At 32.8% G+C, this 72,089-nt stretch overlaps 3 protein-coding genes across 3 annotated transcripts in view; all 3 read right to left on the bottom strand.

The window, feature by feature from the left end:
* Positions 1-12,029: 12,029 nt before the first annotated feature.
* On the bottom strand, positions 12,030-25,023 carry LOC115714530 (lupeol synthase-like). The gene is made up of 14 exons (XM_061113378.1): positions 24,614-25,023; positions 17,444-17,629; positions 17,058-17,345; positions 16,858-16,942; positions 16,096-16,262; positions 15,052-15,240; positions 14,829-14,942; positions 14,489-14,728; positions 14,108-14,206; positions 13,708-13,764; positions 13,556-13,602; positions 12,992-13,394; positions 12,466-12,549; positions 12,030-12,365 (listed from the first exon to the last, which is right to left on the bottom strand). Exons 1-14 carry the CDS (start codon positions 24,815-24,817, stop codon positions 12,246-12,248), a joined length of 2,283 nt encoding a protein of 760 aa, XP_060969361.1. The 5' UTR covers positions 24,818-25,023; the 3' UTR covers positions 12,030-12,245.
* A 1,538-nt stretch (positions 25,024-26,561) lies between these two features.
* LOC133036823 (uncharacterized) lies at positions 26,562-28,140 on the bottom strand. The gene is made up of 4 exons (XM_061113583.1): positions 28,026-28,140; positions 27,555-27,872; positions 27,261-27,485; positions 26,562-26,851 (listed from the first exon to the last, which is right to left on the bottom strand). The coding sequence occupies exons 1-4, from the start codon at positions 28,138-28,140 to the stop codon at positions 26,562-26,564; spliced, it is 948 nt and encodes a 315-aa protein (XP_060969566.1).
* Positions 28,141-70,817: 42,677 nt separating this feature from the next.
* The window catches only part of LOC115713554 (uncharacterized), a 1,314-nt gene continuing 42 nt past the window's right edge, over positions 70,818-72,089 (bottom strand). The window contains exon 1 of the mRNA XM_030642038.2: positions 70,818-72,089. This exon is cut by the window's right edge and continues 42 nt beyond it. Within this exon, the coding sequence (XP_030497898.2) occupies positions 70,818-72,089 (1,272 nt within the window).

The raw sequence follows: 72,089 nt of genomic DNA, 5'->3' as shown, positions 1-72,089 counted from the left end.
GATGAAAATTTTATTTGATAGGTAATTATAATTATTAAATAAATAGATTTAACATTTATAGGATTGAAATTAAAATATGACATTTGTAAAAGAAAAGATAAGTTCTTAAATTAATGGCAAAATTAAAATTGTGGGGGCACACATACATGGCCGACCACTTAAAGGAATTTTAAGCCATTATTTTATCTTTTTTTAATTCTATATAATTTAAATGTTAATCCTAGAAGGGATCCTATAAATAGATAATGATAGGCTCTTAACCTAAAAACATAAACTACATCAGACTACTTTGTCACAAAAAGAACTTCTCTATAGAATTTGAATTCTCCTCTCTTCTCTATTCATAATTTCATACCTTATAGTGAGTGAGTATCTTTTCCACATAATTCTAGTCAATACTCAATCATAATGTGGAAGATTGTGAAGAATTCCATCACCTAAGAAGATCTAGGTTCAGATCTTAGTAATACTCTACGACAGAAAAAAAAAATAAGGGTTAGAGATCTGAATGGAATGAATCATTATATTCTGCTGCTACATAAAGTTCTGTAGAAAAAATAATACATAAAGTTAAGATAAATCAGGCGCAAGAATTTTGACATTACCCAAAAAAATCCCTTTTGTTGATGGCATAAGTATTAGGAGTTGCCCCCAAAATGTTAGGATTGATACTACTCAATACCCTTCTCTGATTGTTTCCCATCTCATTCCTAGTAACAAGAGAGCCATCACCATAATAGCTCCAATGAGCTAAAACCAGGAGAAACAAAATAGAGAAAATAGAGCTGTGTATTGAATGAATGATCAATCCTTACAAGACACCAATGATAGCTACTTATACCAGTAGCTAAGAAGAAAAAAATACAGCAAACAACTAAAAGTGACAGCTAAGCTTAACTAACATCCTAACCGAATACCAACTAACTCATAACAACCTTTAACTAATCTTGATACTCCCCCTCAAGATGGAGAAAATATGTTCTTCAATCCCATCTTGTCTTTAAAGTTGTTGAAGTGTTTGCTCGATGGGCTGATCCAGAAGCTCCGGAAGACTCTAGCGCTTCAGAGGATGACCCCGAGGGATAGACAGAGGGAGTACTTTTTCTTTCAACTTCAGTATTTATTTATTTATATTTATTTATTTTTCACTTGTCTTTTCTATTTGTGTTCTTGTTTTTTCTGTTTTAGTTGTTGTTGTTTGTCTTGTTGTCTTATGTTCGGGTGGTATCTTGTCTTTGTTAGTGTTGCCTAGGGGGGCTCGATGACGATGTCGTGTTTCCACTTAGTTCTTGAAACTGAATGTTTTTCTTTTTGAGTTTTAAGCTGCCTGTTTTAAGTTAACATGTTGGTTGCCCTTCGTTGTTGAAAGTTTGCCTCTCTTGATTGTGCTCATAGCTTGACTAAATGGTTTGTGTCACTAATTAGTTTGAACTAAACCTTTGTGAGAGTTTAAGTCTCTAGAATTACTTAGCAATTTTTCCTTGAGGCGAAATCCTAGACATCCCTACCCCGAGGAAGTGATATAGGCCATGTTTGGAACGTTTGAACCTTGAAGCCTACCCTTGAATATTTTATCCCTAGTTTTTCCCCTTTGAGCTTGATATTCACATTTTCTTTTCTTCGCCACTACATAGCCTAGCTAGACATAACTTCTCTTTTTCACCTCACCCCAAGACGCATTGGTCTTTATAAGATACTAATTTTTATTGCATATTTGGGAGTTGTGGGGAGCGTAGTGAGTGAGTGTCAATTGGGTGAGTATTTGCCAATTTTCTTTTTCTCTTTTTCTAAACATTGAGGACAATGTTGTTCTTTAAGTTTGGGGGGGGAGTGGTTCTCACCTTTATTGTTATCTTGCCATCTAGCTAGTTTATGTCATCTCTATTTAGTTTATATAAGTCTATTATTCAAAAAAAAAAATGAAAAAAAAAAAAGTTTGTACTTAGAATTGTCCCCCCTTTCTTGAAAAAAAAAAAAAAAAAAAAAAAGAGAGAGATCAAAGTCAAAAATAAGTTTGGGGGTGCCAAAAAAAAAAATGCATGTAGATATATATATATATTAGTAAAGAATTAAAGCTAGTGGCAAGAGTTATATGTGGTTTGTGGGGTTTCTTAAGGGAAAAATTTATTGTGCATTGCTTAGGTCCTATAAAGATCAATGTGTTTAGGGTGGTTCGAACCGAAACTAATTTTCCTTATCTTACCTTCACCCTAGCCTATCATTACAAGCTTGGCAAAGTCCTATTGATCCTTGGAGTGGTGTGTGTCTACATTAGTGGAGAGGAAGTTGTTAGGTAACCTATGGAGGCATCATTTGAACTTGAGGACCAATGTTTAGCTTACATTTTAGTTGATCGAAATTGTTTAGGAAAAGCTATGTTTAAAAAAAAAAAAAAACAAGAGAGAGGGGCACTTGACACCTATTTTGGGCAGCGACATTTAAACTTAAAGAATTTGGTTTAACGGTTGAGCAAGATCTTCATTCAGTTGCCTTTTGCAAAACATTATTCCTGAGAGCTATTTCCCCTAGGTGTGTGCATTGACAAGACAAGTTGCATCCTGTTTTTGTTTTTGGTTGAATATCTTTGTTCAGTTCAGTGACGTTTGTTTTGAAATTCTGTGAGCTGTTTGTTGTTCTAGTTTGTGTGGTTTTGTTCTCATCACTCGAGGACGAGCAATGTCATAAGTTTGGGGGTATTTGATAACTCTTGAGTAAAGAGTTATTTGATATCACTTTACGCATTGTTTTTTATGTAATTGTGTGTCATTTAAATTATGTTTGTCTCTTAATTTGTGAAAGTTTCAGTGTTTTATGTCTTTGTGTGTATTTTGAAGTTGTTAGTTAAAATCAATAACTCTTGTGCATAAATTGGCAAAGAAAATAGCAAGTTAGTCATGTTCTTAATTTTGCTGAAATTCTGTGAAGTTTTTGCTGCAGCAAACAGATTTGTGGCTGATGTGTTTTATTTTCTTAGAAAAAGGGTGAGTTGGCATTTCATTAAAAGAGGTGGCATTTGTGGAGATGATGTGGCAATATAAGAGTGGTGGCTGGAGCTATTACATGGAGAGGCTATCTACATGACATGTGTAGGGTTTATTTGGGGCAAAAAGGTACAAAACCTAAGGAGAGAGAAGAAAGAAGGGGGCCTCCATTTAGGGAAAAGAAAGGGGCTGAACGAAAAAGAGGCTTGGGGCTGCCATTTTTACACAGAAAAAAGAAGAGGAAAGAAGAAGAAGAAGGAGGAGGAAAGAGGAGAAGCACAACAAGATTCAACATCCATCCTTTTGGAAAAATCCTCCATTATTGTTTGCTATTACTTTCTTCTCTCTTTTAATTTCTTCTCTCTTTTAATTTCTTTAACTTAACATTCAAACTCCATGTCTAAGTTTTATCTTGTAATGGTGGTTCTTGAGTTAGCTATGAGCTAAACTTTTTAATGGTTTGAACTGTTGAAGAACCCTATGTTTAGTTGAGTAATTTTCTTATGCAAATATTTAGTAAAAATTCTCATGTTCATTCAAGTGTGTGTATTGCTAATTTCTTGATATTGTTTGGCCACCAATAACTTGATTATTGAGTTATATTTAATTCTGGAAAGGTTAAATGTAATGGACTTAGCTTGAATGACACAAGTTCTTAATCTTTTTTTAGGTTAGATTTGAAATAACATAGGAATATGTTATATCCTTGTGTAACAAATGAGAACTATGCTTGAAATGGTATTCTTGAACTTGTTTGGCATAGGAATATGTTTGAACAGGTCCAAGGATTGATTGCATAAAATTTGGAAGAGTTTTGTGCACTTTAATGGAGCTCTTGTTAACCTGGGATTTTTGCTAAAGATTTGCTAACTTTTTGCTGCAGCAAAAACGCACAGTTTTTGCTAAACATAGGGGGATTCAATAGTTCAAGCCTTTCACATTTCAAAAGCTTGCAACTAAATTTTATTTTCATCTTGCATCTACTTTTGAGTTAATTTACTTATTTTCTTACTCCTTTAGTTTATTCATTCATCATTTAATTTTAGTTTTTAGGCTTGTTGCTTGGTAATTAATTTTTGCAATAGAAATTTTATTTTCACAGTCCCTGTGGAGACGATACTCATTACTTATCACTGTATTACTTGTTTGTGACTACGTGCACTTGCGTATCTAAATTTTAACACAACAAGTTTTTGCACTTTATCACTGTATTAAAGTTGTTGAATTGATTGGGAAAAAGAGGCTTAGTTAGGATGTCTGCCACTTGATCTCTTGTGGAAACATGGACTGTCTTTATCACACCTTGTTGCACTTTTTCTCTAACTAGATGACAGTCAATCTCTATATGTTTTGTTCTCTCATGGAAAACCGGGTTTGCTGCAATGTGTTGGGCTGACTTGTTATCACAGTAGAGTAAAGCAGGTCCTTGATGTTCAATCTGTAGCTCTTTGAGGATAGAAAGAAGCCAAACCACTTCACAAGTGGTGTTAGCCATTGCTCTATATTCAGCCTCTGCAGAGGACCTTGAAACCGTGTGTTGTTTCTTGCTTTTCCAAGAGATGATGGATGTTCCAACAAAAATGCAAAAGCCAGTTGTTGACCTCCTTGTATCTGGACATGCTGTCCAATCTGAATCGGTGAAGGCATGCAACTTCACTTCAGAATCAGCAGCAAAGAAAATTCCTTGTCCATGAGTCCCTTTAACATATTGAAGAACTCTTTGTGCTGCATGTAGATGAGTGACTCTAGGTGTGCATAAGAACAAGCTTAGCTTGTTTATTGAGTAGGAAATATCAGGCCTTGTGATGGTCAAATACTGTAGCTTTCCCACTATTCTTCTATATAATGTTGGATCGGCCAACTTCTCTTTCTCATCAAGCCCAAGTTTGAGATTTGCTTCCATTGGTGTACTCACTGGTTTGGAACCTAGATAGCCTAGATCTTCCAACAATTGAAGTGCATAAGGTCTTTTTGAAACAAAGATCCCTTTCTCAGATCTAGCAACTTCTAGTCCTAGGAAATACCTCAAATTTCCTAAGTCTTTTAGCTGAAATCTTGTGTGTAACCTTGCTTTGAGAGCTTCAAGTTCCACTAGATTGTTGCTAGCAAGAATCACATCATCAAGATAAACCAATAGAAATATGAAATTTCCATTGAAATGTTTGATGAACAATGAGAGATCAGTTGCTGAATGATGAAATCCTTCATCAGTTAAGGCACTTGAGAACTTGGCAAACCATTGTCTTGAAGCTTGCTTCAGTCCATACAATGATTTTTGCAACTTGCAGATTGCATTTGGTGGTAACTCCCCCTTAGGTGTATACCCTTGAGCTATAGACATATACACATCTTCATGGAGGTCACCATGTAGAAAGGCATTGTTTACATCTAATTGATGTAAATGCCATCCATGAATGGTAGCAAGAGAAAGAACTAACTTCACAGTAACAAGCTTAGTCACCGGGGCAAAGATGTCTGTGTAGTCAATCCCTTCTTGTTGGTTGTAGCCCTTAGCTACCAACCGAGCTTTGAACCTTTCTACACTCCCATCTGCATTGAGTTTAATTTTATAAACCCATTTAGAACCAATGAAATGGTGTCCTTCGGGTAAAGAGACAATAATCCATGTATGGTTTTTCTCAAGAGCCTCTATCTCGGTGTCCATTGCATTATCCCAAACAGGGATTCCATGAGCTTGGTTGAAGAACTCAGGTTCAAAGTGACTCGAAATGGCCAGAACAATAGCTCGAAATGCTGAAGACAGCTTGTTGTAGCCAATAACCTGAGACAAAGGGTGAGTGGTAACAAAGGAGACTTTAGCAATCTTAGATAAGTTGGTAGAAGCAAGGTTACAATGATATTCATTCAAGTAAGATGGTTTGTTAACTGCTCTTCCTGATCTGGTATGAGAAAAATTATTAGAGGACAAATCTGGTGTACCATTCAGATCAGTAGGAACAGTTGGCTCAACAAATTCAGGTTGAGACAACTCACCTGATGCTGGAACAGGAGCAGATGGATGAAAACACTGATGAGAAAATTGATTAAATTAGTTGAGAGGAGAAATTTCACCTAAAACAGTACCTGGTGCAGAAGAATTCAAATGTTCTACAGCAGCTGGTGTAACATCTGGTGCAAGAACAGTTGAATGATCTGCCATTTCTGGTGCAGTGTGTGGTGAATGAGTAAAAAAATTCTCATAGACAGGGGGGATACCTCAAGTGGAAACAAATGGGAAAATATGCTCATAAAAATAAACATCTCAAGAAATAAAAGTGAGATTTTTATTCAAATCAAGCAACTTGTAACCTTTGACACCTGGAGGATATCCTAAACAAATGCAAGGGGCTGACCTAGGTGAGAATTTTGACCTTAATTGACTCAAAGTAGAGGCATAAGCTAGACACCCAAAGGCTTTCAAATGGTCATAAGATGGCTCCTTAGAATGAAGAATAGCATATGGTGTCTTATTTTTGAGATTAGGTGTAGGTGTTCTATTAATTAAATAGGCTGCAGTAGCCACACATTCTCCCCAATACACCAAAGGAATGTAGGATTGAAAGAGTAAAGCCCTAGCAACATTGAGTAAATGCTGGTCCTTTCTCTCAACAATAGAGTTTTGTTGAGGTCTTTGCACACAAGAATGATAATGCATAATCCCAAGTTCATTGAACAAGTCTTTGAACTGTAATTCTTTAGCATTATCAGACCTCATACCCTTAATTGTCTTACCAAACTGATTTTGAACAAGAGTAATGAATTGAGGGATAGCATGCGGAGCATCAGACTTTTGTTTAATGAGCTTGATCCATGTATATCTGGAACAATTATCAACAATGGTAATGAAATACTTATACCCTTCAATGGTACAAGTATTATAAGGGCCCCAAATGTCAACATGAATAAGATCAAAGCACTTTTCAGTAATGTTATGATTTGAAATGAAAGGAAGTTTCCTTTGTTTGGCATAATGGCAAATAGAGCAATGAAATAAAGAATTAGAATCAACATGAAATTTCAAAGCTTTATTCAATGGATGAGTTTTTACACAAGATGGATGGCCCAATCTATAATGCCAAACAGTTTCATTAGACATCTTAGAATCTGAAAAAGATGCAGAAACAGAAACAAGATTTTTATTACAGATTTGATCACAATTCAAGTAGTATAGATTGTCAAGTTTTCTACCCTTCCCAATCACCTTGGTCTTGGTAGTGTCCTGAATGATACAATCATCATCAGAAAACAAGAAAGTGCAATTAGTTGTGGCTGTTAATTAGTTGACAGACAACAAATTACACTTAAAGGTAGGCACATATAGGACATTTTCAAGAATAAGTTCAGGACTCAAGTGAACTGTTCTTATGCAAGAAATCTCAACATGCAATCCATTAGGCATTAAAACAGTTTTTAACTTGGTATTGACAGTGGTATTTTTGAACAAATGAATATCATAGCAAACATGATGTGTTGCTCTTGTGTCAATAATCCAAAAAGAGCTATGGGTAGAGTTTTTCATACCAGAAAAGTGGGAAACAACAGGCTGATCTTCGAAGGCATTTTGAGTGCTGTTCTCAGTGGCCTTTGGAGCAAGAATAGCCATCAACTTTTGGCACTGGACACTCGACAAGCTAGAGATAAGATCTCTTTCCATTGAAGGTTCCTCAGCCTTTCCTTCATCAGCTTCTGAAAATTTGACTCCTGCTGGTTTTCCAGCATTTCCTTTTCCATCACAGTTAGGAAATTTCCCATGGTACTTATGTCCATGAGGATATCCATTCAGCTTGTAACATCTCTCAATCGAGTGACCATTCATTCCACAATGAGTATAGTTGTACTTAGATCTGAAAGGTTGAACAGCTCCAGCAAATTGTCCATTGCCACCTGATGCTCCTTTATCAATATCAGTGGAATTGCTGAATCCACTAGTCAGGTTTCTCTGTCTTTCTTCTTGTACAACAGCAGCATACGCCTTGTTAACACTTGGAAGAGGATCACGCATTAGAATCTGTGATCTAACCAAGCTGTACGAGTCATTTAATCCAACCAGAAATTCAAGCAACCTGTCCTCTTCTTGACGCTCTTGTATCACCTTCATTGCGCCAGAAGAACAAACAGGTTGTGGACGAAACTCTCTTATTTGATCCCAAAGAGACTTCAAGCGAGTATAGTAGGTTGTAACAGAATTAGATCCTTGAGTAAGACTTTGCATCATCTTCTTCACTTCGAAGATGCAAGGAGCGTTCTTCTCATTGAATCGTTCGTGCAGCTCCGCCCAAATTTCAGCTGCGTTATCATGATACACGATGCTGTCAGCGATCTCATCAGAAATCGCGTGCAAGATCCAAGAAATCACGGTGCTATTGCATCGACACCAGCTATCATAGTCATCGTGATCTTCATCAGGCTATGGTAACCTTCCATTAACGAACTAGACTTTATTTCTAGCAACCAAAGCAATCAACATCGATCTTCTCCAGGTGCTATAATTCTCACTGCCTTTGAGAATTTAAGGAACAAGAACAGCACCTGGATTATCTCCATTCGAAAGAAAGTAGGGATTCAACAAATCATTTGCAGTTTTCGATCTCGAATTTTCTCCAAGAACTGAGAACATATTCGAGTTAAGAGAGTTGTCTTCACCATCACGATTTTATCGAGTATGTACTCCATTACCACGACCTTGAGCTCCACCTCCTCGAGCCATTTCCACAAAGCAGAACAATTACAGATCAAAGAAGAACAAGATGAAGAATGAGAAGAGCACAGGAATCATGCTCTGATACCATAACAGCTCCAATGAGCTAAAACCAGGAGAAACAAAACAGAAAAAACAGAGCTGTGTATTGAATGAATGATCAATCCTTACAAGACACCAATGATAGCTACTTATACCAGTAGCTAAGAAGCAAAAAATACAGCAAACAACTAAAAGTGACAGCTAAGCTTAACTAACATCCTAACCGAATACCAACTAACTCATAACAACCTTTAACTAATCTTGATACACCAAGAAGCCAACATGTTAGTCAAATTTTAATCAAGAAGTTATAATGGCATTCACTTGCTCTTTGTAATTTATAAATGTCTTTCTATTGAAGAACAGTGTTGTGATACCCATTTATAATACCAAATCTAGGTTGCCAAGTGATAAATTGATTTGTCATATCTTAATCGGGTCTCAATTGAATATAATGGCTATTCTTGCATAACTTAGTAATCACAAAATATGTCACTAGCCCCGAGAGGGGTAGCTCAAATTTTCAGGCGTGTGGTTCGCTCCCACAAGATTTCACATTCGAGTTCCAGCTGGTACGTACATAGTAATTTTTATAGTTTAACAGTCTTTAAATATTATAAGGCTAGATAGAGATCTGGCCTAGTTTAAAAAAAATCAATAAATTTGGACTAATGGGGAGGGAAATTAAGAATTGAGATGAGATCATTAATGTTTGAACCTTGATGTCTTGGTAATTAAAAAAATAATAAATCACCTATTACCTCAAATCAAAGTTGAGAAGCTTTATGCAATAATTGTATGTTTAGATAGATTTCTAAATAACCCTACCTTGAGAGTGTGAGAACTAAGCAAACAACTATTAGATAGCTACAAAATAATATAAGAGACAAGATTCAATCTCAAAGTGATACAATTCTGGCCACTAATCAATGGATGAGCCATGGATAAATTAATATGAACCTTCTTTAAAACATCAAAGAAAATACAGAGTATAAAATAAGCTTTAGATCTGTGTTTAAAATATCTCAACTAAATATAGCTCCATGACTGGCATACAAAAAATTATGTTTAAGATTATACCTTAAAAAAAATGAGGCACTTGTAGTGTCCTCATATGTATTCTCTTCTAATATCGCAAACAATATTTAAAAATCAAGAATCCAAATTAATCAATTTCAAAATTAAAAAAAAATATAAAAATAAATTTTACATATTAATTATTTATATATACATATAAATAAATATATATATATACACCAAAGGTCAGCAAATGGAGCTCTAGATGCAGATGACTGAAGGTCTTATGGCGGTCAAACCCTCAGCAGAGGAGAGAGTCGGTGGTCCGTTCAAACAGGGAGCATTGTCGTTCAAAAGGTGTGGAGCTCATATGAGGGTCGTGGGTTTGATGTGAAGGTCGGGGTTTGTCGGAGGTTTTAGACGAGGTTTAACTTGCATCGGTGAGGAACGATTTCTTTCAAAAATTGATTTGGGGAAAAACTAAAGAGAGAGAGAGAGAGAGAGAGAGAGAGAGAGAGAGAGAGAGAGAGAGAGAGAGAGAGAGAGAGAGAGAGAGAGAGAGAGAGAGAGAGAGAGAGAGAGAGAGAGAGAGAGAGAGAGACGATGTGTTTTTTCAATGACCTTCGAGATTGAGATCTGGCAGGGAGAGAGGACAATGATGGATGTGCTAGGGCTTCAAAAGTTTGAAGAAGAAAATGAGTTTCATTTGTGAAAATTTGGGGTCATTACAAAAATGAAAGTTTTTTGCTTCGATAAATAACACTAGCAAAACAGTTAACTTCTGTTTCCAACCGAAGCTAAAAAAACCGTAGCGTCTATTTTCCACTAAAGCTAAATGTAAAAGAATATTTTTAAATTTTCTCTTTTTACCTCGGTTGCTCTATTTGCGTTGAAGTATTGCTTGCACTAATTATATTCTTTTAGCTTCGGTTATCCACTGAAACATAAAATCTTCATTTTTTTCTTGCTTCAGTCAACCATTTTAGTATGACGTGTTGACCGGCAAAAATTCGACATTTTGTAGTAGTGCTTAGGCACCCAGGTTGACATATACCATGCGAATTGTGGTTCCATTACTCAGAATACGATTCCGTCTCGAGCATTATTCTTGTTTTTCTCCAAAAACGACATATGAGACTTGGAATCAGAACAAAATATCATCCAAGTTGTTGTTTAGCCCCCGAGAATCACCAATTAACACACTAGGCGCCAAGGTTGACATTTAACCTAGAGCTCAATGTTTTGTCCATCACACAGTAGTTATGTCTCGGGCATCAGTTTACTTTTTCTACCAAAATAAGATTTGGATACTTCAGGAAGTCAATATCTCATGTACATGTGTCATGTGCAAGCCCACCGATAGCCACTAACACTAATGATCACCTAGTCGTCACCTTCTTGTTACCGGTGATCAACTGGACATCTCCTGCGCGCATCGAGAAAAATCACCAAGAGATGGTGAAGAACTTCATCAGAGTCAAAGAATGAACCAGGGAATGCTTTCACAATACTTGGAATCTCATCAAAATATGCTTAAAGTCCAAGAAACAGAGTTTTGAGCGCCCATGTTGACGTTTAATGTCAACTTGGCCGCCCATCAACCCGACAGATCTTTCAACACTACATATTGCTCAGTATTTTGGCTATAACTCACTCAAGTTTATCCAAATGACACGGTTCAAGTGGCATTAGAAAGCTCTTTTCAAGATGGATCTAAGCTTGGCTTTTGTTCTTCCCACAATTTTGAAATTTTTGGCCTCATAATAGGTTCGCGAGCTCCGCAACGATTTCCCAGTGAATTTCAAGAGAATTTTTTTATTATTTTATTATAATTTAATTGGACCTCCTTCACTATAAAAGGAGAGCTCATCTAGCTCATTTTACACATTCTTCATTCTCTCTACAAGATCAGAGTTTATCTCTCCACATGTGTTTCCCTCTCTAAAAATTGTGAGGTGAAGCTCTCGTTAATTATTTTTTCTCGGGGTCTCTTGTAAGCTATTTGTTTTTTATGATAATAAAAGATCAATATAGACGTAGTTCTATTATTATCGCGATATGGAGAGTGACTATGTTGTCTCTTTAGTTTTATATTTTTCATGTGCCATTATCGCTTATCAGACGATACGGAGTTAGCCCCTTTTGAGCGTCAACATGAGTTATTTTAATAACTTAACCAAATTTTAATAACCTAACTCATACTTTTATAGATATAATAAATATACTATATATTTATTTGAAAAAATATACTGTATTGAAAGATATAAAAATATAGCATTGTATATACTAAGTTTCCTCAAACATTTTGCAATAGGTATTAATTATATTTTTGAAATTGTACATTTAATTATGCTGATTTTCATCCAAAATTCTTTTGTTGGGTTGCAGGAAAAATAATATATATCAATAATTTAATTTACATACAAATAAAAATCAATATTTAATTTAATCCAATCTTATCTTCATTTAGCTTGCTCCAAACATGCAATATCTTAGCTAGTCTTCATTTAATTTGAAGATGGTAATGGAACCAAATTACGATACTCAGCCAAAGCCCAAGTAGGAAAGATATTTCTATACGCTCCATAATGCAACATGCAGTTCCTCATAAAAACCCCCATAAGTTCCTGCCATTATTAAAACACAACCAAGAATTATTAAACGTCATAAAAGTTTGTATATTTTATTATATAAGGACAACTCTTCTAATTGTGAATCATATAGTACCTGTTGGGGGAAATCACCATCTTCTAATTGAGAATTCATTAATAATTTTGCAGCACGATGGATAGGAGTAGGATCTCTTTCAGCCTATAAAAATTATATAAATATTGGGAAAAAAAAAAACCATTAGCATATATATACAATTGGCAAACCCACATAGAGGTAAGGGGTGTATATATATTTCTTACTTAATTATATATAATGTATATTTATAGCACAATGCTAATCGTTAAGCTAATTTATATACATCATAATTCATAGAAGCCAATAAGGATATTTTCATTTTTAACATTTTATGTTTACTTTTTGAACAACTTATTTATTCTTTGTTTTTTTTTTTACTTTAATTTATATTTAATGTTATAAAAATATAAATTTGTATCAATATTTAACATGTTATACCTTATACGTAGAAACCAAATACACCCCATCCTTTTTTAAAAAAAAATAAGTCCCCTACACTTTAAATTCTAATTAAGGTTATATATTTTTATATAACAAAAACTATTAAAAGCATATTAGTACGAACCTGTCCCCCATGAATTAATCCCATTAGTCCTAAAGCAGTTTGCACCAAGATAGAGTGGTCTCCTTCAAAAGGTGTGTAGAGTTTGTTAGTGCAAGAAGTGTAGCTCTCTGCCCATCCACCATCTTCTCTTTGTGTTTCTAGTAAAAATTCAACGCCTCTGCGAACAGCTTCACAGTTGTTGTAGTGTCTTCCTGCACCCTCCAATCCTCTAATGGCAAACCATGTGCCATACACAAAACAAATTCCCCAATTTCCATACCAAGACCCATCAGCCATTTGTGTATCTTCAAGGTAATTAGCAGCATTGGTGATGAATTTATCAACCTCTTTCTTTCTGTGCCTAGGATGTAATTTCCTAAACAGATTTAATGCCTGGATTGAAGAAGAGGTGCACTCTATGTACCTGTTTTTATGTGTAAATATAGATAGAGAGAGAGAGAGAAAGCCGGCCATGAGTATAAAGTGATAACATTGAAAAAGATTAGAGCCGATTTTTTATACATAATTTTCTCTATTGATATGTATACATAACTTTGATAATTCATGTATGATAATTTTACTTACTCATATTCAATAACAAGGTCTTCAAGAAACTCCACCGGGTTGAGCCACTGAAAAAAGAAAAGAAATAATATTATTTTTTACTAGTTTTAATAATGAAGATTGATGTAAATTAAAATATGATTATGATTTTTTTTTTTAAGTAATTTAATTACCTCCAACCATTTTGGAGCTCCAGTTGGCTCCCAAGCTGAAACACCGCCGTTTGGACTCTAATTTATTAAAAATGTATTAGTCAATATTAAGTTAGTTTATTAATACAACTCAATATATGTAATACATTAAGGGCTCGTTTGGTATGTTGTATTAGGTCGTAGTATTGTGTAGTATTGTATTATATTCAATTGGATTATATATCATATTTTTATATAAAAGTATATTAAATTTTAATTTATACTAAAATATTATATATGTAAATGTTCATAAAAGTCGTTACCACGTGTAATTTTACATAAAAATATTGCATGAAATATAATTTAATAATAATGTATTAGTCAATATCTAAGTACGTTTATTACGATATACATTAAGATTGCTACTATTTAAATGTCGTACCTGTAATGACATTATCACATTTACAGCATCATACATGTGCTCTGCTTCCATTGGCTCACCCACAAGGTTCGATGGCATCATTTCTAACAAAAGGCAACACTGAAATATTTGCAGCAAGTTTATGTTAATAATAAATTATTTTGTTTATTTATCGGGTATGATATAATCATTACATAAATTTAAATATTTATATATAATGCAGGCGTGGCACAAACAAGGTCTGTTCTGAGGTTCTTTCTCAAAATTTAAATAAATGCCTTATTTTTCTTCCCCGCCCAAATTTTCCCTTAAAATATAACATATTTTTGGTTAGATTCTCTCACAACTCAGGATTAGTCTTGTATAATTGATAAGTAGCATAATAAGTAATAACAATAATACCTTTAAAGCTTCAGCAGTACAATCAGAAACTTGCCAACCATGATCACGGTCAGAGAAAGTCCATGCTCCTTTAGAAATATGTCGAAAATGGTCTAAATGATTAGGAGGATTCTCTCTAACTTGAGACATCTTTAAAAACTCGTGTGCTTTCTTTAGTACAGCTGCAATTTCCTTATTAATATTTCCAGCAACTAGTGCTTGAACTGTGAGACTACAATCCCATGTTTGACTACCAAAACTCTGCATATATTGTTTACTAATAAGAATCATTCATAATGGTTCATTAAGATTAATTAGATTGAATTATTAAAGCTTATATAGTAATATGGCATGTACTAACTTGCATAGTGAGACCATCTTCCGCTACCCATAAATAATCATCAACTCTTGGAATATGTTTTTTGAAATATTCTCCATTAGGGTCTTCGGCCCAACACGCTAGCATCATCAATGGCTAAAATAAAATAAAAAATACATATTTTTTATTAATGAGTTTATGTAGTTATATAATTTTTATTTTGTCTATTATTAGAGTAAGTATAGAATTTATGCAAGTTATTTACCTTCTCAACACATCCAATTGTAATATATCTACTATTTTCATCCTCATAATGTATGTGCTCCATTGCTCTTTGAATTGCTTTTTCTCTTATTTTATTGAATGGCCATGTATTAATAATAGGCTCGGCAAGATAGTACACACCATCCCATAAGAGACGCTGTACTTTTCCGTGAGGATAGTAGTTATCCTCCTGTATTCGACCATAAATGCAAATTAAATCCATGTTTATCTTATTCGTAAACTGCAAAATTTTGATTGGATATTTCTAGAAAAATAACATAACACCAATATTGGATAATTTTCAAAAATACTATTTTTTTAATATTTATTCACAATTTTACAGTTTAAAATTTTTATTAACAAAATATATTTTTAAAGTTTTAAAATTATAAAAATATACTTTACTCAATAAAAAGTAAAAGAACAACTGAAAAATAACCAGAAATTAATCTCACAATAATTATAAATTAACTATAAATAAATTATAAAACAACTAAAAATATCTAGAAAAATAACTTGAGGATAAAACAAGGGAAACTTATAAAAATACTGGAATTTGGGTTAACTTTTACAAAAATACTACCACACGATTTTTTTTTCAAAAATACTGTATTTTTATAAAACACCAGTAAAACACAAAGCAGAACAACTCAAAACAACAGTAGAACACTAGTAAAACACCAGTAGAACACCAGTGAAAACTTAACACAGTATACTGCAGTATGAAACTTATAAAAAAACACAGTAAAAAAGTAAAAAATACCGTCTGGCAGTATTTTTATAAAAAAATGGCAAAAGTTAGTATACCATGTAAATTTTCCTAAAACAATCAAAAACAAAACGGTTTATTATTTTTAATAAAAAAATATATTTATAAATAAAAAATTTCAAAATATAAAAATAAAAAAAAATCCGACTATTTTTATATATATATATTTTAAAAATTTTAATCAATATTATGTAAATAATTACAAAGATAAATATATAAAAAGAAAAAAAAAATCAAAGTGCACTAAAATCAAAAAAAAAAATATTGTTATATTACCTTAGCACATACATGACGCATTTTGCTCCATTTGATTTTTTGGTAAGGAAGGATGTGAATTTCTTCCCTTAGTTGCTTAATGAGAGGTGTAATCTCACCGACAAACTTTCTTCCATAAAAATAGGACATAGGCATGAAGGTTAACCGACAATAACAAAACATTTTGGCTGTTCATACAATATTAAATGTGTGTTAATTAGAAATTTTCTAAAATTGTCAAGAGTATACAAAACATGTTTAAGAGTGGTAAATTATTTTGGTAAGAAAAAAAAAAAAGAATGATCTATATGGTGCTATAGTAAGTAGTTATTGTTTTAAATCACTAGCTATAAATATTTCATTCATATATTGAGTACATAAATAAGTTGCAACTTTATTATTTTATATAATATAAATAATGTGTATACACAAGATTTTCATAAGTTTTTAAGAAATTTAAAGTAACTTAGGATGCAATATTATGATATAAAACTTATTGCACCCATGTATAAATGTCAAAACAAGTGTACGTGTAAATTAGACATTTGAATATTAATTATAATTTGCTATCCTAAATTATCTGAAAAAAATTGTGAGAGATCGATCTTCTCTAACTATATTTAACACTACCTTCTCTAACTATAATAATTAAAAACAATCACATTATTACCTGATATTTTTTCATATATATGTAATAGAAAAAATATATTTATTATTCAAAAAAAATATATATTTATTTTAAAAATAATAATAAAAAAATATATTATGTTAGTCGAATATTACATGGATGAAGAGGAACCACAGATGGATAAAACCAAAATTCCGGAGGTATTGGGTTGCATCCTTCCCATTCATAAACACCAAGTATCTGCAATTAAAAAATTATTAAGCACAAGAATTTATATTGTATATTTGTATATAGTTTAAAATATTTTTATATGTACATAACATTATATATAGAGCGAGAATAATGAAGTACATACTGCCATCCAAGTCTTCCCCCAAGAGCCAGAGCCAACAGCACCACCATGATCATGAATCCATTTTCGAGCTTTAGAGCATGCATTATCAAGACCACCATCAGGAGATTCTCCAAGAATACGCATGGCTAGGTAGTTAAGAACCGTACACATCATCATACTTGGGCCCTCAATATGCAATCCCCACCCTCCATCTTTATTTTGATGACAATACATGTACCATAACATTTCTCTCTTATGATGTTCATTGAATACTTTGTCCAAGTGTCCACAAATATACATGCAAAATACCTACATTAAGAATAATATAATAATAATAAATCTGTCATTAAAATGGATTATATATGATCATTAATTATAATTTTGTGCATCAAGTTAATTTAACTGACCAATGGAGGAATGTAGAACATGACACCAGCATTTTGAGCTGGCCAATGACCATGAGGCGATTGCAATGCAGACCAAAAATTAATAGACCTTCTCATAGCTGCATCTGCTTTCTCATATGTGATTTCTTCATCATCCTCCACTTTTACTTGAGGAATTGTTTGTTTGAACTTATTCTCCCTTAGCATCTACCCAACAATATCCATATATAAAAAATCATCATCATCCTCGTTACATCTTAAATCTTTTTATTCACAATATTTTTTTAAAAAAGAATAGACAATTAATAATAATTTATTATTTAAACTAACTTTCTAATAAGACAAAAATAGGATCATAACTAAAATTTATTTAGGGATAATAAAATAATATAAAAATTTATATTTTTAATTTTTTTTTATATTTTTACGATATTTTATAAAAATATAAAAAAAATACAAAAATTACATAAAAATAAGAAGAAAACAACAACAAATCAATTTAAAAAATAATATATGAATAATAAAAAAAATTAACAATAAAATAACAAGAATACAACATAAAAATAAAACACTGTATTTTTATAAATAAGATCTAAAATCACCGTAAAAATATTAAAAATTCTGTACAAATTGTATATTTATAATTTTTTTTTATTATTTTTATGTTTTTTGGAAATTTACTAAACTAGCTAAGTTAATGGTGATGTTTAGTAAGAGTTTGGACCTAATTAATAATTTTCTTTAACAAAGAAAGATAGATATCTTTCATATATTATTATATAAATGTATAATAAACGTGACCATAATCTAATAGTATAAAATCCTCATTTGATTTAATTTATTAATTAATGGTTATATATAATCAATGTGTATAACATGTTCAATATTGGGAACATGATCCCTCGGTAAAATCTCACAATGGTAAGCTTGATTATTATATAATTAAGTTTTCCAATTAAGTCATATCTCTCTGGACTAATTGATAAACAGCTAGCAAATATTTAATCTAGACTCTAGATTCTGTGTCACCTGAAGCAATATTAAATAAAGTAGAAAACACTTCTCTATCTTATTCTTCAAAATATTTTATTAAAAGTCAAGTACGTTATCTATTTTTACATTATTTTATATATTTTTTATATTTTTTAACAATTATAATATTATATTGGATACTTTTTATTATTAAAATAAGTAAAAAAAAAATAAAAAGTAAGAAAGAGAAAATAATAAACAATTAATTAGTGTAAAATAAAATATAAATTTATAAATAAAAAATTGAAGAAAAATATTTGAAAAACCCAAAAACTTAAAAATTCATTATCTACATGTAATTTGATGTAAAATAAAGAAAAATGATGTAGTACTATTTTATTACTTTTTAGCTAAAAATTTAAAAATAAACTATTTTAGCTACTCTAATATATGATTTCCTTGTGTGTTTTTAAGGGGAGAAGTTAAAAAATATTTTATTTTTTTATCCATTAATCAAAAATACTTTTATATTATATTTTATTAAAATATATATTAATTTTGTTGAGTGAGTTGCCCAATATACTCTCATTCTCTACTTAAGTCTAGCATATAATTTATATTAACATAAAGAGTCTAATGGAGACATTATCTATAAAAGTGAGTATATCTTAAAAGATATAAAAATAGAGGTAAAATTTAAAATAAATAAAATAAAATGAGTATATAATATAATTTCTTCTTTTTTAAGAGTAGTAAAAGTAATAAATTTGAACACACCGGATATGTTATTGTGCCTTAACTAATTTCTTCGTAGACCTATTTTTCTATTCTGTACAATACATGTTTATAAATAAATTTACCTTAAATTCTAAAAATATTTATGTTTACAATAATTAACATTTTTTTATTAAATATATATAGGGTGGAAATTTATGTTAATTTATTATATATAACAACATCATTTAAAACAAAAAAAGGATGTAAAAACAAAAAACTGTTGGCAAAAAAAAAAAACTCTTGCTCTAGAGTTTTCTACTGTTTCTACTTTATTTCATCTGCAAACTGTCACAATTACATGGAGCAAGAAATTAACTAGATTTCTCTGCCTATTGGGCCAAGCCCAATGAAAGTAGTCACTAGAATTATCTAGCAAAATTATAGTCCCTAACTAACCTACTTTTTATTTTATTTTATTTTATTTTTTGTTTTGGAAAGAAGGGTAAATACTATTTTAGATCTTGTATTTTGTAATAGTTATCAATTGAACTTTCTATTTTGTTAAATGATAAAATGGACCATATATTTTCTAAAATAGTAAAAATAAAACTCTGAGCTTAATTTTCGACAATTTTTTTATAATATAACCAACTTGAAGACAATTCCTAACATGAAAAGATACAAAAAATATAAACAGTTTTCTTATAACACATTTAGATTGGATTATTATTAAATTTTATTTTGACAAAAAAATTAGTTCAGGATCCTATTTGTACTATTTTGGAAAATACAAGATCCATTTTGTCATTTAACAAAACAGAAAGTTCAATTTGATAACTTTTGCAAAACACAGAGTCCAAAATAATATTTACCAAAAAACTAACCTACTTTCAACACGTGTATATAAGACCGTGGTTATATTGAGATACGATATAAACTTGGGATAAGTTGAAAAATACCTTTTTTTTTTTGTATCCATTAATCAAAAATACCCTCATAATATATTTTATTAAAATATATTCACTTTTTTGAGTGGGTTGTCTAATATAACCTCACTCTCTAATTAATTTTAGCATATAATTTACATTAACCTAAGGGATCTAATGGGGACATCATCTATAAAAGTGAATATATCTTAAAAAATATAAAAATGAAGGTAAAAATTAAAACAAATAAAATAAAGTAGGTATACAATGTAATTTCCTCTATAAACTTTTATATACAAAAGTCATTAAAACTAGCTTAGTGGTGAGGGAGGGATGGGAAAAAGAGAGAGGTCATGGGTTCGAATCCAAGACCTTTAAGCTATTAAAACTATTAATTAATTGTAAATACCATTACAATACAATAAAAAATTAACTTTGGTATACAAATAAAATAATTATATTTTCACGTATTACGTTATCGTACCAAAAAAATAATGAACGGCCAATACTAACCCTTTGGGAAAATAAAGTTTTAATTTTATCATATACTGTAATTAATCATCATAACTTTTTAAGGGCTCATTTGATACGCTGTATTGTATTATATTATATTGTATTGTGTTGGATTAGATTGTATTGTATTGTATTAGTATTATTTAACACAATACTATGTTCGAGATTGACTTGCATTAATAGATTGTGTAAAGTTATAATATATTTTCAATACACTCGACCCCAACACCAACTATAGGTTAGGTTCGGGTCTCAGTCCAGTTCGGGGTTCGAGTTTTGGTCTGGGTTTGAGTTTGGGTCCGGGTCCGGGCCCGGGCCAAAGATTGGTGTTGACCCCGAATCCTTTGTAAATATTATAATACAAGCTAATACGAACCATTTGTCATGTATTAAATAATACAACATGTATTGTATTAAAAATTTTGATTTTAATAATTAATACAATATATTACTTTATCCAAACATAGTGTTCTTTATTATTTAATACAATACGTCCCTTATACGGCGTACCAAACGAGTCCTAAGGAAAAATGTATAGTGCTTAGAGCATCTCTAATAGTATAACTTTAGATGATGCTTAGTGAAGTGGACATATTATGTGGCAAAATATTGAGATGCTATACTATTGGAGAAAAAATGATATCATTCTAGAAATTTGTATGGATGCTATGTTGTAGCATTGATGCTATTCATTTTTTTTAATAAAAAATTGAATCTAAAAAGTTATTGTAGTTAAAAATTAGGATATATATTAAATAATAATGTGTTAAATCATAATTATAACATTTTTTAAGAGTGCTATACATTGGGGTGTTTTTAGAAGTAAGAGTGTCAAAAATGATGTGGAAGAGAGATAAAATAAATATTATATTTTTAGATAACGTGTAAATTTTTAGCATCCTTTAAGGATGCTACCATTGGAGATGTTCTTAGTATCATTTTGAGGTGACATCTTACAATTAATTAGTGATATTTTTTAAAAGAATTTACTTAAGTTATATAGGATCTGAAACTTAATTCCACTAATAGAAGTATAATACTGAAGAGGGTGCTAGACACCACTAGTGTCATTTAACATTTATTTTACCGTAGTGCATAATAACAAAATTCTTTGGCTACTCTTTTTATTTATTTATATTTTTTAATTTATAATTTCATCGAGATAAGTTAAAATGGTAGGAAAAATTACCATCCGATTTCGATACTAACTTTTCATTTAGCCTTATAGGCACTCTTCATGAGATTATTAGTTTACATTGCAGGGCTGACCCTAAGTAATAATGGGCCTAACAAATTTGCTGAGGGTGTGTTTTATTTAAAATAAAATGTGAGTATTATTGAGTTTTTTTTTTACAAAAATTTTCAAAAATATTAATTTTTTTAATACAAAAAATATACTTTATAATAATTTTGGACCCTGAGTTTGAGTGGACCTTAGACACCGGGTGTAGACTGCCTTAGTTCAGGCGGCCAGATCATTACGTTAGTTTGCTCATTAATATTACACTATTAAACAACAACAACAAAAACAACAACAATAATAATAATAATAGAAAATTAATATTACATAAAACAAAAAAGACAAAATGTGCTTGATATCGGTTAGAGTAGAACTGTAGAACAATCATTTTTGGTGAAGAAAATACACAACGACTTTAGAAATTTTGTTGCCTACTTTCGAATCGATTTATTAATTCGTGGGGTGCACAATATTTCACCTCACATATGATATGTGGACATCAATCAATCTAATTAAGGCCCTGTTTTTTATATTCCAGAAATTATATAATTAAAATTTCTAATGTGATGATATTAATATATGGTAATTATTTAGGAAATTTTATAAATTTTGGTGACATTTTAAATAATTTTAAAGATAGACTTTAAATTTGTATAAAATCAGCTTCAACTACCCATTTATGAAACACAGATGTATTACAATCTCATTTTTCTTTATATAATGATGAGTAATGTAGTTATGTATAACTTGACATAAATTTTTGAAAAATGATGAATAATTTACATTTTTGACAATACAAAGTATGTTTGATTATTTTAAGTCTATTTAATAGGTGGGTGAAATAATTAATTTGAAATTTATTTTCATTATTATAAATTATTCAAAATTTAATTAAAACGGATGAAAGATCTTAAACCATTACCATATTAATATATATAGTGTCATATAAAAAAAAAAATTAAACTATATAATTTCTCTTATTGTGAAAATAGGGGAAAAGGCCACACCGGTACAATTCAAGTGCCCTTGTGGAAATAGAGACACTCCTATCGGTGGCAAAAGGCCACACCCATACAATAGAAGTGCCCTACATGTATACACTAGTGATTATATATGTAAGGCATGACAAAAACTCAATTAGTTAAATTTTTTGGGACAAAAAGTTTTGTTATCCCCTGAATTATATAGCACTTTGGGCTTGTTTGGAACGTCGTATTAGATTGTATTGTATTGTATTATATTGAATTCGATTATATATTATATTTTTATATAATACTATATTAAACTTTAATTTATACTAAAATATTATATATTTATGTGTCCTTAAAAGTTAATACTACATATAGTTTTACATAAAAGTATTACATAAAATACAATTTAATATAATACTATACAATACAATACGGTTTAATAAAGTATACCAAACGAACTCTTAGATTCTTGCTCTCTAAATTATTTAGTTTGGCAAAAATGACCCTAAACTATAACACTTATAAATTTTTGCTCCTATCCAAAAACCTAAGGACTTGTTGACATGACACTATAAAAAAAATATTTTATAGTATTTTTATTAATTAATTGATTTAATTTTTTGAAAAAAAAAGTAAAAATTATTTTTAAAATAAGCAATAAATAAAAAGCTACTAAATAAATTATTTACATTACCTATTTTAGTAAAAAAAAAAAAAATAATTTAACTAAAAAATAAAAAAACTCAATTAAAAATTAACAAATTAATTTAAAGCATGTTTAGTAATCATTTTGAATTTTTTTTTTCTAATTTTACTTAACAAAATTTTCAGTTTCTCTTTAGTTTTTAATTAATTAAACAAAAATTGTTTTTTTTATTGATTATCCAACCAGCACTGAATTTCTTTTTCTTCAGCCAGCGTTGCTCACTCCCTTTATTTCTTCATACTTTTTGTTGAGATTTATTTAAGTTCTTAATTTTTATTTCAAGTATAATATTATTTGTTTATAGATTTATATTTCAATTTTAATGTTGATATTATAAGTGTTTTATTTTACCCAAAAAGAAAGTTTTAATTATTTAAATAAAGTTAGATATAATTATTTGGTTTGTATTTATTTTATTATTATTTTTAAGGAATTAAAAAGTCAGTCTGTATTAACTTTTAGTTTTAAAATAATTATTACTTATTTTTTAAAATAAAAAATAATTAATTAATGAAATACCATAAAATATTTATTATCCGTAAACCGTGAATTTTTTAAATAGAAGGAATAAAAATTTACAAGAACTATAATTTGAGGGGTATTTTTGCTAAGCAAAATCATTCATGGACAAGAGTCTATAAGTATAATAATTAATTAAGGGTAAAAAGTTTTTTTTTGTCCTATTGTTTTTATGAAAAAAAAAATGTAGGACAAGTTTTTTCTATAATTAAATCAAATAAATTAGTAGTCATAAAATTCTAAAAGTGATAAAAGAAAAAGAAAAGAGAGAAAGAGATGAAGATAGAAAGTGAAAATGAGAAAGAGTATGAAGATAAATATGAGAAAGATCTGAGGTTTTTAACAGAGACTCTGAGGCTATCCAAATCTTTTGTCGTGTCCCATTTTGTGTCCTATTCATATAAATACGGCATCTGTCTCTTATTGGACAAATAAAATTGATAAAAAGCTCTTTACTTTCTTTTTGGTCTGGTATTCCAGCACAATTATTTAAAAACATAATTGATTATAGTGTAAAATATAATTTTTTTTTTAACAATAATAATAACTTTTAATACCATTGATCTGCAATCATGAAAGCATAGAAATATATATATATATATGTTGATTATGTATATAAATATATACCTGAAATCGGGAGATGAGATCACTGGAGGGAGTGACTTTGTAACGATTTTTGTAGAAATTGTGGCGAGCCTCTTCGACTTGATCTCTCTCTTCAGGAGTCCCTGCTTTTTCATCAAACTCAAATCTTTGTCTTCCCAGAAAATTGTTTGTACTGTACAAATCAGGATCTTCATCACCTCCACTTCCAAATTTAATTTTCCACATTATTATTACTATATATTTTTATATATAAAAATAATAACACAATATATATTGGTATTTTGAAGAGGTAGTTAGAGGGAGAGATGGTTATTATTGGAATCTTTAATATTGTTTGAAACAAAACTTTGCAGGTTTGTCCTTTTATAACTACGTTCAGTCTTCAGAGGATCACACATCTATAATCTATGGTGTTATATTTTATAATATTTTTTCTTTGAAAAGGATAGAAGCATCTATATTTAATAAATAATGTATTTATATTATATTACCATATTTAGTTTCTATTTTTTTTACTACATAATAATTAGGTTGGAGGATGACTTATAATATTATAATGTTCGGTCAATCAAATAAGGATTCCATTTACATGTACTCTTGGGGAAATGGCTTCCACTTGTAAGTATAATAAACGATCAACATATTCATTGCAAAACTATTTGATTATTTTAATATTAGGGAACTAATATGCGCGAAGTGTTGCCTACATTTTATAATTTTTATGTATATATATAGTATTTATATTAAGTAATATAATTTATAATATAATATTTTAATGTGTATATTATAAATAAATTAATAGTGTTAAAATTAAAAATATAGTTTGTTATTTCAAAATATATTAAAAAGTAAAGATTTTGTAACAAATATTATTGTTATAATTATTAAAAAAAATTTATTTTATGATTATTTTTTCGTATTTTTTTTTTATAGATTTATATTCTAATAAATAGTTGTAAATATTTTTACTAAATAAATAAATCATAATTGTTTGTTATTTTTTAATTATTTTTAAATTCAAATGAAATAATTTTTTAATTCTTATTCTATCACCTTAATTTTTTTTATTACTTCATTTAATTATCATAAGATATTATTATTAATTACTATAAAAATTAATTATATATTCATTAATTTAATCATAATTAGATTTATTATATCATTATTTATACTTTATTGTTGTATATAATTTTTTTTTTGAAAATGAAATATAAACTTCATTGAAATTTAGCATTCCGAGTACAAAAGGTCCTGAAAATCAGGTGGTAAATTCTGAACATCAATGCTACAACGAGAAAAAAATCGGGAGTGCCTAGCCCACATAGTGGGCAACTCTATTAGTTGATTGTTTAATAAAATTCAAAGAAACATGTGGAAGATAAGAAAATAAATGTTTACAATCGTTAACAACCAGCCCAAAAATAGAGGATGGCCTGAACGGTGAGCATACTGTCGGTTTCAATCTCCACTTTATCCCAACCCTTAGTTTTGATCCAACAAAGAGCTTCCTTAACTCCTATGGCTTTACAACTTCAGGTGCAAACGACCCTCGGCTGCATACTGCAATAGCATCCAATAAAATGCCTGAGGAGTTTCGGGCAACAATGCCAAAGCCGTAGGAGCCTTCTCCTTCAAAGAGAGCGGCATCAACATTAATCTTGATTGTATTAGATTCAGGTTTAGTCCATTGCTCAACGTTAGAGCCATTGGTTTAAAGAGCCAATGACAATAAGTTTTATTTATCTTGAGCTTTACGCCATTGATCAAGAGCAACTAATGCTGATGAAGAAACTTGTTGGGGAGAAGTTCTTTTTTTATTCCAAACCAGGTTGTTGCGTGCTTTCCATATTGCCCAACATAGCATAGCAATTCGACACTTTGTTTCCATATCAGAAACTTGGAATACATTGCAAAGCCACATTCCTACTGTGATATTAGAAGCAGTAATTACCGTGGGGTGTGCATAATTCTAGCAAGATTGGGCTAAGGAGCAGCTGATGATGGCACGAGAAACCGATTCTGGATGGCTTTTGCATATGGGGCAGTTCGAAGAGATGTCTACATGCTTGGTAACAAGTTGTAAACAAGTGGGAAGGGCACTCGAAACAACCCTCCACATGAAGTTTTTAACTTTCAGAGGGATTTTTAGCTGCCAAAGTGAGCGCCAGAATCCAGAATTATCAGTACTCGTATGCTGTTTCTTTGATTTCTGCAGCAAAAGATAAGCACTTTTCACCGAGAAAGTGCCATTGCTTTCCCCTATCCATGACCAGCAGAGGCACATAATGGCAGCCCAAAAATCAAAGATGCATCGCGCATATTGAATATATCAGAAACAATCTCTCGGTCCCAAGAAAAGTTATCAATTTTAAAGAGGGAGTTTACCATCTTATTATGCAAGCTCGGGTGAGTTGTTGTGACAAACAGATTGGAGTTGTCAGGAAACCAAGGATGAGAGAGGATACTTGTGGTAGTCCCTGATCCTATAATGCGTTTGGCACCAATCTGAATAATGTCTTTTGCTTGCCATATACTCCTCTAGACAAAGCTTGGGTTGTTACCAAGTTCAGCATCAAGAAAATTAGATCGAGGAAAGTACCTTGCTTTATAAACTTGGCTGACAAGAGAGTTTGGTGAGATAAGTAGCCGCCAACCTTACTTAGCTAACATTGCAAGATTAAAATCATGTAGACGACGAAAGCCAAGGCAAGATCTTTGTGAACAGCCATCCTATCCCATGACATCCAAATTATCCCATTACCTTTACTAGATGTTGTTTTCCACCAAAAGTTAGCCATTAATGTTTCAATCTCGTTACAAATCTTAAGGGGAATGAGAAAAATACTTATAGCATAGGTGGGGAGGGATTGAATGACCGTCTGAGAAGTATCTCCTAACAGCACAAGACAAAAAATGACCATTCCAACTGTTGATTCGATTCACCACCTTAGTTTTAAAAAACCAAGAATTGCTGCCTTTTTCCTACCCATGGTATTTGGTAGGCCAAGGTACATGCTGTGTTCATCGGCTTCAGTCATCTCTAATGTTGAACATATTTGATTCTTTAGCATTTGATCAGTATTGGGGCTAAAGAAAATAGAAGACTTAGTGACATTCACCTTTTGCCCAGACACTATTTCAAAAGAATGAAGCAGGGTGCGAACATTCAAGGCCACATCATTGGTAGCTTGACAAAATAGGTAGCTATCATCAGCAACCAGCATATGTGATATCGTAGGGGCCCCATTAACAACTCGGCAAACTTGGATAAGTTGATTAGCTTCAAATTTTTTGATGATTGAAGAAAATCCCTCAGCACAGATAATGAAGAGATATGTCAAAAGCGGGTCTTCTTGACGGATACCTCAAGTTGGAATGATCGGTCCCATAATATGGTTATTGTGAACAATAGTATATCTGACCATAGTGACACATTCCATAACAAGCTTCACCCATTTCTCAGCAAATCCCATACGGAGCATGACGGCACACAAATAATCCCATTCAACACGGTCGTAAGCTTTGCTCATGTCAAGCTTTAAAGCCATGAGCCCTTTTTTCCCTCTTCATTTCCGTTTCAAGTAGTGCATTAATTCAAAAGCCACCATGATATTGTCTGAAATGAGTCGACTAGGTATGAAGGCACTCTGTGTTTCTGAAATAACAGCATCAATCAGAGAACGCATACGGTTGGCAAGAACTTTAGCACCAATCTTGTAGGCTACATTGCATAGAGCAATAGGGCACAAGTCTCCCATGGTAGAGAAAATTTTCTTTTTGGGAATAAGAACCAGATTGGTAGTGTTGAATTCGCTAGGAAATTTACCAGTATCAAAGAAATCAGATACTAATTTAACCAGATAAGTACCTACAATATCCCAGTGAGGTTGATAGAAACCCAGTCCCATACCATCCGGTCCAGGAGCTTTATCAGGATGCATTTGGAAGAGAGATTGCTTGACTTCCTCAGCAGTAATAGGCCTAAGAAGATCTTCATTTTGTTCACGAGTGACAGAGCATCGAATGTTCTCCACCACGCTCTTACATATAGTCCCAGTAGAAGTAAAAAGATCAGAAAAGTAATCTGTAATAACCAGATTCAGACCTGAATCCCGATCCTTCCAATCACCATTTGGATCTTTTAATCTCAGAATTTGGTTGCTGTGTTTCCTTGTGCTGGCTGAGGCATGAAAATATTTACTGTTTTTGTCTCCCGAATGAAGCCAATGTTGCTTAGATCTTTGCTTCCAGTAAAGTTCTTGCTGAGCTAAAATCTCAAAATAATTATTTTTTTCATCATCAAAATCGGCAGTGGCAGAATGGTTGCTTGAATTTTTCATGGCAGCCGTACGATTTTTACTTTTTTTTTTTTCAGCCTATTCTTGAAGTTCCCAGGAAGTTCAAACCCCCATTCTCTCAAACTTTTACTGCACTGTTTTATTTTATCAGCCAGAGTAAGATTGCCATAGACTTCCCAACAATTTTTCACAAGTTGCTTGCAATACGGCTCGCGAGACCAAGCATTTTCATAACGAAAAAATTGGAGATGACTACCACGATTACTCACATCAGGTTGCAGAAAAATAGGAGTATGATCACTAGAAGAAAAATCACAATTTGATAATATAGCTTAATATCAAGCCAATGTTGAGTAACAAGGACTTTATCTAACCTGATTTCAACATGTTGACTGCTTCCTCTCCCACATTCCCAGGTGAAGGCATAGCCGTGGAGCTTCAAATCAAAGAGACAACAATGACGAATAACCTCTTGTAAGCCATTAAACAGATAAGAGGGATAGGGTCATCCGCCTCTTTTTTCATCTTGAGAAGCAATGTTATTAAAGTCGCCTATAATACACTAAGGTTGAGGCGAGTGAGGAGCAATAGACTGGTCACGGAGGGATCAATTTGGTTCCCCATAGAAACCAGTGAGTCTCCATCGTGCAGAACCAGGAGAATGAATTTCAATGTCAATGTGGTTGTCCGAATATCAAAGAAGATGGGCATCATCAGTATTTTTCTAAAGAAGAGCAAGACCACCTTTTCTCCCTTGGGCTTCAACAATAAAACAACTATCAAAGCCCAATTTATTTTTTATACGGTCCATTACATCTTTTTTTGCACATAGTCTCACATAGGAAAAGTAAATGTCTGTAAGGAATTGAATAGCCCGTGGGTTCCCAAGCCCACGGTAATTCCAGCTAAGAGTATTCATAATGAGCGGTGGGCCTGTCACCAGAGCCCACCATAAAATCGTTTTTTGACAACTCCTCAGTATTTGCAAGAATACCAATATTTAACTCATTAGCTTGTTCCATATCAGCCACATTTTCCATATGTGAACCCATAATGGGACCCTTCTCCACACGTTTCCTTTTAAGAGCCGATATGGTAAGTTCATCATCAAACACAAAGGGAATCATTCTCATTAATCACAATTGATGGACCATTTTCTCCATTACCTCCATTGACTATGTTAATATCAGCATCCCTAACATAACGCATAAAGTCAGTTGGCACACTATGATCAAAATAAACAGATTTACCATGATTGGATACTGAAGTGAATGCATCCTTCAATTGTGGAGGGGCATTAACTCCACGATCACCGCCTTCTTCATCGACGTCGTTGGATTGAGCAACTTGTTTTGCAGAACGCAACCATGGAGATGCAGCCAGAAAATTCTGACGCGTTGAGGGAGCTCTCATGTCGATACTATACGGTTTATCAATTCGGTCTGCTGGGAGCTCATAAAGCTTTTTACAAAAACGTTCAGAGTGTCCCATTATACCACATAAGAAACAAAAGGTGGGAACTCTTTCATATTTGAAATTAGCGTAGAAGGTATCTCCTCTTGTTCTTTTGAACTTCATTCGTCTTTTCAGGGGGTGATCAATGTTCATCCGAACGCGGACTCGTAGATACTCTCGCCATACACCTTTGAAATTGTTAGGATCAGATTCAAGGAATAATCCAATCTAGTTTCTAGCCTGTAGAACAACTTTCTCTGTTTTGAACCCAGGTTGTAAGTCGTGTATCTGGACCCACAAATCAAGATGGTTGATCGGTTTAGTTATTGGGTTATCTCCTGGCTTTAATCTCTCAATAAGTAATTGTTTACGATCGTAAGTTCAAGGGCTACCAGTGATAACTCTGTCAATGTAAATTTCATGGTAGAATTGGAATAAAAATCGATTTTGTTCAAGTATTTTTACATACATCCCTTTCCCTGGTTTCCACAAATCAGCAATGATATTTTGGAAAACTTGATAATCTGAAATCTTTCCAGAAAGAAGCCTCCCAATAAGGCACCACCGATCATCATACTCTACCTCATTCAGTTCCTCTTCTTCCAATTTTGTAACAAAGTCTTCCTTTTCATCTAAGCAGATATTTGACCATTTTTTCTCCACATCCTTCATAATTCCACTGCTTGAAGCCATGGTGATCAATAAGCAACAACAATCCAACATGTTAATCACGAACACTCAGAAACAAAAGGCCAACAAAATCAGATCCTCACAAACATATGAAAACTCTCAATCACAGAGAGACTACACACATGTCAAAAGACATGACTAAAGATTGTATTTTTAACCTTAAAAAAGAAAAAAGATTGAAACTTTTTGTACATAATTTTTTTAGTAAGTATATCAAACGTCACTTAGAAAAGAAATGAATAAAAAATATATAAATGAAAAAAATAATAAAGAAAAAAGAATCATAAATTAATAGGATACTGCATTTCAAAATAATAAATAATAAGATGATGCCTTATATTTTTTAGCTTATAAATATATAGATATATTAGATAAATATATAAATTAACAAAAAAGAATACTTTGTTCAAATAATTTATATATTTTTTGCATATATCTTTTTGGACAAAAGTTAGTGTAAGAATACTTTGTTTATAGTTTAGCTAGAAATATATTAATCATGTAGTTCTTAATCCATGTGGAATTTTTACAAATAATAATAGAAAACTTACTAAGAAGTCATATTTCTCAACATTTAAAAATATATAAAATAAACTAATTTTACTAAAATTCTTTTAATAGTAAAAATGGATCAAAATATTGTAGGATGTCAACTCATTTTCTCTAGTGGTTTCCTTTATATATATACATAGATATAGATATTGATTTATTTGTTAAAAACTATTTTTTTTTAATTTTAAATATTTTGCAAAGATTGAAAAATGTAAAAATATGTTTAGATAAATAATATCTATCACTCACATTTTTGATGAAATATATATAACTTAAAAATTTAACCAAAAAAAATATATTTAAGGTGTCTGATTATTCTAATAAATATCATATATTAATAAATCAATATTGTTTTATTTATTTAAATAAAATTAAAATAAAGAATTATAAGAAAATCATTATAAGAAAATAATTAAAATAAAAAATTGAAATTAATTAGGCAAGATTAAGTTCATCAATGACCCACTTAAAAAGTAAAAGAATAGTGATCTATATAATATAAAAGTATATCATCCACAATAGTTTCTAAACCATGGGACTTTTTAAAATAATTCTCATATTACTAAAAGGATAAAAAAAACAAATAACAAATATGAAAAAAAATGAGAACACAAAGAAAATGAGAGGAAACTTATATTAGATGTCATCTCATTCTCTTTGTATTTTCCTTTATTGGATGAAAAATAAAAACTCATTGGGTAAAATATTAATCAATCACTTATAAAAAATAATTTTTTTTAGACAAAAAAAAGTAATGTAGTAAGAATATTATTTATAACCTACATAGATAAGACCTAAACAGTTTTTAAACAATGTGAGACTTTTAATTTGTATGTGTGGTTTCGTTTTCAAACAAAATAGGAAATTGTGTTAGAAAATAGGAAAAATAAGAAGAAAAAATTATAAAATGACACATAAACTCTTCTTCTGCTTTCCTTTATAGATTGATATATGTTGATTTGAATTGAAGACTTTTCATAAATAGAATGTTATTTTTTAGGATAATTACCCCATATACTATTTTTTTTTTTAATTTTTTTCTTCCAAATTTACGGTTTGAGTTTCTGAAGTGGTTGCAGCGCTAGTTGCAATAGGGGTTTCTATACGATTTTTTTGTTGCAATTTAGGTTGCAGCGCTAGTTGCAATAGGGGTTTCTATGTAGAATTCCGTAAAAATGCAAAAAAAAAAACTTTTTTGAAGTATAAAAATGAAAAAATTCTTATTTTTTATTAAAATTGTAAAGTAATACTTAAATTATCCTAAACTAGATAATACATGTGTTGGGTAGGTAAGATGACCATACAGATTTATTAAAAAAAATAGCTTTGTTTTAAAAAAATAGTTTTTTTTTGTAAATTTAGATTAAATTTGATGAGACCAATGATAGAGTTCATACAATTGTAAAAGACGGTGCTTTTTTTCTTTTGAGTAATTTGCGACATAAATATCTAAGTTTAATTTCCAGTTATAAATAAATACTTAAGTTTTATTTTAAGCGATAATAATACCTTAGTTATATTTTTTACATTCTGTAGATACCTAATCGTTAAATATTAAATTATTATCCACGTGTGATTTTCTTATTGGTATATTTAAATTAATTTTTTTAAAAAAAATAAAAATTTAATGACTTTGACCAATCAGGAATTGTCACGTGACAATTTACTTAACACTTAACAGTCAGGTTCCTACAAAAGTTCTAGAATTATAACTTAGGTATTATTACCGTAAAAAATTAAACTTAAGTATTTATTTATAATTGGGAGTTAAATATTTATGCCATAAATTACTCTTTTTTTTATGTGTTAAAGTTTGAAACAATATATTTTGGAGAGAAAAGAGTGTATACAAATTTATGAGAGAGAAAGAAAGAGATAGAAGTTGAAGGGATAGTTATAGGAAATTATATAACAAAAAACTAAAATTAAAAAAATTAGAAAAAATAAAATAATTTTATATTTCTTGGTCGTTGGATTAAATGATTAATAAGCATCCAATGGTCATTATTATTATTATTATTATTATTATTATTATTATTATTATTATTATTATTATTATTAATTTTGAAAAAATAAATAATATATGAAGTTTTGTAACATCCATTACACTAGGCTCCAAGTAAGTGTTTGGACTTTCGAGTTTTCACATGACAAAAAAAATTTTAATTAATGAATAAATTACTAAAGTAATATTTTAATTGCTATTTTTTATTTATTTATTTTTAGAAAATATCAGTGATTAAATTTAAGAAATTTTTACATCAAAAATCCAATTTACTCAATTTATTCCAAAAAAACCCCTACACGCTTACATCATCATTTTTACCTTTCCTCTTTCTTTTATTACAACTACACCACTTACACATCAATTCCATACATGCAGTCACGTCATTGATTGATGACTTATATCAATCACACCTTACATCATTCACTTATCTTTTTCTCTTCTTCCTTTTTTTTTTTATTATTTTCAATTTCTTTTCAGTTTTTTTTTTTTTTTTAAATAAAACCTCCATAGCTGAACTCTTCTCCTCCCCTTTGCCAAAGAAAAGTTCTAAAATGGGGTTGAAATCTGTAGCTAATAGGAATAAGACGATAACTCCGATTTTGCTTCTCAACTGTCGAAACGTGAGCAAGCTCCTCCTAAAAAAAATCAAAGGTTGCTGCCCAGGAAAAAATTCATCAAGATAATGCTCAAAAAATGATTAAGATGGAGCTGGTCTTCGATCTCAGGTTTGTTTTCGGTTTCTTTTTTGTTTCCCCCCTTTTTGAAATTTTTTTCGTATTTGACATTAGTGTGTTTTGTGTTTATCGATTTTACTATTTTAGGTTTTTCATTTTAACATTTCTTTTAGTTTTGTTTGGTTTTTCAGGGCTTGTATTTTTTTAGTTTAATTTATTTGTTCTTTTTATGAATTTTTCATTTTTGTTTGTTTAGTCTTAATTTCTGTTTTATTTTGTTTTGTTTTTTTTTTGTTTTTGTTTTTGTTTTTTTTTTGTTTTTTCTGATTTTGTTTTTCGAGATGTTTTATTGTTTTTCATTTCAATTTCTTCATTTGATTATTTCTCATTTTGTAATAGTTTTTGCATAGTTTTTTAATAGTGTAAACACCTTCTGTATGTATTTTTTTTTTAATATGTTTTTTGTCTAGTTATTTCCTGTCCATTTTTATATCATCAATGGGTAACAATGAGATTTATCATGGATGTTGATGTTTAAAGAGTTTTTCCTGTATTTTAGTTTGTATACAGTTGTTTTGTAGTTTTATTATAGTTTTGCTACTTGCATATGTTATTTCATTATAAAACTAATATGCAACTATTTTGCACAAAACTTACTATGTATAACTAGTATTTCTTAGTCCCCGTCAAATTAAATTCCTGCATAATATATAAACTAACATAAAACGATAATGCAACTATAAGGCAACCAAAACAAAAAATAAACTGACTTATACGTAATTGGTTGTACCTTAATTCGAATTTACTCTTCTTATTGTGTTTCTAAAAAAAAATATATATATTGGAAACCAGTAATCAATCAAAATGCAACTGTATATAACGTAGATGTATTATTCATGAGGTTTTTTTTAAATTTTTCACATCATACATTGTTTTGGATTTGGTGTGAGCTCCAGATCTGTTTGTTACAGATCTACATTTCATGAATATAGATTTCGATATTAGGGGGAGTTATTTTGATCGAATAAAATAGAAAACAAATGTGTAATTTCAGTTTCTTCACAGTTTTTCTGATTTTTTTTTTCGTCATTTTCTGTTTAAATCATTGCAGGTCTTCTTTTCCAGTTGATTTCGCCAGAATTAATAGTTGTATTTTTATCGTTATTGGTTTCATTTTGGTTGTTTTGCGGTTTTGAAACAATCGCGGTATTTTCACCTTCATGGTTCGCTCTGTACAGCTGAAGGCTTAGTGAATGTGGTATTTTTGTAAATATTTGTATGTGGACTGTATAAATGTTTAATGGGCCGGTCCAAAGTATTTTTGTAATTTTTTTTCCTTTTTTGTATTTTTCTGTTTTTTTCCCTAAATTTAAAGAGTTAGCTGCTTAAATTATCTTTACCTAAAAATATTTTTTTAACACATGAACAGTTACATTATATTAAATGGGATTTTTATGATAGGTTAATTTCACTTGTATATATATATATGTTAGAGAATATTGATGAAAAATATATATTTTTTTTATTTTTATTTATTAAAAAAAATATAAGTTTGTCATGTTTATGTTTATTAAATAGTATAAATTTCTGCACTTTTAAATTTTTTTTCCTTATAATTCCTCATAAATATTAAATAGACTAATTTAGATTTTTGACTCCTGAATGTTGACACGGTACCAAATCATGCTTAGAACTATTGAGATTGTTAGATTTAAGAATTTTTGTCTAATTTTACTAAACAAAGTCTACCGTGGATGAAATACCCCCTGATTAGGATAGGCATGTAAGATTTACTCCACATTATGCGGGTAGGTCTTGATCTATAACGATCGAGTAAGTTTAAAAGCATATTATCATAGAGAATTACAGTTATTTGAGCCATCCCTTGAGTAGCTAGTTTCTGCTACCTGATCGGACCGTGCGATAGTTCTGAAATACCCCTTAATTAGAATAGGCGTGTATGATTTACTCCACACTGTGCCAGTAGGTCTTGATCTATAACGATCAAGTAAGTTTGAAAGCATATCGTCACAGAGAATGACAGTTATTTAAGCGATCCACCGAGTAGCTAGTTTGTGCTACCTGATTGAACTGTACGATCGTTCCGAAATACTCCCTAATAAGGATAGGCGTGTAAGATTTACTCCACATGTGCCGGTAGGTCTTGATCTATAACAATCAAGTAAGTTTGAGAGCATATCGTATTAGAGAATTATAGTTATTTGAGAGATCCAACAAGTAGCTAGTTTTTGCTATCTGATCGCTCCCACTCAATTGAACTACCATGTTCCCAAGATGTAAGTATCCGCCAGAACCATTGGTTAGCTTTCACGAACAACTCTAAGAGCATAAATAATACAACTAAGATTGAACCTAACCATATCAGGATTAAGATCTATAGACCTAAGATCATCAAGTGATATTGACTTAGAAAGATATAACGATAAGTTTATAATATCTTATCCAAGTTCAATGTTGGTCCAATCCAATGTATACCCCATACATCCGATACTGGTATACTTTGCCAATGTCCTGGAAATGACATAACACTTATCCAAGATGTAAGTATACCTTATTGCTGATTATCATGTCAGTCTAAATCCAATGTAAAGACAAATTATGGGACTTAAACTTTTGAAAATATAATAATAATTATATTCCACTGTACTGACAACACTATAATTAGGAATAAATATATATGTTATCTACTTAATACAATTTATACATTAAATATATAATCATAAAATAAATCATGTGAACCATGCAACATAAACTGATTTCTGATCTTTTATTAATTAGTAAATCTGATTATATTGAAATGGTTTTATTTAGGACACAAAAGCCAACAGTATATACATGTATCAAACATAAGTATGATTATGCCTTGTGTCCTATATTAGAGTTAGTTTCACATTGTTAATGTGTGGAAATAAATTGTCATATATAAGATGAATGAGCTACTCCTCTCATTGCTAATTGATTTTGAGATGGAACCCTATGCATCTTATTCTCTAACATGGTATTAGAGCCTCTTGTAATTCGTTGTGAGCCCAAAGTGTCGTTGGTCCAAAAAGGCGAGTCATAAAAGAGTCGTTTGTGATTTGTTGTGAGCCCAAAGTGCTGCCAGTCCAAAAAGACGAGCCAAACTTAGAAACTTACGTTGTCTCACCTTTAACTTCTATTTGGGACCTTTCGGCCAATGTGTGTAAGTTTTTAGTGTTAGGACCTTTGACCTGTTTTCAAATCTACAAATTTTTCGATATGTACACCTATAAATTTCTTGATATTTGGCCTTGTGGGATTTTTTTAAATGTCACGTTCGACCCTGTAGTATCTTAAAGATCGTTTGTTATACTCACACTTTCATGCCCAAACGTCAGAAGGGTGTATTAGAGTTAGTCTCCAATTACAAATGTGTGCAAATAAGTTACTATATATAAGATGAATGGGCTGCTCCTCCCATTGCTATTTGATTTTGAATTGAAACCCCATTCATCTTGGCCTCTTTCATTCTCAAATTCTAACATCCTATGCCTTATGCAAAACATAATGAGAAAACCATAACCAACAAAATTATAATTTTACGAAACAAACTTTTATTCAATCTTAGTAGATTTGCCTAATGTCCCAGGTCTTATCATTACTTTTGCTCAAAATTGAAGATAGTAAAAGAAAAACTATACTGAATTTTTAATTCAAGCTCCAAACATAAAATATATATCACATATGTTAATTCCATTTTTAGCATATTTAATTGACAAAAATATTTTATTATTTATTGTATTTTCGGTTGGTATGTGTTTAATATGGTTTCCTATTTTGTGTATTCAAACTTGGAAGAAAAGTTGTCTAGCTTTCCTATTTTTGGAAAAAAGGTAAAAATGGTAAGTTTGGTTACCCTTTTTGTTTTTATCTAACCAGCTGTGTAATCTGATCTTGTGTTGAGTTTCCCATTTTCTCAGATCAGATTTCTTGAAGAGAAAACAATAGCTAAACTTTCCTTTCTATAAAAGGAAACTTGTAGTTACTACCCACGATTCTGTAGGTACAGAAACGGAAATTCCTAGACTGATTGAAGAATTATTTTAGGGAAATTTCTAGTGGGTTGAGGTCTTGTTCAAACCGAATGTAAGCTGTCAATAAGATGTATATTCATTATAAATACATCTTATAGCAGATAGGTTTTGTATCTCTTTCATTCACTTTCAAATCTTTAGGAAAGAGTGTCTTTGTTATGTAGAAAAGAGTTGTTTGACTCTTACTCTGTTTATTTGTTGTTTGTATTGTCTTGACTCTGTATTCAAGTCTAGAACGAAGAAGAACATCAGTGCACCTTCGGGAGAAGGTATTTACAAGCGTTCGGGAGATTGCTTTTGAAGTCTTGCATCGGGAGGATACAAGCACACCTTCGGGAGAAGGGTTTTACAAGCTTTCGGGAGATTTCTTTTAAAGTCTTGCATCGGGATGATACAAGCACACAACCTTCAGGAGATGGTTGTATAGGCTTTCGGGAGATAGCCTTTAAGCCTTGAATCGGGAGGATTCAAGCACTCTTCAAGGTGATCGAAGGGAGTTCGAGCTCTTGGAGTTTTATTAAGATTCGGTTAGTAGGTGGAATACATCAAGCTTGCGGCATACAATAAGAGGAAGTCCATTTATGCATAAGTCAATTACTTTGTATTTTTAATACCGATCTAATGAATCTTATCTCTGGGCGTGGCCTCGTGGACTAGTAACAATCTGAAAGGATTGTTGAAACCATGTTAAAAAATCTTGTGTGTTTTTACTTTTATGCACTGTTTGTTTTTCTGAGTTTCTCTGGAGTTACGGAGTTGTATTTTGTAACTACGGAAAAACTGTTTTTAGTACCAGTTTCATTATTCTGCATTTAATTAATCACTTAATTAAATAATTAAACTGTGAATATTAAAATGCGGAATTTCAATTGGTATCAGAGCAAGTCACTAAATTCTTAGTGAGATCTTGAGGTTATTTCGTTTAACTTGTTTTGTGTGAGATGTCTTTGTTTGCAGAAGGAAGCTCTATCTCTCGACCTCCTCTTTTAAATGAGTCGAATTATCCTTATTGGAAGGTTAGGATGAGAGCATTCATCAAATCGCAAGATGAGAAGGCATGGAGAGCTATTCTTACAGGCTGGTCTCAACCTACTGAAAATGATGAAAAAGGTAATACTCAGGTAAAATCCGAACTTAGTTGGACCACTGAAGATGAAAAATTGTCTGGTTATAATAATAAGGCTTTACATGCTATTTTTAATGGTGTTGGTGAAGGCTTTATTAAATTAATCTCATCTTGTGAATATGCAAAGGAAGCATGGGAAATCCTTCAAATTCAATTTGAAGGTACTGCTGATGTAAAGAGATTACGATTTACCATGCTGCAAACTAGATTTGATGAATTGAGAATGTCAGAAACTGAAACTTTAAATGATTTTTATGAAAGATTATCTGATATTTCTAATGAGTTTTTGGCCTTGGGAGAAAAATTAGATGAATCTGTCTTGGTTCGAAAGATTGTTCGAGTTCTTCCTGACAGGTTTGACACAAAATTGCTTGCAATGGAAGAGGCAAAAGACTTTGGCAAAATGAAGGTTGAGGAACTCATGGGGTCTTTAAGAACTTTTGAGTTGAATCAACAGATCAAGGAAAAGAGTAAGCAAAGTCTCTCCAATGAGAAAAGTAAAGGTATTGCCTTTAATGCTTCTGAAAGTATTATTTCCGATGATGATGAGTCCATATTTATCTTATAAATATGATTAATTTATTTATTAATATTCTTAAATTTATTCTTTAAATTATTGATTAGTTTGATTTTAATTTGTTAGGTTATTTTAAATACTAATCATCCATTTAGAGTCTTTTGGAGGGATTTTAACATATTTTGGTGGAAAATAATGGAAGTCGGCGAGCTCGATTGTACAAGGCGGAACTTAATTGCAAATTCGGACGAACTTAAAGGCAGAATTGGACTTGGAGCTCAACATGAAAGCTTTAGATCTCGTTCTTAGCTTTCCAGAACATCTTGAATCGTCCAATTCGGAGTAATATTGAGAGAGTTATGGCCAAAATACTATCAGTCGTCGCAGCAGGAAATTTCTAAAAAAAAGATAGCGAAAATAAAGATAAATTTTCAAGAAGAGTTGCGATTTTTATCTTTTGTTTAAAAGATGAGTTATCTTTATCCGAGATATTTCCTAATACTATTATAAATAGAATCCTAATTCTAAGAGGATTTATCTATCCACTATAAATAGAATCCTAATTCTAATAGGATTCAACTAACTTTTCCATTACTATAAATAAGACCTCTTAGACTACAAATGGAGGGGAATCAAAAAAATTAGAGAGGGAAAACTAGAGAGAGAGCAAGGAAGAGACGGAGATCGGGTTTGAAGTGTTCTTCATCATAATTCTTTTTCTTCTCCTTCTACTTTTACTAAATATTATGATTTTAGTTATAATGTCTAGTTCTGAGTAGTTTTCTTTTAGTTAAGGGTTATTTCAAAACCCGAAACATGAATTCTTAATTTTATTATTGAATGTTAATTTTTAGTTTCCATTATATCAAATTGCTTCTATTCTTCTATGTTCAATGTCATGATTATTGTTTTAATCTTGTTTAGATGGCCACTAAATTAGATTTTACTTTAATCTACCGTCATCTTAGGATTACTATTCACCTAATAGTCTAGGATTCTAAGTGTTTGTGGCAAATTATAATTTGTGATGAAGAATAAAACCTAGGTTAAATGAATTATATGCTTCATTGATTTGTTGCCTAGATTAGTCTATCTCCATAAATCCCAATGCTTTATCTAAGTTAAATAAATCGCATGCTTCATGGATTTACTGCTTTAGGTAAAAGAGTTAATTATTGAGCGCTTTGCCTTGATTATATACAATAGGGAGATTGGGATAATTGAATGCTTCAGCGTTATCTGCGGGATTAATAATTTGATTGGAAACTGAAAATTACATTCTTTAATAGGAATTAGGAATGATTGTTAAGGGTGGCGAATAACCTTTAACTAGTTTCTCATATCGTATTCTTTACTTTAAATTTGTTCTTTTCTTTAATTTTTATTTTTATTCTAATCTTCAAAACTCCTCTTTTTTCTAATTCTTACTAATTTGTGAATAATTGAATAAACATAGTCCTTGTGGGATCGACCCTTACTTACGATTATACTAAAATAATTGGAAGTATTGGAATTAAAAAAATAGTAAATTTGTTGTGGCTTACGACACGCATCAGATGATGAAAATGATGACGAAATGGTTCTGTTGGCAAAAAATTTCCAAAAATTTATGAAATCTGCTGGAAATAAAAAGAACTTTTCAAAGAGCCCAAAAGGTAACATTTCTGGTAATATTCCATCTAAACCTTTTTCATCTAGCAATAAAAAAGGTATTAAAAGTAGAGAATGTGAAGGTTCTGATCACACTCAATCTGAATGTGCTAATACCTTAAAGAAAGATAAAAAGGGTTTAAATGTTACTTGGAGTGATGATTCTGAGAGTAGTGAGGATGAAAAAGAAAAGGTTGTCCTAACAAGTGTTTTGTCAACAAATTTGCACGAAAAAGAAAAGAGCATTTGCTTGAATAATATCCTGATCGATGACAACAAGGAAGAATCTAGATCCGAATCAGATGATTCAGAAATTGATGAGAGTTCTATGGCTGAATCTTACAAGGTAATGTTTGGTAAGTGGTTGGAAACGTGTGCTGAAAATTTCTCCCTGGTTAAAGATAATAAAGTCTTGTGTAACAACATTAATGAGTTGGAAGATAAACTTAAATGTTGTGAATCTGAACTGTCTTTAAAAGAGTCAAATATTATTTCTTTTACCAAGGAAATTGATAACATTAAAAAGAATGTTAAAATACTAAATCCAGGTTTTACCATTTTTGAAAAAATTCAAAAATCTGGCCATACTAATCATGTGGGGCTGGGTTATGTCCCAAATTAACCTGATTCTAATACCACTTTTGTTAAATCTAATAGTTTTGTTTCTGGAAGAACTGTTTCTACCTCGCAGGTTTCTGTCTCTACAGTAAAGCACTCTGCTGTTACAGAAATGAAGCAGCACGGTAAGTTTGACAATTTCAAAGGGATTGGAAGACGTTTCATTCCTATTTGCCATTTTTGTGGAATAAAAGGTCACATTTGACCTAAGTGCATAACCATGCAAAACATGTTTAAATCTAATTATCTTGGAAATAAACATGTTTTACAAAAACAAAAATGGGTTGTCAAAAACAAATGCTTGGTAGGTTCTACTTGTTTTAAAACTGCTGCTTCTAACATGTGGTATTTTGATAGTGGTTGCTCTAGACACATGACATGTGAAAAATTTCTTGTGAACATAAGACCAATGCACTGTGGAGAAGTTACATTTGGTAACGGTCTTAGTGGAAAAGTCATAGGAATGGGAACTCTCAAGTTCGAAGGACTTCCTAAACTAAATAATGTCATGTTGGTTGAAGGACTAAAAGCTAATCTACTTAGCATTAGTCAGATTTGTGATCAGGGTTATACTGTGAGCTTTGATAGCAATCATTGCTATGTATATAATATTCTTGATGAAATTGTCTTACAAGGGCTGAGATCTAGTGATAATTGTTATACTCTTACTACGTATGCTACTTGTCATTCTGTCATTGAAAATGTTACTGATCTATGGCATGAAAAACCTTGGTCATATCCATTTTAAAAATTTGAAAAAATTGTCTGTTTCAGGGATTGTTCGAGGATTACCCAAATTAGGTAAAAAGTCATTGGGAAAATGTGGACCATGTCAGTTAGGTAAGCAACTGAAAATTTCTCACAAGAGTGTCCCAGATGTGAATACTTCTAGAGTTCTCCTACTCTTGCACATGGACTTAATGGGTCCAATCCAGGTAGAAAGCTTGAATGGTAAGAGGTATATTTTTGTTTGTGCTGATGATTTTTCTCGATTTTCATGGGTGGATTTTTTGAGAGAAAAATCTGATACTTTTGAAGCTTTCCAATCTTTGTGTTTGAAATTACGAGTTGAAAAAGATTGTAACATTGGTAAAATTGTTAGGATTAGGAGTGATCATGGAGAGGAATTTGAAAATACCATATATGATGAATTTTGTAAAGCTAACGGTATTTCTCATGAATTTTCTGCTCCTAAAACTTCTCAACAAAATGAAGTGGTTGAAAGAAAGAATCGTACTCTAATAGAAATGGCTATAGTAATGTTGAATAGCAAGAAGCTTACGAGGCGGCTTCGGGCCGAAGCTATTAACACTGCTTGCTATTGTTGGGTTTTATGCCCTAAATAAAACTCATTTCATATAATCAGATTTACTTATTAATAAAGATTAGAAATAACATTTTATGTTGCATGGTTCACATGATTTATTTCATGATTATATATGTATATAATGTATGAATTCTTTTTTAAGTCCAGAACATATGAGTTGGTTAAAGATTATAGTGTTGTCAGCACAGTGGAATATAATCTTTATTATATGTTCAAAAGTTGATTCCCTGATTTGTCAGAACACTGGATTTAGACTGACATGGTATAATCAGCGATAAGTATTCTTACACCTTGGAAAAGTGTTATGTCCTTTCCAGGACATTGGCAAAGTTTACCAGAATCGGATGCATGGAGTATGCATTGGAATGGACCGATATTGTACTTTGAATTAGATTTTGAAACTTACCGTAAATATCTATTCAATTCAATATCAACTGTTGATCCTAGATCACATGATCGAAATTCTGATATGGTTAGGCTCAATTTCAAGAGTATTACTCGTGTTCTTTGATTTGTTAGTTAAGCCCAGTTTTGTATCAGGGTAATACGTACATTTTGGGAACACGGTAATGCAATTGAGTGGGGGAGCGCTAACATAAATATGGAATCTATAGCTTCTATTTGGCAAATAGAAGTAAAGGATGATTTCCTTCGAGCTTAACCAAACGAAGATAAATGGTGGAGATCTCATTTCACTTAGGTGAAATATCATTTATACAGGGTTAAGTGTTTTAAGGATAAAATACATTGTAGGGTGTTACGGTAATTTAATCCTGTACAGTGTAAATCATCTATATAGAGGATCATTAATCACATTAGGGTTATAACAATGGATAACTAATGACGTGTCTATATCGTGGAACATATAGAGCGTTTCTATATGACTGAGAGTGCAATTCCAAGTTCTAAGTGTGGATTCAATGAGGAATTAATAAGTTAGGGAATTTACTTGGTAAATTCGGTTCGACTTATTGGAAGCTCGGTTATATAGACCCATGGTCCCCATACTAGTTGAGGCCATACTGCTTGTAAGACTCAATTAATTGATTTTAATTAATCAATTAAAATTCTAAAAGTTAGACTATGTCTACTTTATGAATTTTCACTAAGCAAGGGCGAAATTGTAAAGAAAAGAGATTTTAGGTTTATTGATTAAGAGACTTTATATGTCTAAATTAATAAATGTATTAAATGGCAATATTATTTGATAATTATTTCCAAGTTATTAAATAATTAGAATTGGCATTTAAAAGGTTAAATTGGAAAATTGGCATTTTTGAGATAATGGGAATGGAATATAACAAAATGGGAAAGTTGCAAAGTGAGGCCCAATACCCTTTGTATGGCCGGCCCTATGCATAGGAAATTCCATTTGTAGTTTCCATTATTTTAATGCCATGCAATTCTAACCTAAACCTAGAGGGTTTTCTATAAATAGAAAGTGTTGGCTTGAGGAAACTAAGACACACATCTTTGATCATTTTGTTTCTCTCAGAAAAGCCTCACACGCCACCTTCTCTCTCTCTTTTCTTCTTTGTAATTTCGAAATGCTTGAGTGAAGAGTAGTGCCCACACACATCAAGTGGTATCTCAATCATAGTATGGAAGACTATGGAATTTCTGCATCAAAGAAGGAGAAAAGAAGATCCAGGTTCAGATCTTGGTGATGCTCTGCTACAGAAAGGAATCAAGGGCTAGAGATCTGAACGGAAGGGGTCATATTATTCCACTGCACCCACTGTAAGGTTTTCTAACTTTATATGTGTTTATTTTCATTGTTTTAGAATTCATATTAGGTTGTTAATCCAACATACTTGTTAGTAAATCTAGATCCTGGTAAAATAATTTCCAACAGCTATACCATCAACAGAGTATTCTTACGTCCAGGTACTCACAAAACACCATATGAAATCTGGAAAGGTAAGAAACCAAATGTAAGTCACTTTCATGTGTTTGGATGTGTTTGTTATGTCTTAAGAGATTGTGATTACATTGGTAAATTTGATGCTAAAAGTGATGAAGGTGTTTTCTTAGGATATTCCACAAATAGTAGGGCATATCGTGTGTATAACATGAGGAACCCAAACTGTTATGGAATCTGCTAATGTTGTTGTTGATGATCTAAAAGATTTGTCTCAGTTTTCTACAGAAGAACAGATTGAAGACCTGCTTGAAAAGCCTACTGCTGAGGAAAAAGAACCTGACGAAGCTACAGAAGCAATTGTCGAGGCTACTGTGCAGGAATCTGTTGCTACAGAAATCCCAACAACAAAAGAATTCGAGCATTCTTCAAATTCAATCACTGATCCAATACAGAGGGAACCATCCTCCAGGGTTAAAAAGAATCATCCTTCAGATTTCATCCTTGGAAACTTGGATGAGAGCATGGTTACAAGAAGAAAATATGCTAATATAATTCAATTTTTATGTTTTATTTCTTCTTTAGAACCAAAATCTGTAAAAGAGGCACTAATGGATGAAGATTGGTTTCTTGCTATGCAGGATGAGCTACATCAGTTTGTTCGAAACAAAGTCTGGAAAATGATTCCAAGACCACCGTTTGTGAACATCATTGGAACTAAGTGGATCTTCAAAAATAAGAGTGATGAGTTTGGCACTATCATTCGGAACAATGCAAGGTTGGTTGCCCAAGGATACACTCAAGTTGAGGGTATTGACTTTGATGAAACATTTGCTCCAGTAGCTAGACTGGAATCGATCAGGTTACTTCTTTCCATAGCTTGCATTCTTGGTATTAAATTGTATCAAATGGATGTCAAATCCGCTTTTTTGAATGGGCTGTTAAAAGAAGAGGTGTATGTGGAACAACCTAAAGGGTTTGAGGATCCTCATTTTCCTGATCATGTCTATAAGTTAGACATAACTTTGTATGGTCTAAAACAAGCACCACGTGCTTGGTATGAGCGTTTAACTGAATTTTTGCTTTCTCATGATTACAAGAGAGGAAATGTTGATAAAACACTTTTCATCAAAAACATTAATTTTGATGTAATTGTTGCTCAAATATATGTTGATGATATTGTGTTTGGCTCTACTTCTAACTCTGAAGTGAAGGTTTTTGTTTCCCAAATGCAAAAGGAGTTTGAAATGAGTATGGTAGGTGAACTCACTTATTTTCTCGATCTTCAAGTGAAGCAATCAGATGAGGGAACGCTTGTCACTCAAAGCAAGTATGCAAAGAACTTGGTAAAAAATTTTGGTCTTGAGCAAGCCAACACTTTGAAATTAGGCAAAGATGAACAATGAGTAAAGGTAGATCAAACTTTGTATCGAAGTACGATAGGTAGTTTGCTTTATCTTACTGATAGTCGTCCTAACATTTGTTATAGTGTTGGTGTTTGTGCACGATATCAGGCAAATCCCATGGAATCCCATCTTTCTGCTGTGAAAAGAATCATTCGCTATGTAAATAGCACTATTGATTTTGGGATTTAGTTTTCTAAAGACACTAACTCTAACCTTGTTTGCTTTAGTGATGCTGATTGGACAGGTAATGCAGATGATAGAAAAAGTACTAGTGGTGGATGTTTCTATCTTGGAAACAATATTGTTTCATGGCACAGCAAGAAGCAAAACTCAATCTCTCTATCCACAGCTGAGGCTGAGTATATTGCTGCGGGTAGTTGTTGTACCCAATTGTTATGGATGAAACAAATGATGGCGGATTATGGGTTTGATTTGAAAACTTTAACCATCTTTTGTGATAACACTAGTGCTATAAACATTTCTAAGAATCCTGTTCAACACTCTCGCACAAAGCACATAGACATTTGTCATCACTTTATTAGAGAGCTTGTGGAAAATAAAATTCTTGTCTTAGAATATGTTGAAACTAGCAAACAAATTGCAGATATTTTTACTAAAGCTCTTGACTCGGTCCGTTTTATTTCTCTAAGGAAATCCTTAGGGGTTTGTATTGTTTAATGTTTTTGTTCTTCTTAATCCTTGATATTTGAATTATCTTAGAGTTCATAATGTCTTGTCCTTGTCCTAGAAGAAAATCTCAACCTTATAAGAATTACAGTCATTATTTTATTGCTAATGTCGTAATGTTATGGTGTCATACAGGTTTGTCAGGAAAATTGTTCACTCCTCACAAGAATATTGGGCTTTATCAAGCAGTGTTATGTAAGCTACCATTTTTGAATAATGATGTTTAAAAACTGTGTGTTCAAGCTCCATTGGATGAATAGAGCTACCTATCTCAATGTGTCAAAGCCATCTCTGAGTAAGTTGGAACTATGTAATTAGGAGTTATGTAGAAGATACGCTACCATTGAGGTAGTGTGACAGCGTCTCCTATGGTTACAATTTATTAGAAAAAGTCTTTTTGACAAATTGGGCAATGTTCCCTGCTTACACTTTGACACACTTATGCTTGACACAGTTTGTGGTAAAAAATTTTCTATCCTCGAAAATGGTGTTATAAAGCTGTTACATACTGTTTGATTTGCTTTAATATTCTTGGTGACTGAGTCAATTTTTCCTGTGTAACCGGTATGACCTCATTCTACTACTTCATTAGCTTGATAAAATAATCTCTGACTATTCTTATGAGTTTGATTTTTTCATCATGGACAAAGACAAGCGGACATTGTGAATTCTAGTTACAAAAATATCAAGGTTATTTTATTATTCTGTCTTTTAAATAAAAAAATATAATTTTTTTTTTTTTTTTGTGACCCAGTTTGTCAATTGAGCTTTCTTAAAAATTTCTTGTTATTTATCTTGTTTTGTTTCATTATATTCTTAGACACTATTTTTGCTCTTAAGTGGTGATTAGTGCTCTATGTGTCTCCTTGTGTTCTCTTGTTCATTTTTTGCAATTTTTTATTGGGGGGCATTTTTTGAAAAAATTAAAGAAAAAGGGGGGCATATTTTTTGATTCTCCGTAAATATTTTTTCTTTTATTTTTTTTTCATTTTATGGAAACATGTTTTAATTGTATTCTCTATTTTGTGTTTCCTTTATTTTTGGAGATTTGGTCTTATTTTGGTGTTTTTAGGAAACTTGTTCTTAAATAATTAATTATTTTTGGTTTCTTCTTTGGTGGCAATTTCAGATTTGGTGGGGTCTTTAATACTTAGATCTTGTGGGGATATTTGGTTTCCTTTTCCATTTAAGGAAACATTGACTATTTTTTGAAAAACCTTTTTGGTTTCCTCTTTTCTCGCCACACGTGATTCAAAGGTAAGGAAGTTACTTTCATTTTCAGCTATTTTTCTGATTTTGGGTAAGTAAAATCATGTGTATATATTCTCAGCTACCCATTCACCCACGATCACCATTCTCTCTTGTCTTTCTATTTTTTGTTCTCTCTCAAAGGTCTAATTTTTATTTTCAAATTGTGAGAGTGTTTGTGTTCTAGGGTTTCAAAGAGATGGCCAAAACTAAGAATGCCCAACCATTCAAGAAGTCATCTCGTGGTTCTGCCTCTGCATCCCCGAACTCCACTCCTGCGCCGCCTGCACCAGCAACCGGAGCTTCTGGTTCGTCTTTTGCTCCGATAAAATCTGCCAGAAAATTGAAGACCCAAGCTCAAAAATCAGTGATCAATCACGCCTCTCCACCTGTTGTTGCTTCTTCAACACCTGGGTTTGGTGATCATGATGAATCTCATTCATCCGATCACACATTGTCGAAGTCCTCTTCTTCGAATGGTGCTCCTAATGTCGACAAAGCTTCGGTGACTTTGCCCACGGTGAGTTCTCGAACAAGGTCCAAGGTTTCCACTCCTCAAAAGCCCGAAGTGGTTCAACCTAAAAAGGTATCCAAAGGTAAAAAGGTGGTGGCTTCATCTTCAAAGGTCAAAAATCTCAAAGAGAATCCCCTTCGGTCTCATCCTCGAATTCTGAACCAGAAGAAACTGAGGAGGATCATGATTCAGATGGCTTGTCCGATTCAAGTGAAGAATTTGTTACCAAAGATCAACCTGCTGTTGATGATTCTGAATCCGAGAGTGAAGAACCAGAGGCTGATCCTGTCACTACAGAACCTGTTCCCCGTTCCCGCCGCAGCCCAAAGAAGGACAAAGGAAAAAGGCCCATTGTCTCTCCAAATCCTGTTCTTCCACAGAAAAGAAAGAGGCCCTCTGGTATTTCTCTTGATAACTTCAAGCCCCACTCTCATTATTTTTGTTATAATGATCATGCTAGAGATATGAAATTCTATGAGAATAGGAATTTTACTGTGGAGAAAAATTTTAATGTTATTGCTCATAAGCCTTTTGGAGTGTATAACATGTTGAAAGAAAGACAATGGGTAGATACCTTGATCGGTTTTGATGGCTATGTGGATAGAATTGTGAAGGAATTTTATGCTAACATCACTGATGAGTTTTTCGATGAGGACTCTTTCATGTTTGGCAAAGTTTTTGTCAGAGGACACTGGTATTCCTTTACTGTGAAGGATGTGGCTGAAGCCCTCAATCTGCCTATGGGAATTGAGCCAAATGATGTGGAGTTTGATCGTCAAAAGGTCTTTGGTTATCTCACTTGTGATAATGATGTTGAACTCTCCGACACCATGCATATGTCTCAACTCACCTATCAACATGCTGCTCTCATGAGGTTTGCCCTATCCAATTGGTTTCCTTGCTCCAATCCGGCAAATGTTTCAAATGAACTTGCTTTCTTTTTGTATAAAGTTTCAATTGGTGCTAAAATTGATTTGGCTGACATGATTTAGGAGCAAATTGTTTCTCTTCGAAAGGGCAAGAAACCTAGGCTCAATCTTATTTTTCCTCATTTAATCTATAAGATTTTATCTGATCAAGAGGAATTGATTCTTGAGAATGAATCAATTGAGATGCCTGCTGTTGGAACCACTTTCAAAATTCCTGAGAAGCCTCCTCAAGGAAAAGCTGCTCAAAGAAAGACTCGGTCTGCTTCCCCTGCTATTACAAATGATCCTGCTGCTGCATCTGCTTCAACTTCTGCTCCTACAGAAATGGCAGAATTCAATTTGCGTTTGGGAAGAATGGAGACAAGTCAGGCCTTGCTTCTTAGGATGATGGACAGCATCATGAAATACTTCCGACCCAATGATGATGAATAAGTGGTTCAACTTTTTATCTCTTGCTTTTTATTAATGTATGCTTGAAATTATGACTTTGTCCATGTTTATTTTTGTTATCTTTGGCTCCTTGATAGACAAAAAGGGGAGTAGTATTATTTTTTTGGATTCATTGTTTGGATTCTATGTTACAACTCTGGACCCTTGGTTTTAGGGGGAGTTGCTTGTTTGTGGTTTGTGCACTTTTCCGTTTAAAAAGTTGCTTTGTTTTCGGTTTGTAAGCTTTTCCGTCCAAAAAAAGTTCTTTGTTTTATGTGTTAGAGTGCTTTCATGCAGGGGGAGTATTTTCTATACTCGTTTATCTTTAAGAAGTTATTTGCTTTGGTTAATAACACTTGATGCAGGTTTTCTCATAATAAAATATTTTGTCAATCAAAGTGCCAAAGGGGGAGATTGTTAATTCCATTTTTGGCATATTGAATTGACAAAAAAAATTTATTATTTATTGTATTTTTGGCTGGTATGTGTTTAATATGGTTTCCTATTTTGTGTATTCAAACTTGGATTGAAAGTTGTGTAGCTTTCCTATTTTTGGAAAAAAGGTAAAAATGGTAAGTTTGGTTACCCTTTTCGTTTTTATCTAACCAGCTGTGTAATCTGATCTTGTGTTGAGTTTCCCATTTTCCCAGATCAGATTTCTTGAAGAGAAAACCGAAGCTAAACTTTCATTTTCTATAAAAAGAAAGTTGTAGTTACTGCCCACGATTCTGTAGGTACAGAAACAGAAATTCCTGGACTGATTGAAGAATTATTTTAGGGAAGTTTCTAGTGGGTTGAGGTCTTGTTCAGACCGAATGTAAGCTGTCAATAAGATGTATATTCATTATAAATACATCTTATAGCAGCTAGGTTTTGTATCTCTTTCATTCACTTTCAAATCTTTACGAAAGAGGGTCTTTGTTATGTAGAGAAGAGTTGTTCGACTCTTACTCTGTTTATTTGTTGTTTGTATTGTCTTGAGTCTGTATTCAAGTCTACAACGAAGAAGAACATCAGTGCACCTTCGGGAGAAGGTATTTACAAGCTTTCGGGAGATTGCTTTTGAAGTCTTGCATCTGGAGGATAGAAGCACACCTTCGGGAGAAGGGTTTTACAAGCTTTCGGGAGATTGCTTTTGAAGTCTTGCATCAGGATGATACAAGCACACAACCTTCGGGAGATGGTTGTATAGGCTTTCGGGAGCTAGCCTTTAAGCCTTGAATCGGGAGGATTCAAGCACTCTTCAAGGTGATCGAAAGGAGTTCGAGCTCTTGGAGTTTTATCAAGATTCGGTTAGTAGGTGGAATACATCAAGCTTGCGGCATACAATAAGAGGGAGTCTATTTATGCATAAGTCAATTACTTTGTATTTTTGATACCGATCTAATGAATCTTATCTCTGGGCGTGGCCTCGTGGACTAGTAACAATCTGAAAGGATTGTTGAAACCACTTTAAAAAATCTTGTGTGTTTTTACTTTTATGCATTGTTTGTTTTTAAGGTTTCTGCGGAGTTACGAGTTGTGATTCGTAACTATGGAAAAACTCATTTTCGATCCGGTTTCATTATTTCGCATTTAATTAATCACTTAATTAAATAATTAAACTGGGAATATTAAAATACGGAATTTCAACATAAATAAAAAATAGGATTTTTTTTTTTATTTTTACAGTTCAAAACAATTTTTTTATATATATATTTTTACGGAATTCTACATAAAAACTCCTATTGCAACTAGCGCTGCAACTACTTTAGAAATCTAAATTGTAAATTTGAAAAAAAAAATTAAAAAAACAATATATAAAGTAATTCTCCATAAAAAATTAGCACGTATTCTCAAGAAAATAACATGTCACCGCAATAAAAAAAATTGTGTCTGAAACTTTATTTGGCATACATAATCGATAAACTAATTCAAACTAATGTTATCTCATGACTAAATAAATAAATTACATCATTTTTTTTGCTTTTTTTTCGTAAATTGCATTCAAAATTTTGATGCCCATGCTAGAAAAAGAGGAAACGTAAATATGATTCTACATTTAAACTTGTTCTGTATTGAAAGAATTGAATGAATCGCATACATGTTAATTTATTTTAGGCTAATTAGAATTTTTGTCTCCTGAACTTTTACATGTACTAAATGATGCCCTCTGAACTTTTAAGGTCGTTAAAAATGCCCCTGAACTATTAGGATTGTTGGATTCAAGGACTTTTCTCCAATTTTAGTAAAAAAGTCTAACATGGATGAAAATTCAGGGGATATGATTTAGTACATGTCAAAGTTCGAGTGGCATAATTTCATAGATATCAAAGTCTGGGGAGCTTGGTTTAGTAAATAACACAATCACTGAAATAGTAAAATTGAATAAAATTAGACAAAAGTCCTTAAATTCAATAATCTCAATAGTTCAGGGGGCACTTTTAACGACCTTAAAAGTTCAGGGGGCATAATTTGATACATGTCAAAGTTCAAGGAGCAAAAATCCTAATTAATCTTCATTTTAATATTGAAAGATAAATATTAAATAACAACAACTCAAAATTATAAATAAAAGATCAAAACTCTAATTTTTTATATTTCTATTTTTTTTTAACATAAATCTTCAATTCATAAAGAATCAACCAAATGTGGCTCTTAATACTACTTATTAGATTTTTTCATCACTCATAAAATATCACTATAACAAATACACTTATAAGGGGCGAGAAAAGTCACCCCTAAAACAACAATAAATCACCCTTAATAACTAATATATATACTCGTTTAATGAAAATAACGACTGCCACATAAGTGCACTTCTATCACACAAATATATATTCATATATATATACATATATATATATGTTAACATATATCTAAATATAAATATATATACGCAAACATATATGTTCATAAATTTGACCGAGATTTTCGGCAACTAATAAAATATTATAGAATTATCGAGCTGTAAGAAAGTGAGAGAAAGATTTTTACGTGGTTGGGGCGTTAATGAGCCTTAGTCCACGAGTCTTTGTTATTTATGGATATGTTTAATACAGAGATTCTACTTGGGAGAATTTCACCCTTATAAATACAGAGAATGTTCTTGGTGAGTATTTACTCTACTTGCTCATATGCAGCCCAAGATTCTCGATCCCATTAAATGAGCTTTGAGGGGGTATTTATAGTGTTTTTGGTGGGGTAATCCCTAGAATTGTCCTTACAAGTGTATCTGCAAGTATCCATAAAGTTGGGTATTCCCAATGAATATACCATGGGTAATGCATGGTCAAATCCCTAGGTGCTGTAGGATTTTTATGTGGAATGTCCTTATTGCCTTTTGATTGACGTGACTCTTCACAGTGTAGCCGTCGCTAGACTTAAATGATCATTACTGTGGCGCTGCTGGTTGGAGGTTGTGCCGTCAGACTTTATTGCGTGTTGCAGTTCCAACACGCTTCCTCCCATGCGGCATTTAATGCGACTTGATTGCTCAGGAGAGGCCTGACACCTCGCGGAGATGCCTTAGCGTTGTGCGAGCCTCCGGGAGCACCTTAAGCTCCATGTGCCTTCTCCGGGACCTATGTCCGGGACGTTACCTTGTGGCATAAAAGACTTAGCAAATATTGTGAATTGCTTGATCCACGTGTCCCTGTCCGGTTGGTCCACGTATACTGGGCGAAATCAGGGGCAACATTTACCCCCCAAGCCTTGTTTATTTGAAAAATGAAACAAGGCTTGCTCAGGTGCCTCCGGTTGACTCCTCGGTTTCCTGGCACGAGCTTAGAGCGCGTGAGGGTGTATTTAATGATGGCATTTAATGCAGCGATTCGCTTTTTGCAGAGGTCGATTTGCTTCACGCCCATTGATTGATACGGCGCATTAATGGTGTCAGACGGATACTCAAGCGTTTCGACCGCCTTTATTGTAAATGAATTTGGTCCGTTGATCTTTGGGTATTTGAATCGTGCGCTTCCCCCACCGTTCGATTGGTTGGTGGTGACACCTGTTCCTCATGCATTTTTGCCTATAAAAGCCACCATCTTCCCTTCATTTCGGTTACTTCCCATTTCTTGCCAACTTTGCTCGAATTTCCTAGAGAGAAAATTCTCAGACCTGGAACGAAGCCTTCAAACACTTTGCGATTTTCCCAGTTCTTCTTTGCTCGCTGCTACTAGTCCTCGTCTTCACTCGACTTGCATCAGGACCCCCTGTTCACCACTTCATTGTAAGTTTTTTTGCATCTTTTGCTATTATTGAATGGCATGCTATTACTCATTCCGTTTATTTTTTTTCTGGGTTTGCATTCGAGATTTCTGGGCATGCAAGTGTTTAAGTTCTTCATGCAGTCTGTTTTGAATTTACTGCTCTAGTGGTAGGATCGCCATTGTCACGCCTCTGTTGTTATCGTGTATTTTCTTTGTAGAAGACCATACGCTCTTCGTACAATGGTTGCTTAGGGCATAGAATAGGATTTTTTTTTCTTTCTGTTTCCTTTATCGTGTAAAGCCATCTTCTGCGAATTTACTGCACCCGACACTTGTTCAGGGAATCCTTCTAGGGTTTCCTAGTATGACACGTGTCCGGAGGGGGCCTCTTTCCAGCGGTTAGGGGACCCCCATTCCCTTTTTCTTGTTTTAGGGTTTGGTACGGGGCCTAACTGCTGGAATCTTACTTTCTTTTTTCACAGAATAGAAAAATGTCTGCTTCTGGCTCAAAGTCCTCAAAGAAAAGTGGAAAGCGCATGGCTACTCTTGAGGAGGTCTCCTTGGGACCCGTTGCCCAGGAGGGGTATAAATCCCGGGCTACCGGATGGGAAGCGGCCGAGCTTCATTCCACCTTGACTTGCCCCCACCAACTGGAGAACATTGTGGAGGTTGCTGGGATCAAGCCCTCCACCTCGGGGACGTACCACCGGCCACCTCGCGACTCGGAGACGCCCAACCATAATTACGATGGTTTCGGAGCCTGGAGCCAGACGCACCTGATGGACGGTGCCATGCTTCCTCTTCAGGATTACTTTGTCAATTTTCTTGTTTTTGTCGGCCTTGCGCCATATCAACTCATTCCCCAAGCTTACCGCCTGCTTTCAGGCTTGTTTATTTTTTATGCCGCCCGAGGATGGGGATCCCCCCGCCCGACAGAAATTTTGTACTTTTATGAACTTGTGTCCGTCCCCAAGAAGGGGGACAAACTTAAGGACGGTTTTTATGGATTCCGGATCCACCCTGCTAATGAAGGGGTGGTCCCATATAATAGCCAGACTCACGTCAAGGAGTATCGCCATCGCTTTTTCTTTTCCTCCGGATTTTGGGCAATAGACCACCCGGAGCTCCTCACTGAGTGGGTGAGGATCCCTCCATACCAGCGGACCGCCCCTACCCAGACCTTTCTCCGGAGAGCCCAGGCCTTTGCTTCTTATGACCGAGCCGATCTTGACGTTGGGGGTTTGGTCACTACGGAGAACTGCAGGAAGGCCAAACTTATCCTTCCGCATCAATCCGTGGAGGACTCTAACCTCTCCCGGGTCATTTGTCCCAATGTGAGGGCGCCGGTCGCGGAGAAGACCTTCCGAGACGAGATCATTGCCACGGCAGAGAAGAAGTACCAAGATTATCTCTACCGGAAGGCCCAGGAGAAGGCGTACTCTAAGGCCCAGGCGGCCTCCGGGAGGGTGCTCCGTGTGGGGAGCCCGGTGGAGAGAAGAAGCCAGGCGATTGCTGGGAAGTCCGAGGCTAAAGTTTTTTGACAAGATTCTTCAAGAAGAGATTGGAGATCGTCGTGCCGGGAAGTCCCTTCACATCGAGGATTCATCGGAGAGAAGGGCTCCCAGGCCACAGCCTTCGGTTCCAGAGTCAAACACTGGGGCTCCTGGTGCCAGCACTTCCGGCGCCGGCGGTAAGTCTCCTTTGATAATTCATTATGTTCCTTCTGTTGGCGAATATGCCAGTCGTAGGCCCGTAGGGTTCGACGAGCGTCTGTATAGGTTTAGGATGCCCTCGACCCAGTGGGGGGATCGTTTGAAGGAATTTTATTTTTCAAACTTAGGAGATTTCCTAGGTCGGTCCCGGATGGGTTCTGGTCCTCCGGAGCCTGTTCCCTTAGGTCCTTTAGCTTACATTACATCCAGCTGGTTCCGGCCTTCAGACAGCTATCTCGGAGATGATGCTGCCAGCATAAAAGTTCAGAACTTTGCTAGGACCGAATTAGGAAGTCCGGGTAGGAGTAGCTTATTTGCCATATCTTGCGTTAATGGTTTCCCACGGATGTCTTAACACTTACTTATTTTTGTTGTGGCAGGCATCTCCATGGACGCCATCTTGGACCAACTTGCTGGGGTTCACACTCCTGAGGCTCCTCCGGCCTTTACTTCTTCCCCAATAGCCCCTGCTCTAAGGATTTCTTCCAGCGCTCCCCCCGACACTATTGATTTAGTGGATGACGAGGAGGTGCTGCCGGGAGAAGGTCAAGAAAAGCAATGGAGCTTTTCTGAGGAAGTTGCGGAAGGTGTCGGAGGGTTCCGGGCTCTTCGTGAGGAAGCTGAAGAAGGTGAAGAAGAGCCAGAAATTGCTCTGATTCGCAAGCGCAAGGGCAAAATGATTGCCCAGGACGAGCCCAAGCGGCCTCGGAGAGCTGACACTCCGGCCCATGGTCTTGATGGTGGGGTCTCTCCCATGAAAGAGCATCCTGCTCCTCCCAACATTGTGCTGACTCCAGTTCCTGGAGATGAGGTAAGGCAAGAGCTCCGGATAGCCAAGCATAACTATGCCATGGACGAATACTCCCGGGGGTATGCCGAGGTGGAGGCCCTTAGGAGGGTCCTTTGGGTTGAGGTGCAGGAAATCATCAACAACCCGGAGTACCAGGATCCGTGGGACCTAAACTTGGACCCCCTATCGGACTGGTTCCGTCGCTTCCTTGGGCCCACCTTGGCTCCCTTCGCCGCGGAGATGACTGGCGAGTTCGCTTCTCAGCTTACCTGGTGCGCGCCTAAGCGGTTCGCAACTTGCGCCTCCCTGAACTCTATCTTCCAGGTCCAGGACCTCTGCCACTCCCTCACCGTGGTAAGTGCTTTGTAGTTTTGCTTTTCCCTTTATTATTCTTTTTGGGGATTCTTTCTTACACTTGTGTAATTGTTCAGCTTGCTGCTGAGGCTGGCCGCCTCTCCAAGAACATTATTAACCATGGCTTCGTTCTGTCTTATTTTGGGGACATGAACGACGTCAGGAAGGTCCTTCAGGATCTTACTGCGGAGAGGCAGCTCTACCAGGAGGCTGCTGAGCGCCGGGAGGCGGCTGCCAAGGCCAATGAGGAGGAGGCCAAGCGGAGGGAAGCCCAGGCAGAGGCCATGATCCGGGATGAGGCCCAGCGGAGGGACAGGCTGGAGGCCCAGCATCAAGAGGAGCTGAGGGCGGAAAGTGAGGCTGCTGCAAAGGCCAAGCGGGAGCTCCGAGAGGCCAGAGAAGCCTTGGACGAGATGGTTGCCAAGGTGAGATCCTTAGAGGAAACTCACCAAGCCAACTTAGAGTCCAAGGCCGCTTTAGCCGCGGAATTGAAGGAGCTCCGGGACTTTAAGGAGCAAACCACCAAGAAGGCAAAAAGAGCCGAACTCCTTTCTCCTGTTTCCTGCGGCCGGTGCCCAAAGCGCTTCGACGATGGAGTCTTCATGGCTTGGTCTACGAACGACCAAAATATCAAGCTTACCTTCTACCCCAAACCTGAGGAAATGATTGCCAAATTTTGGGAGAAGAAGAAGAAACTTGATGCCATGGTAGAGGCGCGCATTGGACCTCGCCTTCCTCCGCGTATTGACTGAGCTGCTTCGAGATTAACCCAGTATAACCAGGATTCCACCCACTTCTTTTATTATTATATCTCTTTTTTTTTTTGTATATATTTGTGCTACCTTGGGACAATATATTTAGGTAGCAGTTTTTATTTGAAGGGGAGACAATTTTTTAAGGCCTGTCCCCGGGCCATTTGTATATATATGACCTGGCCTTTGGGTCAGGATATTTATATGTGATCTCTCTTTTGCCACATATTTCTCTTTTCTGACCTGTCCTTTGGATCAGGATTTTTATACTTATGCTTTTTATTTTTGTGCATACTTTTTGACCTGCCCTTTGGGTCAGGATATTTTACTTAGATTGTTTTTCGTCTGTCCGTGCGGTATACCCTAGTACCCCCCCTGAGTGGCATAGAAACTTTGTTTTTAAGGCACTCAGTTTTATTTAACACGTAGAGGAGGTATACATTTGGACGGTACAAACTCTTTGAACAAAGTCTAAGTTATTTTTGCTATTGGTAATATTTTCTGAGGTGATCGGCATTCCAGGCTCTTGGCACAATGGTTCCATCCATTCTTTTTAGCTTGTAAGTGCCGGAGCCGATTTCGTCCTCGATTTCATATGGTCCTTCCCAATTTGGCCCAAGTACCCCCACTCCGGGTTCCTGGGTTGCTGGGAAGACTCTTCTTAGGACCATCTCCCCAATAGCAAATTTTCTGTTTTTAACCTTAGAGTTAAAATACTTTGTCACCTTCTTCTGATAAGCTGCCATCCGTATCTGAGACTCATCCCGGAGTTCTTCGACTTGATCCAAAGCCTCTTGAAGCAAAGCTTGATTCGTGGCTGGATCGTAAGTCGTCCTTCTGTGGGATGGGAATAACGTTTCTACCGGGACCATCGCTTCACAACCGTACGCCATTGAAAAAGGCAAGTGACCGGTTGTGGTTCTGGGGGTCGTCCGGTAGGCCCATAACACCCTTGGCAACTCTTCAGGCCAGTTGTTTTTGCAGGCCAGCAGCTTTTTCTTCAAAGTGACCTTTAGGATTTTATTGACTGCTTCCGCCTGACCGTTTGTTTGAGGTCTGGCCACCGCGGAGAAGCTTTTCACTACTCCGTGTTGGTTGCAGAAATCAGTAAACTCCTCGCAATCGAATTGCTTTCCATTGTCAGAGACTATTTTGTGAGGCAAGCCATATCGACACACTATGTTTTTGATAACAAAGTCCAGTGCCTTCTTGGCAGTTATTGTCTTCATAGGCTCAGCCTCCGTCCATTTGGTGAAGTAGTTTACGGCTACTATTGCATACTTTACTCCTCCTTTTCCCGTTGGCAGGGACCCAATAAGATCTATTCCCCAAACCGCGAAGGGCCAGGGACTAGTCATCAGGGTGATTTCATTTGGAGGAGCTCTCGGTATGTTCGCGTACCTTTGGCACGAGTCACACTTTTGGACATAGTCTATACAATCTTTTTTCATTGTTGGCCAGAAGTACCCTTGCCTCAATATTTTCTTTGAGAGACTAGGTCCTCCCGTATGATCTCCACAGAACCCTTCATGGACCTCTAGCATGATTTGCCTAGCTGCAGGGTCCGATACACACCTTAAATAAGGCATGCTGAGTCCTCTACGGTAGAGAATTTGATCCATCATTACATAACGATGAGCCTGATACTGAATCTTCCGAGACAGTGCCCTTTCTTGGGGCAACTCACCTTTTGTTATGTATTTTATGATGGGGACCATCCAGCTGGGTTCTTGCCCAACCGTTAGTGTGGTCTCTTTTATTTTGATGCTTGGCTCTGCCAAGCGCTCCACTGGTACTACCCCTAACTCTTCGATTTCGCTATCCGAGGCTAACTTAGCCAGACAGTCCGCGTGAGCGTTCTTTTCTCGGGGGATTCTTTCTATTTTGTAGTCCGTGAACTCGTGGAGCAGCTCTCGGACTATTGATACGTACGCGGCCATCCATTCGCCGCGGGTTTGGTATTCTCCGGACACCTGGTGAACTTGTGGAGCAGCTCTCTATCTCATCTTTCAGTTGTCGACACTCTTCAGTAGTATGCCCTATGTCTTTATGAAATCGACAAATTTTGTTGATTCTCGCTTATGTCTCTCATGTCTCATAGGTTCAGGTTTGCGGAATCCAACCCTGTGTTCATTTGAGAGAAAGATGTTTTCACGAGTTTCATTCAACTCGGTGTATACTGTGTAGATTGGAACATATTTGTCATGCTTCTTTTGTTTCTTTTTATTTTTAGATGATTCTCTTGAGTCATCTTTTCTTTTGTTGTTTGAACCACTTAGATTTTCTTCTTTGGTCGAGACAGTACTTGATGTTGCAGTACTCGTGTTGGGTTTATTTCCCGAGCTACTCTTAAGCAACTTCATCTCGTTCCTTGCTTCCTCTTTGCGCTCAAGCACTTGCGCTCTTTCTTTTAATTCATTAATGTTTCTTACTTGGTGACCCTGTAGGTCATCGCATAACTCGCCCCCAGTCGTTGAAAGATAAGTTGTGATATCTGCTTGAAGAGTAGTAAGCTGAATACTGTCATTCAAGTTTCTAACCTTTGCAGCATCTTAGGTAAGCCTTAAGTGACTCGCCTGGTTGCTGTTTTATGTTAGTTAGGGATGATGCTTCATGTTTCTTGTATCTAGCAGCTTGAAACTATTTCTTAAAGTCTTTGGACAGCTGTTCCCAAGATATTATTGAATAATGAGTAAACTTGTCGAACCAGCTACTCGCTGACCTAGTTAAAGAAGTCCGGAATAAGATGCAATGCAAATTAGTCGAGACACTGCTGGCTCGCATTATGGTAGTAAATTTATTCAAGTGAGCGACTGGATTCGCAGTCCTACCATACTACAAAATGTGTCGATTTTTGAATCCTTGCGGGAATTTAGAATTCAAAATATCATGATGAAATGGCTCGGTCTCCTCATCGAGTCATAACAAGGTAATTTCCCATGTTCCCCATCGTGATACTTTCTAAACTTATCCTCCAACTTAATGATTCGTAGATGGATGGGATCCACTTGCTATTGTTTTGCATAAAGCTGATGGCATAAGTCAGGTGCATTCTGATTTAGCTGATCGTGAAGATCAGGTAGTCTTTGATTCAAATTTTTGCGAAGATCAGGTTGTCTTCGCTCATAAATATTCACAGATCTTGTTTCTGAGTAACTCTCAGATTGGTAGCTTCTTGTATTGCTCATGCTCTCTTGATCGGCATAACATTGAGGTCTACATCCTTCTTGTGTTTTCCTACCTGATCGACTGTGTCCTTGAGACCTTGAGTGTCTCGAACTAGAACTTGCTTCATCTTGTGCTAGTCTTCTCCTTTGAAAGAGGATAGATACACGTCCCCTATTTAGGTATGTGTATCCACCTTCCCTTTCTGATCGAGAGGGACGCTGAGGGTGTCTCGGTGGCAGCACACTTATCTTAGGTAGTCCTACGATTTCTCTCGTTACCACGAGGGATTTCTGAATCCCTAGGTCGGGGCTTACTCGTATCCTCATTCCTACGAGAAGCCTCTGGTACTTCATTAGGTTCATTCCGTTGGTTCATAAATGCTTGGGCAGTCTGAGGAACGTCTTGACGTTCCTCTTGATTATTTTTCTATTCATCCACTGGAACATCCCTAGTACCCCAAGGTTGTTCTTCCTCAGTGTTTTGGGGATTTTTTTGATTTGCTTCCTGTCTCCTGGCTCTTGAACCTTGAGGTCTGCCTCATGGTCTTCTCACCCAAGGATCAGGGTAATTTTGAGTATTAGTTCCTTGAGTCGTCCTAGCTGCTACAACCTCTCTTTCCAACTCAGCATTTCGTCGGTTAGATGCGGCTAAGCATTCTCGGATTTGTCTATTTTCCAATTCCAATAATGGTACATGCCTAGTTAGATTATATGCATCCTCACTTCTAGGCACATATCTTGTAGATTTTTTGGTATCTTCGTTCTTTCCTTCCGGGTTTTGATAGTTACATATCCTGTAGAATTATTGGTATCGTCATTCATTCCTTTTGGATCTTGATTATCACAACCATAAATTCTCCTTGAACGTGATGTTCTAGTAGTATGGGGTCTTTAAGGACCCATTGGCTCTTTCCCACGGTGATGTGTGGTTTTTGCAGGGCAATTTCTATCGTTTTGATTGTTATCCACCTTAGAAGTATGGATAGATTTCTATTTGTAAGGAGGGACTTTTCTGATTTTTATCACGAAGGCTCTCAATGAAAGTACCAAATTGTTAACGCAAATTTTTGTTAACCAAAATTAATAAGTCTTTTCGTAATAAATACTTCACAAAATACTAATAAAAAATTTAGAAATTAATAACTCCAGATATTTTTACGTGGTTTTACAGTTAAAATCTCCCTACTCAACGAGTCTTTTTTATTAATGATATTTTTTAAGTACATAATATCAAATGATAGTATTTTTCTCTTAAAATTCTCGTCTTTTTTTTTTTTTTTTGTGGAATCTGCCCCTATTTATAGGAATAAGGGTTGTCAGTTATTTTCTTGGGATTAGTTTAAATGATACTGTTCATGAAACGTGGACAATTCTCACGTTTAATTTAATTGCATGTGGGATAATATTAGATAACTGCTCAACTGCCTTTTATTTTTATCCTTTAGATGGTTAATACTGATTTGGACGGTTGTATCTCGCTTACCATGAGTTATCCTCCTTGTCCATCTTAATGAGGAAAAAATGCAAAGTGTTAGTAGGAGGTTCGTCTCGTTATGTCTCTTTATTTGAGTTCAAATTGCAAGGTGACTGTCTTCGCTAAATGTAATCCTAGGTTGTTGTAATGCCCTATTCTATAGGGATGCCACGTGTGTGATTTTATAAACTAGTTTAATACTAATAGAATAATTAATTATTAAAAACCGTGCTAATATTAAAAACTTGACTATATTAAAATACTAAAAATAGACATTATAACAGTATAAAAAGTGTATTCCGGAGATCCCTGTTATAAAAAGTTTTGCTAAGAAAATATATACAACAACCATTTAAACACAAAATCAAAATACACAGAAGATACAACTAGTCCAAAACAACTCCTGGCAACTCGACACGCAGGCCGGTGAGGTCAATATGTACATTACTGGAGAGGACTGTCACCTCATGGTTGATCTAGCTTTTCTTTGCCTTTACCTGCACTACATAGCACCCGTGAGTCACAAGGACTCAGCAAGAAAAATAATAATAACAATCATATAGTTTATTATTCGAATGTTATCATTTATACACAATATGAGTCAAACCATCACACATTGTTCATAAGATGAAATCCAAATCACTACTGGCATCTACCACGAATAAACATCAGTATACAGATATTTGGTAATACAAAACTATTTTACCAATAAAGGATTTCATATTCATTTAATTATAGAAATAATATATATGTTACCTCATAAAGCAACCATCTTCATAACATCACGTTGCCTAATCAGGCAAGTCGATGCTTTAATCTGATAATCTTGTATTGCATCGCCTAATCACGCAAGCCCGTGTCATAGCCTGGCACCCATATGTCGCATAACTGCATCACCTAATCAGGAGAGCCTGTGCCAAAAACTTGTACCCATGTATCATATAATTGCATCACCTAATTAGGTGAGCTCGTGCCATAATCTGGCATCAATATATAGCATCGTCTAATTAGATGAGCCCGTATATACGCCCAGTACTTATCATATGTCACTGACGCATGTACTTACGCCCAATACGTTGCCAGGAAAATTACATTGCCTAATTAGGTGAGCTCGTACCTACGCTCGGTACTCATCATATACCAATGACGCCCGTACTTACGCCCAGTACGTCGCCAGGAAAATTGCATAACCTAATCAGGTGAGCTCGTACCTATGCTTGGTACTCATCATATAACACTAATGCCCATACTTACGCCCAGTACGTTGCCAGGAAAATTACATCACCTAATCAAGTGAGCCCATATATCACATGCATAATATTATCACATTATCAATACTCAACCAATCAGTCTTTTCATTATATAACAATATTAACTATATCTCAATATTAATCGATTCATAACAATACTAATTGTATTACATACAACGTACTCTGCAGTACAATATACTTTTCTTACCTTTAATCCAGGTTCATACATTTCGGCGAACCCAAGTGGAAAACTATCCCTGATTATCTCGGTCCTATGTCACAACAATAATGATAAACCAATAAGTATTTATCCCAAAACACTACTTAATATTCACATAAGACAATTTAAGGTTTTCTACCGAACCCCACAGTATAAATACACTAAAATAAAACTTATATTTTGGCTCTAAAGCATACACCATAATATAGAGCTCATCGCAAGCTTTGGAACGGTATATAGAATGTCTAAAACGGACATCTGAGTCAAAAGTTATGATAAAAATACGATTTCTGATCTCTAAGGAATTTCTAAAAACTATAAAACTCGAAGATCCCAATTTTTGTACTCACCGAAACACTACCAAAATTATCCAAAATACTCCAAACTTCACTGAGTGCATATATACCATAAATATTACCATACTTACGCAACAGAAATTAAAATTGAGCCCTTAAATAAAAAACACCATTAACGTACGGACTAAGCGTTAAAAAGTTCGGAACTCGATTTCTAACTCAAAATCACCTCAAATTCAACAAGTGAACATCGAAACTAGTCCCATGACTACCCGAGAATAATCCTATAAGATTGGAACATTCATAAATATTTTAATTCACAAAACCAATTGTTATTTTAACTTAAAACGAAATTAAACCATACCTTAAGCTTTCTCTCTTCAAGAATTAGCTATCCTACTACTACCGGAACTTAGATCGCTAAGTTTCAAATTGCAAATCGAAGAAAATGAATATAGAGGGAGAAAGTTTAATTGAAGGGGAGAGAACGAGGGTTTGTTCGTTCGTTCTTTACTGTTATATATGTTATATATGTTAAATTTAATATATATATATATATTATACTTACGAAATGAAACTAAACTGATCAGTTTCAGTTTATTTGTGTTTTTATTTATTTATTATTATTTGCAAACAAATATATATAATGATGTGATTGATAACAATTAATTAATTCTTTATATTTAATATGAAAATGTAATAAAAGAAATTCACGTTAAATAAATAAACTTTATAAAGGCATTCATTTTAATTATTTTTATTTTACATAAATTATATATCTTTAATTTATACTTTTTTATTATTATTTTTTGTTTTTATATTCTTAAAAAAAATATCTATATTAAATTAAAATAAAATATTTAAAATACGAGATAAAACAATATTAAGAATAATTTTTAAAATTAATTTAAATTTATTTATTTTTAATATTAGAGTGTACTCATAAGAATTATTTATTCATCAAATCTCTAAATTATATTTTTAGTAAGTTAGTCCTCAAATTTTATTTTTTAAAAAATTAATCCCCAACCTATAAACATTTTGGCAAGTTTATTCCCAAATTTTATTTTTGGGTAAATACCATTTTGGACCCTGTGTTTTGCAAAAGTTACAGATTGGACCCTGTGTTTTGTTAAATGACAAAATGGACCCTATATTTTCTAAAATAGTAAAAATAGGATCCTGAGCTTAATTTTAGACAACTTTTTTTTAATACAACCAACTTGAAGATAATTCCTAATACGAACAGATACAAAAATTGTAAATAGTTTTGTCATAGCACTTTTAGATCGAATTATAATTAAACTTTAAAAATCAATTCAGGGTCCTATTTGTACTATTTTAGAAAATACATAGTCTATTTTGTCATTTAACAAAACACAGGGCCCAATTGGTAACTTTTACAAAACACAGGGTCCAAAATGGTATTTACCCTTTATTTTTTTAGTAAATTGATTGCTAAACTTTTATTTTTTTAGCAATACTAGTCACCATTCTAAGATATTGATATTTTTATTATTTTTTATTTATTTTACATACTTTAATTTATTTTTTGTATTAAATTCAAATAATTTTATTTTTTTTAAGTTTTAATACTTTGATAAAATTATTATATTAATATGTTTTATTTATTTTTTAGTTATTCATATAATATTTAATTTTTTATCAAATTATTTCAAATATGATGTATTGATATTTATTATTAATAAGAAAAAAGAGCATAAACACTGACGAACCCAAATAATGCTTAGAAGAAATTCTAGCTCCCTCGTGTATTTTTTTTAAAAATTATATATATTTAATTAATGATTTATGAATATGTAGTATTATAATTTTAATATTTTTTTAATTGTATGTATATTTATTAATTATTTTAATTTTGCGTCAATGCTAATAAAATTTTATGAGTTCGACTGAGTAAGTTAAAAATAAATTTTATAATATAATTTACTTAGATCGTTTATAAAAAATATATATATTATTTTGGCTACAAAATAATATTTTACTACATGTATAAATAGATTTCATATTAAGTTCATGCACATATTTAAGAAATAATCCTCCTCTAATAGTAATAGTAGAGAAATCAATTAGAGCATCTATAAATTTTATTTACTTCACTTATATATAGGTTTTTTTTTTTTGCATGCACATCAACTATTTGAAGAGAAGGAATATTTGTTTGAAGTGTAGAGGACTTATTTGATAGCTAAAATATTTCGTGTAAGTACTGTTGTTCATAAAAAGATAAATTGTTGATACACGTGTATGTATAGTTTTGTAATGTTCAAAATATGTCTTGATTTGATTTAAAAAAACACATATAAATAAAGATATAAATTTCTTTTTTATTTTGACATATTTAGAAAAATATATCTTGATTTTTTTTTTATTTTGGCATATTTGAAAAAAAATACATATAAATAAAAAATATTTATTTTTCTAATTTGATAACGAATATTAATATAAAATATTTAAAATTAATACAAAACTAAATAAATAAAATACCATCATTTAAGAGTGAGGACTTTATGTTTTCAAAAAAATAAAATTGGGAACCAATTTATTAAAAAAATATAATTTGAGGATCAACTTGCCAAAATTTATATAATTTAGGGATTAATTTATCAAAAAAATAGCTTTTGCAAAATACAAGACTTAAAATGGTATTTACCTTATCTTAAAAAAAATTGAAAGTGATTTTTTTTTTTTAAAGTTTATCATTTTAAAAATTAAAGTATCAAAAATTTTTATTTTTAAAATATTTTCACTTTTCTAATTAACAAACAAAATATTTACAGTATGAATTTATCTCCTTAAAAATATAAATAAAAATTATATAATCATAACTTAATCTGCTTTATTTTTTAATAAGTTATAATAACAACTGTGCGAGACACAGTTACATTATTAGTTAAGAAAAATAAAAATTGATTTAAGAAAAACTCATACACATTAATTTTGTGTAAATTTCGAAAGTTATAACCCATTTTACAATCAAATCCCTAAATAAAGTGGGTTAAATTTTAAATTAAGTTGAAAATTGTAATTTTTATTTCTTAGGAGATTGTTTGAAATTATGGTTGAGATGATTGAATTGAACCACAATCATTAATAAAGGAAGGTCGTTGGAAGTTATATAATTGTTTGTGTTTTTATTTATTTATTATTATTTGCAAACAAATATATATAATGATGTGATTGATAATAATTAATTAATTCTTTATATTTAATATAAATATAACAAAAATGTAATAAAAGAAATTCACATTAAATAAATAAATTTTATAAAGGCATTTATTTTAATTATTTTTATTTTATATAAAATATATATCTTTAATTTATACTTTTTTATTATTATTTTTTGTTTTTATATTCATAAAAAAATATCTATATTAAATTAAAATAAAATATTTTTAAAATACGAGATAAAACAATATTAAGAATAACTTTTAAAATTAATTTAAATTTATTTATTTTTAATATTAGAGTGTACTCATAAGAATTATTTGTTCAGCAAATCTCTAAATTATATTTTTAGTAAGTTAGTTCTCAAATTTTATTTTTTAGAAAATCAATCCCCAAACTATAAATATTTTGGCAAGTTTATTCCCAAATTTTATTTTTTTAGTAAATTGATTGCTAAACTTTTATTTTATTAGCAACACTAGTCACCATTCTAAGATATTGGTATTTTTATTATTTTTTATTTATTTTACATACTTTAATTTATTTTTTGTATTAAATTCAAATAATTTTTTTTTTTTGGTAAATAATTTTATTTTTTTAATAAATAATTTTTTTTGATAAAATTATTATATTAATATGTTTTATTTATTTTTTAATTATTCATATAATATTTAATTTTTTATCAAATTATTTCAAATATGATGTATTGATATTTATTATTAATAAGAAAAAAGAGCATAAACGCTGACGAACCCAAATAATGCTTAGAAGAAATTCGAGCTCTCTCGTTTGTTTTTTTTAAATTTATGATATATTTAATTAATAATTTATGTATATGTAGTATTGTAATTTTAATATTTTTTAATTGTATGTATATTTATTAATTATTTCAATTTTGCGTCAACGCTAATAAAATTTTATGAGTTCAACTGAGTAAGTTAAAAATAAAAATTTATAATATAATTTTATATAAAATAAAAATAATTAAAATGAATGCCTTTATAAAGTTTATTTATTTAACGTGAATTTCTTTTATTACATTTTTGTTATTTTTATATTAAATATAAAGAATTAATTAATTGTTATCAATCACATCATTATATATATTTGTTTGCAAATAATAATAAATAAATAAAAGCACAAATAATTATATAACTTCCAACGACCTTCCTTTATTAATGATTGTGGTTCAATTCAATCATCTCAACCATAATTTCAAACAATCTCCTAAAAAATAAAAATTACAATTTTCAACTTAATTTAAAGTTTAACCCACTTTATTTAGGGGTTTGATTGTAAAATGAGTTATAACTTTCGAAATTTATACAAAAGTTTTTCTTAAATCAGTTTTATTTTTCTTAACTAATAATGTAACCGTGTCTCGCACAGTTGTTATTATAACTTAATATAGCTTATTAATATAAGGTGAGTCATTTACTTTATTTAAGACAAAGTGTTTACTTTAATAAGATATGTTGTTCATCTTATTTTAAGGTAGTGATTTACCTTTTACTGATAAATTTGTTTTTGTGTACCTTATTCGAGGCACGATGTTTACTTAAATAAGACGTGTCGTTTACCATAATTAAGGTAAAAAGTTTGTGTAATAAAGGGAGTCATGTACCTTATTTTAAGGTAGTATTCTTCATATTTAATGATTATTTTGGTTTACTTTTTTAAGACGCGTAATTTACTTAAATAAAACATGTTGTTTATCTTATTTTAAGGTAATGGTTTGTCTTTTTAAAGATAAATTATGTTTTAGTTTATCGTATTTGAGGCACAGTGTTTAACTAAACAAGACATGTGTGTTACCTTATTTTAAAGTAATAGTTTACTTTTTTAATGATAAATTATATTTTTGTTTATTTTATTTGAGACAAGGTATTTATACAATAAGGTGGACGTTTACCTTATTTAAGGCAAGGAGTTTACTCATATAGGGCATGTTATTTATTTTATTTTAAAGTAGAAATTTACTTTTTAAATGATAAATTATGTTTTATTTTACCTTATTTGAGACACGGTACTTACTAAAATAAGGCAAGTCATTTACCTTATTTAAGACAGAAAGTTTAACTTATTTAAGTGAATCCACTAAAATAAATAAATAATTATAAAAAAAAGTTAAGACGATGATTAGATTAAATTGTTTAAATTTTTTTTATATTTTTTATTCCCAATTGATTAACTAATACCTTAATTAAGGGTAGAGGTTAGGTCAAAATTAATTTATAAACCAAATCTTTCTAACAATTTTTGTAAATTCTTGTTTGGGGTTGACTTATTAATGATTCTTTTTAAGATAAATGAAGACATGATCTGAAATTTCTTGAAACAATAAAGCCAGGAACTCTATTACAACTAACAATTCTTAAAATACTATGAGCGCGTTTGGTACGCAGGACTGGATTAGATTAGACAGACTAATTTGTCCAATCCAGTGTTTGGGCATGGTAGAAGTCTGGATAACTAATCCAGCTAATCTCATCTGTCTGTGATTATTTATCCTATCGAGCAGGATGGGATAAATAATCCCATGAAGATGAGATATTTTTTTTTTATTATTTTTTAATTTTGATTTTATTAATATATTTTAAATTTTATAAGAATTTAAATGAAATAATTATCACACATTTATTTATAATTTTTTTTTTATCAAAAACTTATTCATTAAAATTAGTAAAAATGTATAATTTTAAATTATTATACATAAGTTTTCAAAATTTAAAATATTGTTTTTTTTTTTTTTGAAATGGATTTTATTTAACAAAAGCGTTCATCCATTACAATAGATAATAAATCTGAAGGAGCATTATGCTCGCTAAAGATACAATCTGACATAAAACAAGACTGTCTCGCAACACAATGAGTAGCCATATTTGCAGATCGTTTAACAAACGAAATAACCACATTTTTCAAAAGAGAAACCATCAAACGACAATCTTGAATTAACATTCCAAATTGAGATGGCATATGAACCTCCCCATTAATAGCTTGAACCACTACTAATGAGTCAGTTTCAGTTTCAACATCCGAAAGGCTTTGTTTTTTGATCCAACTTAAAGCCTCCTTCACCCCAATAGCTTCAGTGATTTCAGGTGCAACCGAGCCAGCCTTACTAATTGACACAGCTTCAATTAGATTAGCATGCTGATCCCGAATGACTAGACCCACACCAAATCGATTTGCAACTTCAAAGATGGCACCATCAGCATTGATCTTGAACTTATAAGCAACAGGTTTCCTCCAATGCTCCAAACCATTACAAAAATTGACATTAAGTAATGGACCAGATCTTTGATTTTGAGCATTTTTCCAACTGTCAATATTAGTTCTAGCCAATTTAACCACTTCAAAAGCTTTTGTACTTTTTTTATTCCATAGGATATCATTTCGGGCCATCCAAATACGCCAAGCTATCATTGCTGCATCTTCCATCACTGCTGTCCGAGCTTCAGTTAACATTTTTCCAAACCAGTTTGCAAAGTTTGTGATTTCATCACCTGGTGCATTAACACTTGAGATATTCCAGCGAGCTTTTACAAATCTACATTGCATCAACACATGTGAGATAGTCTCAACCTCAATGTTGCATAATGGGCAAGTAAGATCCACATGAACATGTTTAGTAGAGAGTTGCACCTTAGTAGGTAGACAACCTATCATAGCTCGCCACACCAGATGCTGCACTTTGGTTGGAACTTGCATTTTCCACAGGTTCTGCCACTGTGATTCCGCACCAGAGATCGGCCAATCACCACTGCTTTGTTGCAGCAGTTTGTAAGCGCTCTTAACCGAATAAAATCCAGAGGTTTCCTCAGCCCAATACCAGGGATCAAAGCATAATGAATCAGGTAACTGTATTGACAAGATTTTGTCTCTATCCTGATCATTGAACATATCTTGCAGCAGCTCCACATCCCAAGCTTTACTCTCCATTTGCAGTAAACTATCCACTGTCCTTCCAACCAGGTTTGGATGATAAGAAGTAACAAAGTTATTCTCTACACCTGGTAACCAAGGATCTTCTAAGAT

The sequence above is a fragment of the Cannabis sativa genome, chromosome 4, assembly GCF_029168945.1.
Source record: "Cannabis sativa cultivar Pink pepper isolate KNU-18-1 chromosome 4, ASM2916894v1, whole genome shotgun sequence".
NCBI classification, from domain to species: domain Eukaryota; kingdom Viridiplantae; phylum Streptophyta; class Magnoliopsida; order Rosales; family Cannabaceae; genus Cannabis; species Cannabis sativa.
This window is presented reverse-complemented; position numbering and strand designations above follow the sequence as displayed.

What these genes read in the sequence shown, in the direction of transcription:
- LOC133036823 (XM_061113583.1), bottom strand. Translation starts at nt 28,140, where the DNA reads ATGGCTTTAAAGCTTGACATGAGCAAAGCTTACGACCGTGTTGAATGG. An exon ending in GAAAAAGGCAGCAATTCTTG is followed by an intron (nt 27,486 to 27,554) that starts GTTTTTTAAAAC and finishes TTGTGCTGTTAG; the next exon opens with GAGATACTTCTCAGACGGTC. An exon ending in CATGATTTTAATCTTGCAAT is followed by an intron (nt 26,852 to 27,260) that starts GTTAGCTAAGTA and finishes GGTCATGGATAG; the next exon opens with GGGAAAGCAATGGCACTTTC.
- LOC115714530 (XM_061113378.1), bottom strand. Translation starts at nt 24,817, where the DNA reads ATGTGGAAAATTAAATTTGGAAGTGGAGGTGATGAAGATCCTGATTTG. An exon ending in GGGGGAAGACTTGGATGGCA is followed by an intron (nt 16,943 to 17,057) that starts GTATGTACTTCA and finishes TTTTAATTGCAG; the next exon opens with ATACTTGGTGTTTATGAATG. An exon ending in ATGTGATAATGTCATTACAG is followed by an intron (nt 13,765 to 14,107) that starts GTACGACATTTA and finishes TTAATAAATTAG; the next exon opens with AGTCCAAACGGCGGTGTTTC.